Genomic DNA, 72,089 nt, shown 5'->3' on the forward strand with positions numbered 1-72,089 from the left:
ACGGCCCCTCCTGTAAGTCCTACCCAGCGGGATTCCTGAGAGCTTGTCGAAGGCCCGGCCCCCTTTCTCCACCACTCTGCAATTGTGACTACTAGTTAAAAAAACATAGAAATTCAATTAGCATTTAAAAACCTTTAGAAATTCTCTGCAAAAAACAAAGATGACTGGGACGTTATAGTTAGAAATGGAATAAAGAAAACCTTAGAAATTCACTGAAAAAAACAAAGGTTACATAGCAATATAGTTAGGCTCAGGTTTTACTCGTACAAAAACAAAGAAATTCAGTTTTATAGTTAGCTGAGGTAACTATAACTCGCGCCACCGAAATTCACTGCTTGTGATTCTCATATTATATCACTCATGACATGGTCAGTAGCATCAATGATGACATCTCAGATGACATCACTGATGAAATCATCCACAGAATCTCTGACGCACCCATTCACATGCCAATATAAACTGTCATACACCCATTCCAAGTTCCACACTACCATTCTCAAAACCAATGACACCTCCATATTAATACTTAATACCCACTCACTGATTCATAGGACTACAAACACATCCACTGAGTCACCCATCCCATCACTCATACACCAACGCACTCACTAATACAGCCCTTGATAGATCCACTAATACACCCATACAGCCACTCACACTCTTCTAGTCACCCATAGAGCTACTCAATCACCCATAGGATGAAACACACAGCTACTTTCTCACCCATACATAATACACACACCCACTCACTTATTCATACAGATACTAACACATACTCACTCACCTCTATAGTCACTGAAAACAAGCACACACTCACCCATACAGCCACTCTCACAATACCTCTCTCACACATACACTCATATACATCAAAACTCACCTATACTGCCTTTCACATATGCAGTTACTCACCAATATACCACTGACACATCCATTCATTCACCGACACAACCATACACACACTCAGTCACCCGTACAGCCCCTCACAGATGTACTCATTAGCCCATACAGCCACTGACTCAACCACTCACTCAACCAGGCAGGCTGTCACACACCTCCTCACCCACCCACATGAACGCTCATACACTCATACAGGTACTCAGACGACAGCATATCGAACACCCATACTGCCACTCACATCCCCGCTCACCAACCCAGATAGCCACTTAGACACCAACTGACAGACTGATAAGACATTCACACAACCTAGTCACTCACCCATACATTCACTGAGACACCAAATCACTCACTTATACAGTCAGTCACGCACCCTCTGAATCATCCATAAAAGCACTCATACACCCACTGATTCATCAATTCACCTTGGTATATTTATTTAACACTCAGAAACATTTGAACATGCTCACAGTCACTGAATGATGTCATGAGTGATGTCATGAGAGTGATGTCACAGGCATTGTCATGAGTGATGTAATATGTGAAGCCATAAGCAGAGCATTGGCGGGGCATGAGTTAGAGTTAGCTCAGCTAATTATAACTGCTGAATTTATCTGGTTTTGTGAAACCTGAGTCTAACTATGACGTCTCTGTAACTTTTGTTTTTTTCAGTGACATACAAACATATATAAGCAGTTTTTGTGCTTACATAAGTATATATTGATATACATTATTAAACATTAGTGGGATATATTTAATTTATATTATATTAAATGTATATATTAACATATTTTACATTTAGTACTGGAACCTCTATTTATATTACAAAATGTATACTTTTGCAATTTCTGGATGATATTAGTGGCAACAATATTTTGGTCTGATATTTTAGTACTTACCATTATAAGTACAGGAGCACAATGAATCAATCAATCAATCAAATTTCTAATAAAATGCAACTACTTACCCGTAAGGGTCTGAAGGCTCTGAGAAGGAGGAGAGGGTTGGATCTGCAGTTCAGTCGAAGACACAGGTCTCAAGATCCTTCCTGAATTGTGGCAGTGTTTGTGATTGCCTGAGATGCTTAGGGAGGGAGTTCCAGGTCTTCACAGCAAGGTAGGAGAATGATCTTCCTCCAGTCATGGTCTTGCAGGTCCATGTTATGGTTGCTAGGGCCAGTTGGGCGAAGTGGAGATGTCTGGTGAGAGTGTAGAAGGAGAGGCAGTGGTTGAGGTATGCAAGTCAGCACAGGATGTTCAGGATGAGTCTAGTAGAGGCGTTCTGGATGTTCTGCAGTTTCTTTACGAGTTTCTGGGTGGTGCTGCTGTAGAGTGCATTGCTGTAATTGAGTCTGCTGCTGACGAGCACATGCGTGACCATTTTCCTGACATCTGTGGGGATCCACTTGAAGATCTTTTGAAGCAGGTGGAGCGTGTGGAAGCAGGAGGACGAAACAGAGTTGATTTGGCGGTTCATTGACAGTGAGGAGTCCAGGATGATGCCGAGGCTTCCTGGGTGGTTCGTAGGAGTAGGGGGGTTCTGAGTGCTCTGAGGCACTAGGAGTCATTCTAGGTAGAGGGGATGGAACCCAGGATGAGGACTTCAGTCTTGTCTGAGTTACGTTTGAGGCATCTGTCTTTCATCCATGTGGCGACTGCCTTCATCCCTTTGTGGAAGTTGCTCTTGGCGGCTGTTGGTTCGTCTGTGGTGGACAGAATCAGCTGAGTATCATCAGCGTAGGAGACAGTGTTGAGTCCATGGCTTCTGATGATGGGTGCAAGCAGGGCCATGTAGAAGGTGAAGAGGGTGGGGCTCAGAAAGGATCCCTGAGGCACTCCGCAGCCGATGTGTGTGGGTTCTGAGTTGAATGGTGGGCGTCTGGCTCTCTGTGTTAGGAAGGCGAGGAAGGAGCAGATCCATTTTAGGGCTTTGTTGCAGTTGTCGGTTTGTGGAGTCTTGCACAGAGGGTGTGTTGGGAGATGTGTCAAAGGCAGCTGATAGGTCCAGGAGGATGAAGGCAGCAGTTTCTCCTAGGTCGAAGAGGGTGCAGATGTCAGCCGTAGCGGCGAGGAGAGCTATCTTGGTGCTGTGGTTACTTCTGAAACCCGATTGGGAGAGGTCCAGGATGTTGTTCGATTTGATAAACTTGGAGTGTTGGACATTGATGGCTTTCTCAATGACCTTGGCTGGGAAGGGAAGCAGAGAGATGGGTCTGTAGTTATTGTGGTTTGTTGGGTCGGCACAGGGTTTCTCCAGCAGCGGGCTGATATCTGCTTGCTTCCAGTCTTCTGGGAAGGTGGTTGACTTGATGGAGCAGTTGATGGTGCTTCAGAGTTCAGGTGCAATCAAAGTGCTGGCTCTTTTGCAGATTTGGTGAGTGCAGGGATCTGAGGGGTTCAAGTGGATGCTCTTCATGATCCTGAGAGTTTTGTCAGAGGTGAGGGTGTTCCAGTTGGGCAATGCCTGCTGGGGTCTGGGGTCATTGAGCTTGCAGTGGAAGAAGGTGGTGAGGTTGTTGCAGAGGTCTTGAGAAGGGGAAATGTCTTCTGTGTCTGTGCTGGGTTTGGGGAATTCTTGTACCACAGCGTAGAGTTCTTTGCTGTTGTGTGAGTTGGCGTTGATGCGTTCCTGTATTTGTACGATATTGTGGTAAACAATATTTTGGACACCATTTTTTTGTCAATGATATTTTTTACCACAACATTGTGCCAGTGATGTGCAGTGATTATGTATGACTGTAGAGATGTCACGTCCAGATGTACCCTACCACATATGGGCATGTAGCCCCAGTATGAAGAGTTGTAACATATCAGTGACCCACATCTCATCAAAATCACCAACAATCAAGTGACATGCAAGAGGTGATTCTCAGTAATTGTAATTATCAGGTGAGCTTTCTGGAAAGGCAACATACACATCAGTGAAGCAGTCCCTATTATTGCAGACAGCTTGCACATTGATAGAGTAATTTTGGTGGCTATTGGGAAAATCGTGTGCTGTGCAGTGTGGTTGCTAAAGTACCATCTAGTTGCAGTTAGTCCTACCTAGCACACAAGGCAATCAGCTTTAGGAATACAATTGCCTTGCCATAGGTCGCTCTTCCACCAGTGACTGTGGTCTGGTGATAAACTGCTTCACTCTTCTGTTGATGCATCTCAGTACCTGATGCAAGAATCAAGGCCTACTTGACTATGCAATACCTATTTTGTCAGAGGTGACCCTCTAGAAAGATCCGGTGACCATGAAGTGGGAGTGCAGCCACTATTTTGACATAGGCAGGACAGGCTGGAAGTGGGCTGTAGGTGAATCAAGCTTTTGCTCACACTCTGCAATTATGTCAAGGATTGTAGCAGGTGAGAAGCTGTATCTGGCAATGACCGTTTCTCAGAAAATCCTAAATATCCTTTGCCTGTAAACTAGCTCTCTCCTCAAATAATTATTCCTCAAAATTAGTGGCAAAGCAACAAACGTGTTTATAGACAGAAAAAGTTGTATGTGACCTCATTTTCATGTGGTCAGCCTGGCTGCGATTGGATGGAAGAATTAAGAACAATAATTTCTTTCACTGCCATGCATGTTGCAAAGGTTGTAATCAACAGCATTTGCTAAAAAGGGTCAAATTAGAACCAGCTTACAGGATGGACAGACACATTATGGATCCTGGGAGTATTCATAGAGCGATATATGGTGGGAAAAAGAATGCACAGCAATATACACCAAAAATGACAACAATCGCACTATGGTACACTGGGTCAGTGGCCCAGGGTGGAAAGATGGGATAACTATGGCTACCCCACTCTGGGAGTCGGAGCTCCTGGGACGGTTAGTAAAACAACTCATTTTCAACAAATGGGACCTCATCGGACTCTCAAAGGTTTGGGACTCATGGGCCAGAGGGAAGGCTATACCCTTTAGCGACCTTCAAAGGGACTATGAACTTGTCCCAGGAGAAACGTTTCGGTACCTCCAGGTATGTAGCACACTGCAAGGGCAATTCCTAAGGGCACTGAGCTCCCTGCCTCCTCCGCCCCTGGAGGATAGGTTTTTGGATGATTATTTAAAAGAGAAAGCATTATCACTAACATACAGGAAGATACTAAACAATTCATGTGACAACCTAGGGAAAATAAGGACCAAATGGGCGAATGACATAGGGGTCTTGAGTGAAGAGGAGTGGCAGGTAGCACTGGTGTACCCTGGGGAGATTGCCTCATGCTCTCGACTCAGATTAATACAATTACAGATCTTACACAGAGCATACTATACATGTACAACGCTAGTTAAAATGGGCACCTCCAGCCCACCACTGTGCCCCAAGAAGTGTGGTCAGGTGGGAACCTTTCAACACCAATGGTTGGACTGTCTAATAATCCGAAAATATTGAGACAAAATAATATCCAAAATGCTCACACTGTGTTGAAAGGAAGTAATGGCCTCGCCATGATGATGCCTCCTATATATCTAGGACAAAACGGACCTCACGGCGAGAGAAAAAAACCTGGGTCGCCCCTGGGTGTATGGTTGCAAAACGTAACATTGTGAGGAAGGGGGTGATTGGGCCTAAGTATCAAGATTGAGAGGCAGATATGGATTTGTGTATGATGGCGGAAAGGGTGGTTTATTAAGGAAGAGACTGTCTACAGAAGTGGCCAAAGATCTGGGGGGAATGGAACTAAAGCAGGGGGATGATATGCATGCCCCTTGGTTTTTTTCCACATAAGGGAAGTAGCCTGAGTGAAGGGGTACCAGATGTGCTCGATAAAGGTGGTGATAGTCAGACTTATATATAAGCAGGAATGTTGCAGGCCTCAAATCAACCTTAAAATGCAAAAAGAGCAATTGATGGACAGAATGCAGAACAATGTCATACATTCACCCCAGTATAGAGATCTTGGCCTAAATCCGTTGTGTTTTTTGCTCACCATGCCATTCCAGTTTGTACCCAGCCATATTCAAACCTGGACTAGAAACAAGCATCCTAAACCAGTTTTGGGCTCTGTGTCACTGGAATCAAGCTATCCTGGCTGAAGAGGGATGAAACCCCAAAATCGGTCCCAGGGTGCTTGTTTCCGGTCCAGGGGGGGACCTGGCTTGGCAGTTCGGGCTGAACTGTTCCCATTAGGCACAGGGTCAAGACTGATTTGCATATGGCCAGGTCTAAGCTGGGGTGGCATGGCGAGCAAAAGAATGATGGATTTAAACCAGATCTCTTGACTGGGGGTGAATATTTGGATTTGTTCTGCATTCCATCCATCAATTGGGTGTATTTTGCTCAAATCAACCGTAGCAAATAAGGAGGCCCTAAGCCTTCTCAAAAGAGGAGAATTCTTATGTTTACAGGAAACATGGATGACATCACCAACCCCCATTAAAGGCTACCAGGCAATTCACACCTTATGATGTATGAGAAACATATTAGGAAGACCTACTGGTGAGGTATCAATCTATGTAAATTTGAATTTTCAAGTACAGATGGAAGAATGGCCCATGGATTCACCCCACATCCAGATCGTCAGCTTAATGGGAATAAGGCTAGAGGGAATTCCAACTAGAACTGATGTAATTAATCTATATATTAACCCAAATAATAAGACAAAAACTGCGAGCACAAGGATGGCCACCTGCCCAATTAGAGAATATCCCTATGAAAACCCAGGTCACGAATGCATCATTACTGGCCACTTCAACATGAGAGACCTGTGCAACTCGGCCAGCCACCGAGGAGACAAAGGCCAGAATATTATGGAAGCTTGCATCAATGAATTCAGCCTGGAGCCAGCAAATCAAGTGGTGCAGCCAAATATGAAACTGCAACCAACCTTTAAAAACATCTCCACGCTGGACTACATCTTTTTGAGCCAGGACCTACAGAGGAGGTGCAAAGAATACAAAGTGACTAACACTACCGCGAGTGACCACAACCTACTGACCATCATTGTCAACATAAACACAACAGTGCACTTTGAACATTTAACTGCGGGTAAAACGCTCCATACAAACATTGATACCGCACCGATAAAACGTCTAAAATGGGGTCCTATTAACCAAGAGAAATATAACTCCTGGAAAAAGGCAACATGCATAACCAGTCCACATACGATTGGCCGGAAATCATTTTGTCATTATCCAAAGCTATGACCTCAGGGAAACAATTGGTACATAAAGGAGAAAGGAAGCAACAGTTGGCCAGCCACCCTTTCCAACTTTAAAGAATTAAAAGAGAGCAAAAAGCAGTGTCGCTTGGTGGAGCAACAGTATCAGAGGAAAAAATGTTCAATGACAGAATCACTATTGAAAGGAGCCAGAAGAGCGCACAAAAACATGGTTTGGGAGTTAAAACAGAGTATTATAGACGATAAATGGAAATGCATTTATGCATTGCTTGCCCCCAGCAAAAGCAGGGGATTTTGGAGCTACATCAACAACCTCAATGGTAGAAGCAACATACACAATGCAGTACCTGCCAAATAATGGGCAGCCCATGCTACAATGTTATACGTCGATCAAGATAAAATCAAGGTTAAAAATAGTGGTAGTTGAAAACCATTGTCTAGAGGTAAATGACAATAAGGCTCTCATTCTCAGCGAAAAAGAAATCCTGCTCATATTGAAAGGCCTAAGGAAGGACGGGGCCCCAGGACCTAACGGGTTACCGGGAAGTGTCTTTAATGAAGATCGGGCCTCCTGGGCCCCCCATATGCATTGTCTATTCAACTACTGCTTGAAAACTTCAGGAGTACCAGACTCATGGAAAGGCTTCTTTCTGCAACCAATCTATAAGAAAGGCAACGCCTCACAGCCAGAGAATTACAGACTAATTGCTCTACTTGATGTGGATGGGAAGGCATATGCAAAAGTTCTTCTAAAAGAGCCAGAGGAATGGATAACATCCAATCAAATAATACCACAATACCAAACAGGATTCTGGCCAAACTCATCAACACTGGATAATGCCATTGCATTATCATACCTGGTAACTAAGGCCACAGAGGGTGTAAACCCACCCCTATACGCCTGCTTCATTGACAATAGTGCTGCCTTTGATGCATTGACCGCAACATATTGTGGGAAAAACTTGCGAAGTGGGGAATACCAAGGACACTCCTGGCGGCCATTATGTCCCTCAATACTGGTACATGGGTCCGCACTAAGCTCACACAGACACACGCAACTGCCAAGATCTATATGAACAAAGGGTTAAAACAGGGCTGTGTGATTGCACCAACACTGTTTAACCGATACACTGCCGACCTGGGAGCTGCACTCTCAAAAAACAATTTTTCCCACCCAAATTGGGTCACCTTAGAATACCTATTATGCAATACACGGACGACCTTGTCATCCTGGACTAAACCAGAATTGGCATGAAAAGGGCTCTGGAGACTCTTCATCTATACAACACAGAGAATAATCTCCAAACCAATGCAAATAAAACCAAAGTATTGGTTTTTGTACATTAACCAAAAAAATCCTTGCTGGTCTGGAACATCGGACCACTAAGAATTGCAACTGCAAATAAGTATACCTATCTGGGTGTACAATTCTCAGACACTGGTAGAACACCACCGCAGGCCAAATCACTGGAGACAAAATCTGATAAGGTCACACATGCCCTATGCAAAATACACCAGAATCGTGTGAGCCGTTCAACAGAGGGTATCTGAAGAGTAATACAAGCCAAGCTATTTTCAACAATTAACTATGGCCATCTGGCCTTCTCTGGCATATTGTTCGATAAATTGGAGCACCTATATATCATGGCTTTCAAGAAGGTCTTTAGGCTGCCATTCTTGACAAGGCGTACACTGATCCGACTTGAGTTTAACCTAACATCAATGGACATAGAATGCAAAAGACATAGTGAGGCTGTACCACCATGTGAACAAGGCTAGCCCGGGCACCATGAGGGAAGCACTTCAAATAGTCTTCATGGACCAAACCAGTCGATGGTCTAGGTACCTTGCTTCAGCTAACAAAACACTATGCCTGACAGCTGATCACACAACAATATTACATCTTCCAACAGTTAGCCTAAGAATACAGTTAAAAAACAGGGAAAGATCATCTCAAGGAACGAGGACATAGATACGATCAGAGTTATCCGTGGCGCAGAGGGCCTTGCCAAATCACATGAAGCCACTCTATATCAACCATACCTGAAAGCCGGTCTGGGTAGACAAGCTCTTCAAAATGTTCGGAAGACCAGGCTGCTAACTCTACCAATAAAGGACTATGGGGCACATTGGAAATCCATACCAACTGGAAATAGAGGATGTCGCCTGTGTCAATACCACACAGAATCAGCAGAGCATGTCATCTGTTGTTGTCCAGCATTGGTAAGCCCGAGGCGCAAATACTTAAGGGCAATGTTCAACCTAAATAAAGTAATAACATGCAAGGAGGCCTTAACGCACATATATACCACAACAGTACCAACGGAGCTTGCACGTGCCCTGAAGTTTTTTTCCGCTGCTGGAAAGATCTTATGTCAATTTCAAAGTACGAAAAAAATACCAGAATAATAACAATCTACCTGACAACTGCTGATGAGCAGCTACATCACCATTAGTGACCCTGTGCCAAATCAAATGATCAAGAACAGTGCCCTTCTCGTTGAGCAAACAATAACAAAGCACTTTATGGCCACGAGTGATCTTGCACCAAGCCCGACAAGTTAAGATGACCAACACTGGGGCACTGACTGACCAACCGATGTATATATCCCTAGATGTCTTTTCTCTTTTATATCCCACCGCATTTTCGATGCTTTTTAAGATGCTTTTTTAATCTACTGTTTTAACTCTGATAGTAATATGCATTGCTTTTGTAAATTATTTTAGGTAATCATACAATAAAGTATTAATTCATTAAAAGGTTGTAATATTAAAACTGAAATTTGTCTTGCTATGTCTAAGAATTGGAATTGTGAACATGTACTGTATTTATGTGTTTCCTGTATTCGCTTTTGTGACCAATTTTTCAATAAAAATAATTTAAAAATGAAAAGGGTAAAATTAAACGAATAAATAAAAAAGTGATTACCCTTGTTCTAACATTAAACAGGATTTGCTATTAAAACTATGTCCCTCTTTATCTAAAATTGTATATAGGATCTGCTAAAAATAGGAAAAAATGTGATGATAAAAGTAAAAATATAACACTTTCCACACAATTTCATAAAAAATATAATTTATTTGGATAGTCAAAAAAATGTTGCTTTACTTTCCTATATATTTCTGTAGTTAATTATGTTCTCCATTGTTTTCTATGGTTGCGTTTTGCAGTGCCAGTGGCTGTCGATGTGTTGTGCTGGACTTACTGTTCGAGAAGAGTGTGGGATTCTGACTTACTGTTCGAGAAGAGTGTGGGATTCCTCCTATCACTGTGGTTAGTTCTGGTGTAAACAGCAAACATACTGACGGATGGGATTGTTCTTTAGAGAAAAAGGGGTGGGATTGGTGTCAGTAGGCTATACTGCTATTTCCATACACATCACCATGGGTGGAATGGGCAGTCCCAGCAGGAGTATCTCAGAAAGGGAAGTCTCGCTGAGATGTGCTGTTTTATGCTACTTTTGAATATTAGTAAATTAGCGTCACAATGGCTCGATTTCCTGGGGATTCTATAGAAGCACATATTTACATGTTTTATTTTCGGAATTCGATCTATGGATCTATGTGGAGCTGTTTAATCTCAAAGGCTGCAAAGTGATGCTACGATGCTGCTTGTAAGATTGTTGAGCCTAAAATTGCTGTGAATTACGCCCTCTCATCCATCAGCCGGAGGAAACATCAGCACGATACAGGAAAGTGCTATTTTCCATTGCACCAGCCTTGTGCAAAGGAGGTGGTCAAGTTGGAAGCAGCCCTACCAGTAGGCCCTCTGAGCTGTGTCGTCTCAGCAAAGTCCCAGCACTGCCACATGGGTTAGCTGGGATACACCAGCAGCCCTCATTGGGTCAGGCACGGACCTGGTTTGACCAGAAACAAAAAGAAAACCAGGACATTCTGCCTTCCTACTCACTAGGTGGCTGAACAGAGATTGCACCCAGAATATTATTTGGGTCATCGACTCCGTGCAAGGCCATCATCAATACCAGAGTCGGAGACACTGTGGCCATCTCCTCCTACCATATTCATGCTGATGACACGCATATCTTTTTTCTTATACATCATTTTATGGCTCTTCTCCCACTCTTGCAATATTCCTCAAATACCTGAAGCCTTATATTTGACTTCTTCATCAGCACCTGATTATTATTAATAATAATAATAATAATAATAATAATAAACAAGTTTAGAAAGCGCATAGCTACACTAGGTATTGTGTCCCCGCGTTGCGGGAAAAAATGACCATGTTCAAGGCAGTGAAAGTGAAAGCAAAAAGAGATTAGACGGGGGGACTTAGCATTGGAAAGAGCCAGGTCTTTAGCTTTTTCCAAAAGATAGTCTCCGAAGACTCCAGCCGGAGCCCCGGGGGGAGTTTATTCCAGTGTTTGGCTGCTAGAAAGCGGAAGGAACGGCCACCCATCCTTACTCTGCTGATGGTCGGAATGCTAACCTGCCATGATCTCAATTGGCGGGTCCGAGAATATGGGGTAAGTAGGTCATGCAGATAGGTGGGCCCTTCTCTGTAGGATGCGGTGGCTGACACACAGAACTTTAAAAAGAATTTGTTCTCTTACCGGAAGCCAGTGCAGGGAAGCTAAGGCCTTGTTAGAGGGAGCTCTCCGGGGTAGCATACGAACCAGACGAGCCTCCGCATTCTGAATGCATTGGAGTCTCTGTACACATTTGATACTTGCTCCCAAATAGAGGGCATTCCCATAGTCCAGGCGTAATGTCACCAGAGCGTGGACCATAGTTTTCCTCGCTGTAACAGGAAGTACATCTAGGGTCTTCCGGAGACCTCGCAGAACCCCAAAACATTTTCCCGCCACCCGCCTGGTGTGGTTCTCGAAGGATAGTTTGGTATCCAACCAGATTCCTAGGTTCTTAACCTGTTCACTGGGAGAAGGGTTTGGTCCCAATGTCTGAGACCACCATGAAGAAGACCAGATCTAGGGTGCTTTGCCTATCACTAGTACTTCTATTTTGTTGCCATTCAATTTTAGGCAATTGTTAGCCATCCAGGATGCCAGTTCTTGTAGGCACGTCGAGATGTTGATGGCTGCCTTATCGTGAGCTTGTGTTAGGGACACCACCAGTTGTGTGTTATCAGCATATGAGACAATACTGATACCAAATTTTCCAGTGATCTCTGCCAAGTGGGTGATGTAGAGATTAAAGAGGGTGGGGCTGAGTGTGGAGCTCTGTGGGGCCCTTTGGTCCAGCTTGATACTTTTGGAGTAGTAGGGTTCCTGAGACACCTGAAACCTACAGTTGTGTAGGAAGGACCCCAGCCATTCCATGGTTTAACCAGCCAGACCTCCTTTCCTAAGGCACTGAAGTGATGTTTGATAGGCAACCGTGTTGAATGCGCACTGAGGTCTAATAGGACTAAGGCAACCGTCTGCCCCTCATCTACATGTTTGCGGATGATTTCTGTAGATAGGGGCCGTGCCGATTAAGTAGAGTATGTTGCACGAAAACCCGATTGAGTGGGGTGAAATAAGCTATGTTTACTAATGTGAGCTGTCAATTGAGTGTTGACCACCTTCTCTGCTATTTTGGTAAAGTAAGATGAGATTGGACGTAGATTCTCCAGTTGGCTCATGCTAACATTCGGTTTCTTTTTTAAGGGGAGGACGATCGCCTCTTTCCATCTTTTAGGGACTGGTCCTGAGGTAAAGGAGAGCTCAAGAAGATGTCTAATATAAGGCTCTAGTACCTCTAGGCTCCCTCTTAGCACCTTAGGGGTAGCAGGGTCTGTGGGTGGCCTGACTTGATGCTTAAGGCTAAATCTATGAGAGTGTCACATTAGGGGACAACAAATTCACAAAGACATTCCGCCTCTGCTATTTCGGATGTCCCATCACTATCCAAGCACCCGTTACGTGCTACGGCAGGGAAGGTAATCTTTCCCACCTTCTCCGCCAAGAAATCTACCACCAAATTGCAGGAATCCACTGAGCAGGTGTTAGGAGTTGTGGTTCTTGCTAGTGACGCGATTTCTTTAAAGATCGTGAAGAGTTCCTTCGAAGAGTTCTCAGCTGTACGGATCCTATCATTATAATAGGTGGCCCAAGCTTTCCTGATGTGAGAGTGATAGTTTTTAAGACTAGATTTGTATTCAATCTGAGAAGTTTCTCCTCCATGCTCTTTCAAGGCGCTTACAGGCTGATTTAGCTATTCTAAGCTCACTGCTGAACCAAGGTGCGGTTTTTAATTGTCTAGCCGGTGCTCTCGAGGACCATGGAGCATTACTATCTAATGCCTCCCCGATACGTTTGTCAAGTGCGTCACAGGCAGAGTCAATATCTGTACCACCAGGTGGGCCGTCCTGTTGTAGGGCCAGATTGAAACTTGATAGTAAAAACCTGGCCCACTTCCTATGCATTTTCATGGTGCTCGACTTCTTCGGTATACAAGACTGAGGCAGCAAGACGCTGAAGGGAACCACAAATGATCAAACCACCGGACTGGGACCAGGAGTTCAATTTCTAAGGTGCCCCAATTGGCAAAAATCGGATCTAATAGGTGGCCAAGTTGATGCTTAGGAAGCACCGATTTTTGTGTCAATTGGAGAGCAGCCAGTTCCTGGCAGATCTCCTGCACACCGGTGTTCGACAGTTCATCAAAATGAAGATTCAAATCCCCCAACAACAGCATTTTCTCATAACGCAGTGCGGGTTAAATCATTTGCTCAACAATGCTAGATGCAAACCGAGTGGAGGGCCCAGGAGGCCTATAAATCAGAAACCTCTTTATAATGTAATTTGTGGATGCCAAAATAGAGAAGCCTGCTTCGCTATCCTCAATCCTCATTGGTGGGCTGTAAGGTGGACTGAATAGATAGTCTGTGAATAATAGCAATGATTCGCTAACAGACCAAATCTGATTTCCCCCTTACTCAGCAAGCTTGAGTACAGCAATAGTTTTCTAAAAGGTTTACAATAATACTCCTATGCACCACTTGGAAAGGACATAAATGTTTCCACTGGATCACTGACATAATATAGAATGACAAAATATAGACTTACCAAAATATAGTCACCAAAATATAGAATGCCAAAATATTGAATTCCTATCTACAAACAGGTAAGTACAAAAATATTGAATCCAAAATATAGTCTGTAAAAAATATAGTCAGTCAAAATATCGATTTTTTTAAATGTCTTAAAAGTAATTTAAAATGAATGAAATAATAAATATAATTAACTAAACATACTTAAAAATACTCAAATAACCTTAAAATTAAGATATAATTAATGTAATGTATTAATAAAAAATGTACAATATTTTACCGTAGGATAGCAGGAGGGTAACATTTAATATTACCACTCCAGTGAGTGCAACAGTAGGGAAAGCGTTGGATAGCGTAGGGGTAAAAAATACTATTCCCACTTCAGTGAGTGCAACAGTAGGAAAAGCGTTGGATAGCGTAGGGGTAAAAAATACTATTCCCACTCCAGAGAGTGCAACAGTAGGGAAGGCTTTGGATAGCGTAGGGGTAAAAATTACTATTCCCACTCCAGAGAGTGTAACAGTAGGGAAAGCGTTGGATAGCGTAGGGGTAAAAAATCCTATTCCCACTCCAGTGAGTGCAACAGTAGGGAAAGCGTTGGATAGCGTAAGGGTAAAAATTACTATTCCACTTCAGAGAGTGCAACAGTAGGGAAAGCGTTGGATAGCGGGACGGTAAAAAATACTATTCCCACTCCAGTGAGTGCAACAGTAGGGAAAGCGCTGGATAGCGTAGGGGTAAAAAAATACTATTCCCACTCCAGAGAGTGCAACAGTAGGGAAAGCGTTGGATAGCGTAGGGGTAAAAATTATTATTCCCACTCCAGAGAGTGCAACAGTAGGGAAAGTGTTGGATAGGGTAGGGATAAAAAAAATACTATTCCCACTCCAGAGAGTGCAACAGTAGGGAAAGTAATGATTTAATATATTATTAAAAATAAATTAAATATCAATACCAATAAAACATTAATTGAAATTAATAACCAATTTAATATTATGTAATAATTAATTAGAAATACAACTACATATTAGTTATTAAAAATTAATAACCTCTTCATAATTATTTAACAACTAATTAATTTTCAATAACAAAAACTAATTAATAATAAAAATGAATACCAATTAAAAATTAACAGTAAATTAATTATCAATACACAAAAAGTTTTTTTAATATGTAATTAATTACAATTACATTACTTCCCACCCTATTCCCCTATAAACCCACATCCCTCTACAGAAAATACATTAATAAAATTATCATAATTATCAAATATTTAATTAATACAAAATAATTACCAATTAATAAAAATCAATTGCCAATTAATAGAAATTAATTACCAATTAAAAATTAATTAACAATAAATTTAAAATCAATACCAATAAATGAAAAAGATGATTTACTTAATTACAATTAAATTACTTCCCACCCTATTCCCCTATAAACCCACAACCCGCTACAGAAAATAAATGTAGAAAATTAACATTTTTAACAATTAACCAATTAATGCAAATTAATTGGCAATTAATAAAAATTAATTACCAATTAAAAAATAACAATAAATTCAAAATGAATACCAATATATAAATAAAAATATTTAATTAATTACAATTAAATTACTTCCCACCCTATTCCCCTATAAACCCACAACCCGCTACAGAACTAGAAAGCAAAATTTAATTAAAAATTAATAATAGTTGCTAAAATTTTATATTTAATTTAATATAATTAAATTACTTCCCACCCTATTCCCCTATAAACCCACAACCAGCTACAGAATTAAATTACGCAAAAATTAAATAACATAAAATTCATTACTTAAAATACATTAAACATACATGACAAAAATTAATATACACTTTTCCCACATATACTAACATACAAAACACTTAAAAAAATGATATTATTAAAAAATCGATATATTTAATGCCTATATTGTATACTTCGATATTTTGACTTCTATATTTTGAAAATCGATATTACTTACCTTAAATTCGATATTTTTAACCACTATATTGTGTCCATTCGATATTTTGTCCATTCTATATTTTTACTTCGATATTATGTCCCTTCTATATTTTGGAATCGATATTATGACTGTTTATCGTTTCGACTACAGTGTTGTTCAATATACCACCTTATGATAGCAGCACCAGGCGTGCTGCCTCTATGCAGAAAACAGGGCTTGGTATAAACTACTGGCACTTAAAGAAATACACAGCATGGCCTCTAACATCCTGCCACGCTACACACACACACAAACACAGACACACACACGCATTCATGCATACACACACACCCACACAAATACACATCCACCCCCACTCTTGAGATAGAAATACCAAAACCGTAAAGTTACTCCCAAACCACTTTGTTTTGCCTCTAAGGTCCAGTCCTAGCACTTCTTCATCAAGCTCCACTGTAATGTCCTTCTAACAAACATTTGTGCAACTCATTTCCTCCAAAAGTGCAGGGATAAGACATCTTCTGAGACTTGAAAGTTACAAGCTAATTTTGCTCCACACCTAAATAAATATTTATTTTGCATACCTCTGTTCTTAAGTATTCGTAGCATTTTATTAGCCAAGATTGGTGTATGTTTGAATTAACATTATCCATTACAATTGCACAACTGATCCGTATCTGATACTTTTCTGACTTTATGTTAACTACCCCACTACCACATGTCTATGAACCGTGAGGTTACTCGTTCATAATTTTTCTGATTGAAATAGTAGTGCTCCAAAACAAACAAATAAGAAATAAAAATGAAATAATTAATAATGCACAGATCCTGGAATTTAATCTGCCCCAACGGAACCCTACGGAGTGATGTCATGGTAGGGTATATCAGTCATTCTTCTATTGACTGAATACAAACCGCAGACTTATAAATCAAGATAACTCTTATCAGGTCAGAGGAATGCTCTATATTACTTCTACTAAACAATTCCTCAATAAGGCGTATATGGACATGCTTGTGCTTCACTATATTTTTTCCTGTTTTGTTCGTTAAGGTGATACTTCCAGTTACATCTGTTTTCCAAGCAGAGGAGTATACCTAGCTGAGGCAAATCTTTTTTTTTCCTTGCATAATGTGTTTTCATTATTTACCACTGTATTAGCGGGCATTTCTTTACTTTGTGGAGACAATTCTTCTGCTTTTCCTTGAACACTGAGTGGTCTATTCCACTTTTCCAAAATTCAAACATTTGTATACTAACGTTTCGTTGCTGTAGATTACAAGTATTTGGAAGGTGGCAAAGTACTTCCAATGCTTTTGTAAATCCCACAAAGTTCTAACTAGGTTTGAGTGTCAGACTACTTTGCTTAGCCAGCTGTTTTCCTCTTTCTTCCCTCCTTGCACCCTTTCCTCCACATTTCCCCTCCTTTACTTGCTCAAATAGCGAGATGCCTCAACTTAGGTAATTGCTTGTCCATTTAGAAAACCTGATTTTGAGAATCAAGATTTCCCTTTCAGAAGTCAAGATTTGGTTTGAAAGTATGATGTAACTGACATGGGTTTTCAGCCAGCCCTCTTCATCCTTTGGTCTACTATTGTGTCATTCACATGTTTCCTCTTCTCACTACTGCATACAGAACAGGGCAATGGGTCAGCCCACTTCAACCATATGCTAACTTTGATGTCAGTGACGACATCCTTCCCTATCACAAGGAGCACATCCACACTTGGCTTCTCCAATGCCTGTTAACAAATTCTGTAAGTTAAACCTTAGATCAGAATGAATCATGTTTAAGATCATACCACAATGTCTTTCATCTCAGATTCCTATCATGTTGCTTGGCCTTCTAAAAGTCCTGTTTCTGGAGATTTTCATTAAACATGATAAAGAAAAATCTGAAAATGCTCGCTCGGTATTATGATGTGGTTGTATAAACACTTGTAAATCAATTTCAATCACCATCAGGGGCGAAGAAAGGAGAATTCTGTAGATCATATTGTTTTGAGCAACACATTTGTATGAGCCATACTTGTTTTCCCTTTCAAGTGTAAACGAGGTCTTGGCATTGCCTTACTAAAGAACACTAACTGCATACTACACAAAGACCTCATTTTTACTAAGGTAATAATCTAATTATACTAACCCAAACAGTATTGTTACTGCCTGTGCCAGAGCAACCTGAAGGAGAGGTAAGGCAAACTCCAGACATCATAACCAGCAGGGGCAGGTGCAGTACTATATTGCATCCAGAAGCTGCATATGCGGCCCTTTTGTATGGAAAGTGAATTTGGTAACAGATAGATTTTTCCCGTAAAGCCAAAAAGCATTTATCTCTACCAAATCACAGCAGAGCCACTGACAATTTTTAATAGTCAAAACGTTCAGGAAATAATTACTGTTATTAAGTGTGTGCAACCTGCAGACCAGATGCTCAAATCTCAGAAAAGCTGGCTCAGCTTTGTTTCCTTTAGAGGTTTACACAATGAGAACCACTGCATTGAGTAACAATAATAAACATAATACTACTACTAATAATAATAATAATACATCCGTTTCAGCACTTCACATCTTTACCGCCAAGTGCTATTTGAAAATGTTAGTTCTGGGGGTGTGGTTTCGGCGCTTATCAAGATGGCCGCCTGAGGATTCCGCTCCGTACATCGGGCCAGGATTCAAACTTACCAGTGCATTTCCTGCCTCATTTCACACTGGATTTAGCCCGCATCCTGCACCGGACCATGTAGTGCTTCTGGTGAGGTGTTTTTCTTTGCTCAAGAAGACGTGCTTCATCTTGTTTTGTCCACTGCGATGCTCTCCTCACAGCATCCTCACAGCACCCGCCATTTCATGCGCACCTGTTTTAAACTTTTTTTATCAAACCCTCTACACACCAGAATCTCCTCCTACTCCTTCTCTCATTGAATCCTATTTTGACAGACTTCCTTCCCCCTCTAATTCTCACCTTAACCTTCCTGATCTTGATTGTGATCTTTCTCTTGACGAACTTTCCTAAGCTTTATCTACCCTTACTAAAGGGAAAACCCCTGGACCTGATGGGTTTTCTGTTGAATTCTACCTCCATTTTTCTGATCTACTATTTCCTAAACTCTTAATTCTTTTTAAGTCATTTTATTCAGCTGGTAAGGCAGCAGGCACTTTTCAAGAGGCAACTATCTGCCTCATTCCTAAAGAAGGTCGTGATCCTCAATTTTGTAAAAATTAGCGACCGATTTCTTTAGTTAATGTCGAATATAAATTATCAGCGAAATGACTTGCTCTACGTCTAGATCCCATAATGCTGCATCTTATTAAGAAAGAACAGTATGGTTTTAATAAGGGTTGACCCACTTATGATAATTCTCGTCTCTTTCTCAATGTCTTAAACAAAGTCTCCTCTCTTTCTATTCCTCTGGCTGCTATCTCTGTTGATGCAGCGAAAGCTTTTGATTGAGTAGATTGGTCCTTTTTGTTTTCGTCGTTGCGCTGGCATGGTTTCGGTCCTAAATTCATATCACTTATTTCCCTATTGTACTCTGCCCCTAAGGCTTTGGTCTTGGTGAATGGTCAAGTGTCTTCTTCTTTTCCTCTCCAACGTGGTGTTCGTCAGGGTTGTCCCTTTTCTCCCCATCTCTTTGTTCTAGTCCTTGAACCCTTCCTGACTTCTATTCATACTAATAATTTTATTTCCGGTTTCCCTTATGATGATCATCAATTGAAACTCTCTGCGAATGCAGATGATATCCTTTTATTCATTTCTGATCCTGAAACATCTATTCCCCCTTTAATTCTTGAATTTGATTCCTTTTCGCAGGTTTCTGGATACAAGATCAATTCGGACAAGACCGAGATTCTCCCTCTCACAAAATTTTGTCTGCCTCATTTTTTCTCTTCCGCTGGATTTGCTTGGAATAACTCAAAAATGAAATATCTAGGCATATGGTTCGCCAACTCCATTACATCTTCCATTAAACCTAATATGTCTGCTGCCCTAGCTCGCATTGAGAAATCATTCTCATCTTGGAACCCTCTTTTTCTCTCCTGGTGGGGTCGGCTGGATTTGATTTGGATGATGATTGATCCAATTTTAATTTATATCCTTTCCATGCTTCCCATTCACATCCCTTCTATCTATTTTAAACGTTTTGACTCATGCCTTTTTAAATTTCTCTGGCAGAATAAAAAATCCAGAATTGCCTTCTCTTCCCTACAAAAGTCAAGATCTAATGGTGGTGTGAACTTCCCGGATTAACCTTTATCACAAGTCCTTCTCTTTGTGTCTTGCCTCTAGATGGCTTACTCCAGACGTCTCCCCCTTTTCTCCTTTTTGGCTCGAAATTGAACGATCCTTATTACTACCATTTTCCTGCAAAGAAATTATATGTTTTTCTGCTAAATCTTCTTATACTTCCTTACCTCTCTTTAAACATACCTGTTCCCTCTCGAAACCTTTGATACATCCCAGTACCATTTCCCGTGTATCCTTTCTGGACTCTCCTATTTGGTATAATTCATTGATCCTCCTTAACAATAGACCCATATTTTGGAAAGCGTGGAGGTTAAAGGTTATTTTATGGGTCAAGCAACTTTTTGATGGAATATCACCCTGCTCCTTTCCCCACTTTCAATCCTTATTTCATTGCCTTCGTTCTTATTTGCAGAAATGTACAACTCTTATGACGCTTATTCTTGATGCTTACTATTCCCTTCTTTCCTCATCTTCATATGATATCCAGAATCCTCTTCTCAAAATATTTTTTACTTTTCCCAAATGCTCCCTTACATACAAATTCTTTTCAGCTCCCAATCCAGATCGCGATTAATCCAAACGGGAAATTTCTTGGGAATCGGATCTGGGTTGTGATTGGTCTATCGTTTTTTGGGATAAACTTTGGTCTAGATCTTTAAAAATCTCCTGCTCTGCTTCTCTTAATCAATCTATGTTTTTTCTTTATCATAGACTCTATCTTACCCCTGCCTCTCTTGCACGTTTTTCTTCCACTATTGACTAGAACTGTTGGACTTGTGGCTCTTTTAATGCTGACCTCTTTCACCTTCTCTTTCTTTGTCCTTCAGTTTCCGAATTTTGAGCGAAGGTTTGGTCTTACATCTCTCGCCTGTTTACAGTCTCCACTCCCTATTCTATACCTCTCCTCTTTGCTCGAAGCCTTTTTGATTCTTTAGATCTTTCTCCACATGAACATGGCCTTTTTGACCTTATGCTTGCTTTGGCTTTTCAACATATCTCCTTTAACTGGAAAACTCTCACAAAACTTTCAATACAACATTGGTGGAATACCCTCTGTCGGTTTCATAAACTTGATGTTGCATTTGCCTCCCTCTGCAAGCCATTCATGAATAGGGATATTTTTTGGTTGCCTCTAATTACTTATCTAGACAGCATTGTTTTGCGTAATGCTTCTCAGGTATTTTCTGAAAACTTCAAACCGCCTTGAATGTTTTATCTCTGTTCTTCATTATTTGCCATGTTTAACTTAGTTATATATTTACCAATTGGAGAATTTATTTTTATTCATTTAAGGTACTTAATTTCACCTGTTTGCTTTCTGTTTATCTCTTGTAATATAACTTCAATATTCCCCCTCCTACCCCCTCTTTTCCTCTTTATTCTCCTTTCCTTTTTCCGCTTTCCTTCCCCCTTTCATATAAAACCCACAAACTGCTTTTATTCTTTTCTTCAAGATGTTAGCCAGTTTTGTTTCTATGCTGTTAACTTTGAATTCTGTCTATGAACTGCTGATGTCTTTATGCTTTAACCAATTTACCAATAAAGCTTTTCAAACACAAGAAAATGTTAATTCTAAAAGTAATGCAAGATGTGAATAAAGGCAAAGCTATAAAACACCAGTGTGAGACATAATGTAAAATAGATAATGCTTTTTTTAATTTGAGTTTAATACCACCTGCTGACCATCTCAGAAAGAACTGCGTATAGTAAATTTGATGACCTGGTTTCCTAAAGTAGTTCTGTTCACCTAACTTCAACTTAGCTGCGTAAACGTACACCAGGAAATCAGTCTCCACTCAACTACAGGTTCAGTTCAGCAAGAATTACCGTGCACATGAACACTTATTCAGCTCCACATGATGTTGCAGCGCAGAAATAGCTATCCTGCAAATAGTTCATGAAGTCTTAATCATCAAGAACTAAAAAGACCATGGCCTCTTGATTTGGCACAACCTCTCCACAGTTTTCAAGACAGTTGACCTCTAATTACTGTTTCACATCACACAAAAATGATGGACTCTAGGACAGAAATGGTTCACCTCTTACCTCACCAACCACTATTAGCTTGTTCAGATCGAAACTGCAAAATCCAAGAAACTATTAATTTCCAGCGGAGTACCAAAGGGATCCACCCTCTTCCCCATCATCTTCAATGTCTACATAGAATACCTTAGATGCACCCTTTATGTTAGCAGCATCAACCTCCATCACTACACTGACATCCAATGCAAAATCTCTTAGACTCTCCCTTGATGTACCCTTGATGTAGTCGTTTACTTTAAAGAATGTTTTATCAAGAAAACTAAACCAGCTTGGTACTAGCTCTCCCTCTTAAATCTGTTCTGCCTGAAAAGGAGTACTGGGCGAGAGTGCAATCCTTAGTCGTCTCCCATCTAAATAGAGACAACTCTGCATCTACCTGGCATCATATATACACAGCTAAACAACATCTAATGTGTTTCAGCATGGCTCATCAAAGACTTGAACAAGTTCAACAATATCAACCTAACATTGAAGGAACTGCACTGGTTTGCCCTCCAAACCTGCTTCTATTTCAAGACTAGTTGCATCATCTAGAAGGCCTTCGGAAAAGAAAATCAACCTCCATCTCTTCAAAGAGCTTTACTTTCCTATCTGATTATCTATCTCTTTGGAAACATGACCCATATCATAAAGTTCACACACACACACACACACACTAAACACTAAGGGCCTGATTTAGATCTCGGCAGACGAGTTACTCCATCACAACAAAGACGGATATCCCGTCCGCCGAAATATAAATCCCATTGAATATAATGGGATTTTTATTTCAGCGGACGGGACATCCGTCACCGGCATGACAGAGTAATCCGTCCATCGAGATCTAACTCAAGCTCAAAGTCACTTTCAAACCATGTTCGTTAATGCAAATAACACCACATACATACATAAAGTCACATTCCTGACTCGTACAATAAAGAATGCAGTACTTCACCTTTGGAAAATAAATTTGCCAATGCTGACTTTAAAAACAATTGCAAGTTAGGGTTCAGTGTGCGGACATTCATAGCAGGACCTTCTGTGAAAGTTGATAAGCTCTCATAAATGTGTATAGTTTTGAATATTTACTATTGGTGCATCAAATTGTAGCTGCTATTAAAAACACTTATAATGTTATGTTATGTTATGTTAAAAATTTTATACCGCGCACGTACACCGAGACGGTTTCTTGGCGCTCATAACAGACATAGCAAGCCAGGGCAAAGGGTATTATACTGAGGCTGCTTTAAAGAGAAAAGTTTTCAGAGTTTTCCTAAACGACTCATAGGAGGGACAGTGTCGAAAAGAAGAAGGGAGGGAATTCCAGAAGGAGGGGCCTAAAAAAGAAAAACGCAATCCGCCGTGTTTTTTGCGGCGGTTAGATGGGATACAGAGAAGATTATCAGCAGACGATCTGAGATTAAGAGTAGGGAGGTATCTCTTTAGTTTGGAGGAGATGAATTCAGGGGCGCGGTTATGGAGAGATTTGAATATGGTGCATCCAAGTTTGAAGGAGCACCGTTGGGCCACTGGGAGCCAATGAAGGCTCCTCAGAAGGGGAGAAACATGCTGGTGTTTAGGTTGATGAAACACCAAGCGGGCCGCCTGATTCTGAATTAGCTGGAGTTTTTGAAGCTGATAGGCAGAAATCCCCACATACAGGATGTTAGCAAAGTCGACCCTGGAGATGACCAAAGCCAGTATGACTAGTATGAGTTCCTCTCTGGTAAGAAAACGGCAGATCTTCCGAATCCTACGCAGTTGAAAAAAGCAGGATGATGTCACAGCCGAGATCTGGGATTTCATAGATAAATCCTCAGAGATGACCACTCCAAGGCTTTTCACAGAGCTGACCGGGCGAGGGGGAGTGCCAAGAGATAAGGGCCAGTATTTGTCATCCCATGGATTGGTAGGACCACCCACCAGAACAAGTTCCGTCTTAGACGGATTCAACTTAAGCTGGCTGTGAGCCATCCAGTCAGAGATGAACAACATTGTCATTTGAAAATTAGAACGAGAAGAAGGTGAAGAGTCCAAAAGAAAGACCAATTGCAGGTCATCTGCATAATTATATATAGTGGTAGGAGAGTGACGAAGGGAAACCATAAGTGGTTGCATATATAAATTAAAAAGAAGGGGGGAAAGAGCTGAACCCTGGGGGACCCCACAGGTGAGGGGGGAGAAGGGAGCAGAGAAGGTAGAAAGGTGGACTGCCTGTGAGCGGCCTTGCAAGAAGGATCGAACCCAATCCAGGGCAATGCCCTGGACGCCGGCGTTTCTGACACGGTCGATCAGAATAGTATGATCGACCGTGTCAAATGCCGCAGAGAGATCCAACAATACAAGGGCTTGGGAGAAGTTATTATCGGCGCCGGCTCTAAGAGTGTCCATGACAGCCGCAATCACCATCTCTGTGGAATGGAGGGGGCGAAAACCAGCCTGTTGGGGATCCAAGAAAAGGGAGGTCTCCACAAACGTGCTCAGACACCTAGTAACATGGGTTTCTAGGATCTTTCCCAGAAAAGGGAGAAGAGAGATGGGCCTGTAATTACTCAGCACAAGTGGATCTGCGCTGTTTTTTTTTAAAATAGGTAATACCACCGCCTGCTTGAAGGCCTCTGGAACAACTCCAGATGTTAAAGAGGAGTTGAGGAGGGCCAAGGCAGGACCAGGACAGGCCATGAAGATTTCTTTGAGGATATGTGGAGGACAACAATAATAATATTGTGCACAATTTTCACACCTAAAGCATGTGCGAAATGAAAGAATTCTAGTAGGTAATCATACTTGAGTGCAGGACCCATGTAAGTAAGAGCAGTGGGGCAGGGTGTGGGGGAGTTGACAGATGACAATGAGGAAAAATTAATTAAAAATAGGAAAACCACTCACCCTTCGCTCGCTGCATCTCCGAGTCGGAGCTGCAGTGAGTGTTTTTCATTTTCCCTCGCCGTCATCTGTTGACTCCGCCCCCCACTCCGCCACACCACTCATTACTATACAGGCCACCCTTGCTTAAGTGTTATAGGCCTGCATGTAAATCAAGTGCTGGATAAAGTTATCCTGACTGCCAATGCCATATTAAATGAAAAATAATGTATTAACGCAGAAAGGCCTGTTTTTCCACATTGAATAGTTTATGCAAGATGTTCTTTTCCTCTTTGCTACAGATGCTTCAACTTCAGAAACCTACTGTTAGTTAGTGAATAGACACTTGCTGTGTATTACACAACTGATAGTGAGGTTCTCGTCAGGAAGAGACCATAGCGACAGGAAGAATGATTCATGGGAAGGGGTTTTGGACCATAAGAAAACAACATTGTAACCTTTCCTAGGCCTAAAGTCTGAATTTCTAATATACTCTGGTGAAAGCATGGGGATTGAACTAGTTCCCAGGCATCTGCTGATTCTCTATTGGTGGATGAAGAAGACGAAAGAAAATAATGTTGCAACATATAATTTGTGTGTTTATAACAGTGCATATAATTTGTTAGTTTATAACAGTGCATGACCAAGAGAGCAGAGAGCATGCACACCCTAGACCTCCGACCCTGAGGGGCAGATCCTACGGATTCCTTCCCTGACTGTTTCACCAGAGACTCACTTTTTGAGTTTCAAATGCTTTCCTTCATGTAAGGCTGCTTATTTAGATTATTGTTTGGATTGTCTGCTGCAATTTTGAGCTGAGAATACTTTCCAGCTATGTGCAAAGACTTTTTGTTTGTGCACTAATCTTTCTCCCATCAAAACTCTTTATGGGTTTCTGAACTGACACCTTTCTTCTCTTAACTTAAATATCATTTAGAATAGGGAGTTTCCTTTATGGAACACGCTTATTAGTGTATGCATTATTACTATTTTGACTGTGATTTTGGTAAACAGTCTGTTCTATTTTATAGTCAAAGATCAAATACTGGATTACATTCATTTCTAATTCTACAATCTAAAGATTATTGTATCATATATAAATAAATAAATGAAAATTTAAAAGAACGGAAAATAAAACCCTTAAACTCACACCAAATCGCTTTATAGATGAAACAAAAATTGTAACAAGGTATATTTTATGTAGATAATTGCCCCTCATTTCTCTTTGTCAACCATCAATGGTCAATAAACCAGTGGCGGGGGTTCTTTAAGGATTATACACAGGGATTGAAATACAGAAAACCCTGCTCAATCCCTGTCGATTTGCACGTAGTTTATCAGTCTGGAAACACAGATTTAGTCCTAGCAAAGTCTCTTCTAGGGGGTTCTCTCTTAGGGAACTCCCTCAAATTTCACAAGGTGGTGCAGCAGGCAGTTTCTTGGTAAGAAAAAATATTTAACCCCTGGAGAAGCAAAAAAATATTTAACTATGTAAACACAGATTTGTGTTCAAAATACACATACAGCATGCAATTCTACTCGTGTTACAAAACCAAATAGAGGTGGAAGCCTTTTAGTACTCTTAGAAGTGTACTGCTGGTGAGCATTTCTTTGAACACTTCTGATTTTTTTTGTGAATTCTAAATGTCAGAAATTACCCCAAGCCTTAGGAGTAGCTGGAAAGGAACAAAGTCACAACTTTTTTCCTAAACATATGTACTTCTCGCTTGAAGTGATTTACCTTAATTCACACAGGGCGCTCACCTGGGAAAGCCAAGACTAAAATAATGGCCTTTAACCTGACCTAAAGCAAAATACTTGATGCCCTACTTAAAAAGACCATGTAACACAGAAATGCACAGCAAATATAGTTGCATATGCTTGCAACAAAGTATTGAATACATGCATTTCTGAAAATATAACTTTCTGAGGTCAACAAGAAAAACAAAGTAATGTTTTGATCATAGCCCAGCTTGAAATATGTTCTGAATAAACCTTCTGTGGCTGAGTAAGCAGGCGCTGTAATGGTCATATCAAGCTGAACAAATCTTTCATGTTTCATATTTTTGCCAAATATGAATGGAGGTTGCTTGCATCATGGAAAGTAGTTTTAGTGCAATGTGTACTATGAAGTATGGTCATCTACCTTATTCCATTATACCCTAAAGCTTCGAACGAATGACTCACTAGTGCTTATGAATGGGCACTTTCTGTTTGCCGCCTCTGGCTTCCCAACACCCGCTTCCTCTGCGGCTAATACTGCACACAGTATCTGGCAGGAGCAGGAGATTTCTCTCCTGAGCACATCTTATTGGCTCTGAAAGCATAATGATGCCATATTGCACTGGGAGGTGATGTGTGGAGATTCTATTTGTGTGCTTTCATCTGAAGTGCTTTCAGTTCTCTGACGTATACGATTCCTTCATCTTTTTCATTTCGAAAATAGGTTTGTTTTCTTTTACTGGCTTAAAAATATCACATAGCTTATAGGGTTTCCGGTTTACTTATGTCACCACCATTCTAGGCTTATACTTTTATTAAAAGTTAGGATTCAAAGATTTTTTTTATGATTAAAACTCGAGGAACATGCCTAGATGCATATGATATAGGGCCTCAAATAATCACAATATGTTCCTTAAACAATGCCTGCAACAAAGATTATATTAGAACATTTTATATTTTATGTCATTATTATTTGCATATCAATGGGCACAAAGTGATCTGTGTTCGGAATATCTAAATGCTACCTAAGTGAGCCATCTTTTGCATCTCTACTCAGTCTGCCTTCAAGATCATAGCAGAAAAACAAGCACCATATTTAGGGTCAGATTTACGAGAAAGTGCCGCAGCTCAGCACCGCAAGCCCTTTGGCTGCGCCAAGCTGCGGCACTTCCAAAGCACAGGAATGCAACATATTTACAATAATATGTTGCATCCCTGTGCTCCCCCCTGCAATGGCACACAAACAGCTGCCATGCTCCGGCACAGCCACCCTTGCATCATGGTGCAAGGATTCCTACGTCATGGGAAGATGGTTTTTGTGCAGGAAGGGGCACCTTCCTGCACAAAAACAATCAGTAGCTGCGTATTTCTTCTTCAATGCGTGCTGTAGAATGCAGCACGCATTGAAAGAGGAAAATAACGAGGAGACATGAAAACATTTCCCTTTGTTGCCCCTTCACTATGCCAACCCTAGTGGCATAGCATTCTGATGCATTTCCAGGTTCACAATTCCTCATAAAACTGGAAATGTGCCAGGTTCCATGAGTGTTGCGGGGGAACACCCACAGCAGCACCCATGGAACGCCCCTTTCACGCAAAGTGATGTGTGTAAAGGGGCCGTATTTACAAGGACAGGAAAAGTCACGCAGGGTGGCTTTTTCTATCCTTGGAAAAGTCACGCAGGGTGGCTTTTCCTATCCTTGGAGATATGTGGCAGTGAAATGCGCTGCTGGTGCATCACAAAGAGTGAGGCACTGGTGGCGCAAGGGGCTTATAAATCTACCCCTCAGAATTTGGGGTGGGATAAACTCCACCGCAACCGCAATGAATATCGCTTCCTCCATTTTATGGAAATAATGTATTTGTACTAAAGCGGATGGGTTATCTTCCACATATGTGATGGAGTATCACAACTGCCAAATTCTAAGTAAGCCCTAAGATCCTTTCAAACAACTCCACCCTATTATACAACAAATTATTCAGGACGAGATGCGGAACCAATGATTAAGCATGCTGCAAAACTGAGTTGAGGATCCGGAGTTTTTAAAAGAGAAATCTCTCCTATTTTTTAAACAATCTTTTACGGTCGTTCACAGCGGTACATATTCAGTTAGCTAGTAATGATACACAGCATGTGATTATAAATACACAAAAAGAATCCCTTCTGAAGTCGAAATAGATGTCCACATCAGTTCAGGAATAAATACCTAGGGATCTCTAGTCTTTTGAAATCTGGTTGTTGCACAAATAGAAGTTTGTAGAAGGATCGGCGTTCTGAGATGTTTGAAAAGTGTCACATCCCGGACAGATTTTGGTAGGACAAACTTGCTGGAATGTACTTGGGAAAAAGGCCCAGAAAAGGCCAAAACGTGGAATTTGGTGTCTTGAGTAGTGACTCTGCATGTAATGATTCCTTTCTAAGTTCAAAGCACAATATTTAGGATATTTATCATACCCGATACCCATACCTGAGGTAGTGATATTATTTGGGAGTAATAAGTATCTAACAAAACTTATGACACATTTTCTTTCACATCTCAACCTCCTAGCAGAGTCAATTTATTATGAAAGACACGTTACCCCTTCTGCCTTGTGCCAGGAAAAAAGTGCCTATGTCAACTAGAATGTTGTTTTAATCATCTTTCCTCTTTCTTTTGCCTCACTAACTCGGTCAACAAATAAAAAACAGGGCAAAAAGAGCTCCTCCAAGGGTGGGGTTGATTCCTTAGAAGTTGCATGTTATCAGTACATGATTGGGCGCTATGATAAAGCATGCCTCTAACAGTGGATGAGTATACTTTATCCTTTTAAATGAGATTTACGAATAGGGAGACCGATTCTTTTCAGAACACACCCTCTCAGCTTTGTGAAGAACATGTAAAGTATTTGCATCTGGTTCAATTGGGACACTATAATCACTTGAGGTACTATAGCCTTGTGAGGACTTCAAGCAGTTGGGTTTCACGTGAGAGGTATAGCCAGTAACAACTTGAGTTGCCAGAGCTTTGTGATAGACATGTTAAGGAGCTGCTATTGACTTCAAAAGGACATATAGTAAAGTCTTAAAGGACTGCATGCTTGTTAAATGCTTCAAGCTGGTGTTTCTGACTCTAAGGGAAATCTAGTTGGGAAATCTAGTATAACATGAGGTATTGCATCTATGTGAAAGACCAGACCTAGCGGCTTTGCCAGTGATTGTACATTGAAGTTGGAAGTAGCTGTTGGTTTATCCTTGCTATATGTTTGCAGTGACAATAGTAAACAGACTACTAACTGTTCGTCTGTAGAATACAGTGCCAGTGAGTAATCTGCCTGCCTTTGCCATTAGACTACTAGCCGGCATTAGTACAAAAGCACTATTATAGCATTACTTTTAAATGAGAAAGCAGTTCTGATGATATAGAAATATTACACAACAGGACTGTCCTATGGGTCTACTGCAGTAATTTAAATATGGGCAGTTATATGCTGTGGTGCAATATGCAAGTGGAGCAAAAGCACTTCAAGAGCAATTTTCAGTTTTTGAAGATGTGTCTATGTCACATTTTATACGTAGATCTAGTTTATAATGGTGGTCACTGAAAGACATATTGTCATGCGATACATGTGATCTAGTTACCTACTCGCCTCTGTACCTGGAAGGGGTCATATGACAAAATGGTGTTTTTTAAGAAGTTGTCAAGCCATTGCTTTTCAATTATTAACATCATCCCCTAACTGATGGCTATCTGCAGGACCCAGAAATGTTCACAAGCCTGTGGTGACCTCTGTGTACTGGTAGATGTGTTGGTGTTTTGTTTCTCAAATGCAATAGCTGCGTGTGAGACAAATATGTTTGACTGACAGACCCCATTTTAGAAATGGGATTCCTGGTTGGCTGAGGTCTGCACTGAGGCTAGGCAGGAACCGAAACTCTAGTCAGGATAAGCTAAGTACACACTAAAAGATAACCTGTGCTCACCTTCTGGTAGCTTGGCACAGAGCAGTCAGGCTTTTCTAAAGAGGCAATGTGTAAAGTATTTGTGCAACACACAGAGTAACACAATGAATACATCACAAAAAGACTCCACACAGGTTTAGTAAGTATATAATTAAATTCTGAGCACAAAATTATCACAATGACAACATTCTAATGTCTAGAAGTCAAGAAATTGGATTGTAAAGGAATACATGCAGTACAGCGCTTAGAAGCAGGTAAAGCTAATACGGTTGTAATCACTACTGGAGAGCGAGAGAAAGTGAAATCAGTCGCACTCTCCCACTACTGAACATTTCAATCACACAAGCAACTGATTAAACAGGGGTTTTCTGGGATTATTCCAGTTCCTCTTCATAACAGGATGTCAGGTGTACTCTCTGCTTGTTTTTTTACTTCTAATGGGGTATCCAAAGTGTGTGAAGTAGACACCTCACTCACTTATCATGATATGCTTCATCATTGGTACCTACCCACGCCCTGGTTAGACAATTCTTCCAGGGTGGACTCAATCATAGTTGTAAATGGGAGTTCTTAGATAAAGCAAAACTGGATATGCAGGGACCCTGAAAAATGATATGTTAAAAATACCTCGAGGTATACTCAAAGTTTTATTTTATTAAATGGGTACCTGGGGTATGAATAAAACCGTGAATAGTGAGGGTTCTCTTGAAAGACAATTGTTCTATTGTACCTTTGTTCTTCTGCCAATGTGTTTCGGTCCTCGCCAAGAGCCCAACTGGGTCTGGGGCCTTCGTCAGGGTTGTCTTGTCAATATCCCTGCCTTCTTTAGTGCACAAACTCCATGCAAAGATGTGAGGCCTAATGCTCTCACCTGTCTTTCTTTCTTGATTTCTTTTTCCAGAGGATTTTCTGTAGTATAGATAAAACAAAAAAAAAACAAGAAAAAGGAGTGGAGACTTAGTATTGTCATCTATCCTGACTATATAACTTGTGTCCATACTTTTGAATATCGTGGACCATGTGCGTGCTGTACACAAATAGCATTTAGGCATTACTTCTTGTGTCTATGCTATGTTTACTTCCCTTATTGAATCAGTGTCATATATATTTTTTTAACCCCCCACATATATCTAGAGGGTACAACATGAAGGGATGCATGAAACATGAAGAGAATACCAACACCCCAAAAACATGTTGAAATACAAATCAATTTAACTTACAGAGGCACATAGGCCACAGCATGATGGCATTTGCACAGTCTCAACCCTCCTTATAGCTTCTTTTTGAGCTCATTTTAAGAGCTGCAGAAGCAGTGTGAAAAGGAAGTGGGGTTCTGTTCGAACAGGTTGAGGGTAATTGATTCCTCCTTGAGGTTCCGTATTACCACCATAAACTTTCTGCCTGGTGTTACACAGAGGGTATTGATTAAAATGAAATGTTTGTTTTTATTTGTTATGTTTTACAAATTAATAAAAGTTATGTACAGAATTCATTTAAATTGTATTTCTTTTTTAATTCAAAAAGTTATTAAAATAATTTAAAATAATTTAGTACATTTTTATAATATCTATATAGGTTCAACATTCAATTACATATATTTCTAGAAGTCTAAATTAATTAATTTATTTTCTAATTATTTCCTATAGACATTATTAAGTCACTGACTCCAACATTTTCTATGGTATGGTGTTGCAACCTCAGTGCTTGACTATGTGTGGTGCAGGACTTTATCCATGTCTTTGCAGGAATACATGTATTGCTGTTTTGGCCCTTTGTGAATGTAGTAACTTTAGAAGTAAAGTTTGTGAATAGGATTGGGCTTACTCCATAAACACCACCCCAGCCCTCTCTTTACCCTGCTGTGCTCCTCCCTAAATCCCTCACCTTCAGTGGTAAATGTTCCCCATTTTTCAGCCACTCCAACTGCCTCTCTTACATTTACTCATAAAACATAGACACACTTGTGCAAAGATCTCGACAGTCGGGATGGAGCTCTCTACATAAAAAGAAAGGAGAGGTGGAGGCAAAGACATCCACACATCGGTTTGCAAATAGCATTTTGTAGTATGTGAATAGCACTATTGAAGTACCACTAAACGTACTACAAAATGCAGTTTGTGAATAGGCCCAAAAGTGTCCCAATGCCCCATATCAATATCTGCAAAAAGAATGATAGATGGAATGTTGAACAATGCAAACATTTACCTCTGTCACAAAGATCTGAGTTTAATCCATTGTTCTTTTGCCTCATTATGGACCGAACCATATGCAAATTTGTCTTGACCCTGCTTCTCATGGGAAAAGTCCAGCCTGAATTGCCACACCAGGTCCTCCTTGGACCGGAAACAAGCATTCTTGGACCAGTTTCAGGGTATCATTCCTCATCAGCCTGGCTAGCTTGAATCCAGTGGTGCAGTGAGCACGGGACCCACGTCTGGGCATACCCTTTCCACTTAGGACAACAAAACCAAAAAGAACAAATGATGGACGGAATGCTGAACAATGCAAACATTCACCTCCAGTCACAAAGATATGGGTTTAATCCATTGTTTTTTTTGCTCACCACGCCACCCCAGTACTGACCCAACCATATACAAATCAGTCTTGACCCTCCTCCTCATGGGAACAGTCCAGCCTGAAGTGCCATGGCAGGTCCTCCCAGGACGGGTAAACAAGCATCATGGGACGGGTGTTGGGGTATTATCCCTCATCAGCCAGGCTAGCTTGAATCCAGTGGTGCAGTGAGCATGGGACCCACGTCTGGGCCTACCCAACCACTTAGTGCAACAAAAGTAAAAAGAACAAATGATGGTCAGAATGCTGAACAATCCAAACACTCACCCCCAGATCTGAGTTTAATGCATAATTGTTTTGCTCACCGTGCTGCCCCAGAATGCAAATCAGTCTTATCCCTATTCCAGTGGGTACAGTCCAGCCCAAACTGCCAAGCCAGGTCATCTCTGAGCTGGAGCACAAGCAATCCAGGACTGGTTTCGCACTTGTTATGGGATCATCAGCCAAATAAAGCTTGGTTCAAATGGCGCACTCTGCACAGGGCCTACATCTTGGCACTCCTGTCCCATTTAGGGCAACATACTAAAGTATACAGAAGCGATGGGCCTGAGTGATGATCAGTGGCTGAAATAAAATTTAAGCATTCCATCTATTCCTTTTTTGTATGCTTTAACAAGACAGGCCCAACAATTTACTATATTTTGTTGATACATAAATACTATATTAGTCAGGCCAAGCTCAAATCTGAATGCACTGTTAACAGTGCCCTTTGAGAGGCCTCGCCATCTTTTCCAAATTTTCAATTCAATGACTGTCAAATAAATAATATTTTTCCAAGAATGCTTTGCAACCATACTACAGCAGATTTACAATTTTATGTTTCTTTAAACACTTCTACAGATTTATATCCACGTTCCAAATTTAGTCTTTGTAGAATACCTGCTCTGACCCTTGCTCTTAAATCCTGTTGTTCTAAGTGTGCCTTAAAATTAAGATTATATTATGAAGAAGACCCAAGTACCTATACTCCTTCACCACTTCTAAGTGTGTCCCATTTAACCACCACTTCTGGTTAACCCTCTCACTCTTAGAAAACACCATCAAAACATTTATAGCCAGACCATTCGAACTACAGTAAATGAGAAAGCATCTAATTGTCTTTGAAGGCCTACTGGGTTGAGGTCGAATAAAACGGTATTGTGTGCATTATACAGCAAAGAAATAACCTCAGTACTTATTTTTGGAAGAAATGAACAAACCTGGCTTAGAACTATTGGAGGATCAGTATTTATAAACATCAAAAGGCACTAATATGCACCATTGCCTTCAGCCATTGGGAGCATATATCCTTGTGAATGCCCGATTGCTACTCACTTCCATGCTTGTCCATGCCCCTCATGGAATTGGATTATCTCCAATCGGAACATTTCAATTAGCTGTTTTTTCCAAAGAAGAGCTCAATTCATGGTAAAGAATGCCATCTACAGATCTATATACGAAACATAAAGAGACTGGTTTCTTTTAAAGGCATACTCCTCAGCCAACAGTTTCAATTATAGACACAAGTCAACTGTAGAGCAACCAATACAAAAATGTAATTGTACTTTTGGAAGCACTGCCTCATTTAAAGGCATGAAAAAGGTGTTTTGCTTAGATTTTACGCAAACTATCCAACAAGGTAGTCATTCGGTAACACTTTGTAGGATTATGAAGCCCCTTTTTGTAAAGCAGAATACTTATACTTCCTTTTCAAGATTCCGGTAGGTCTTCACTACTTTTATTAGCCAAAAGTACTTTAACCCGTAAACGTTTTAGACTTTTTATTATTGTTTCTACCCCTTTTACTGTGGGAGTTAGGGAAAACTGCTCCTTGACTGTCATTATATATGTTAAACAACTGGAGCGAACTAACTCGTCCATATTGTTATCTTTTACGATATATAACTCTGTTATGTACTTAACCCACTCCTCTTCAGCTATGGGGGTTGCTTTTAGACTTTACAATGATCCCAAGATGTAACCCACTGCATGCCAAAAACCCTTCATTCCACCTGTATGAAGAGCCAATATAACCTTGGTCCAAGTTGCATCTTTTCCAAGTAATTTCCCTTCTTTCTAGTTTAAACTCTTTCATATATTGTCTAATTTGAGTTTTCCTATTTACACCACCTACTTTCCCTTCTTTAATGAGAATGATGCAATCTGGCTTTCAGGGGATATCAAGTTATCATATTTTTTCAGAATAGCTTGACATGGTTTATTAAAGTAATTCCTCAAACGTTTATTAACCTCATCCACAGTCTTACATTTTGTTCTTTCAGTACATTTATCTTATGCTTATTCTTCTAAAGTATTGGTGAACTATTCTGCCAGCGGACCCTTAAACATACCCAATTAAGGGGCTCATTAGGATGGCGGACGGAAGGACGTCCGCCGTCCTGGAGTAGGCGGAAAAAGCCCTTTTCCGTCCGCCTGCCGCGGACAGCCCGACCGCCATATCAGGATGGGAAAAACTGTGAAAACTCCGTACGCGGTGGAAGAGAACGCACCGCCGCGGAACTACACCCGACCCCGCGGCCGACGTAACCAATCCTGAGACACCGCCGTACGGAATGACGTCTCCGACCGTGCCCCAAATCACGATGGCGGTAAACACACATAAAACCGCTGCGGAAAAACAACCTGCCTGAACACGGCGGATTCCCCACAGCGAAGATACAACACATTGCAGAGATACCCACCACAAGCAGCTCGCCCACATGGACCCAGCGCTACATGCATTTCCGATACTCTTCGCGATCCTCCACCAGCAAGTCATGGACCATCATCGACGACGACGCAGGTACGCTACACACCATTCACTGTCGGAAGGGGAATACCTGGCAGAGCTGTGACGTTGGGAGGGGGAGTGTCATGTCACAGGAAATACATTGACGAACGCACCAAAATATACACAATTGAAGTACACAACCAGGAATGACAGCAACAAACCACAAAACATGATTTATTAGCTTTATTCAACATAATAGTTGCATATCAGAAAATCCAAGAGCATGGGCATTGTGGACAACAGAGCAGGTACATCAGAGGCAGCACGTGAGAGGGGCTAAGTGCATCAACAGTCCGTTGCACTGGACAGGTCCATCAGAGGCAGCACGTGAGAGGGCAGAATGCAGTATCAGAACAGCAACAGGGCATTGTGGACAACAGAGCAGGTACATCAGAGGCAGCACGTGAGAGGGGCTAAGTGCATCAACAGTCCATTGCACTGGACAGGTCCATCAGAGGCAGCACGTGAGAGGGGCTAAGTGCATCAACAGTCCATTGCACTGGACAGGTCCATCAGAGGCAGCACGTGAGAGGGCAGAATGCAGTATCAGAACAGCAACAGGGCATTGTGCCCAACAGAGCAGGTACATCAGAGGCAGCACGTGAGAGGGGCTAAGTGCATCAACAGTCCATTGCACTGGACAGGGCCATCAGAGGCAGCACGTGAGAGGGCAGAATGCAGTATCAGAACAGCAACAGGGCATTGTGGACAACAGAGCAGGTACATCAGAGGCAGCACGTGAGAGGGCAGAATGCATTATCAGAACAGCAACAGGGCATTGTGCCCAACAGAGCAGGTCCATCAGAGGCAGCAGGAGAGAGAGCAGAATGCAGTATCAGAACAGCAACAGGGCATTGTGGACAACAGAGCAGGTACATCAGAGGCAGCCCGTGAGAGGGCAGAATGCATTATCTGAACAGCAACAGGGCATTGTGAACAACAGAGCAGGTACATCAGAGGCAGCACGTGAGAGGGCAGAATGCATTATCTGAACAGCAACAGGGCATTGTGCCCAACAGAGCAGGTCCATCAGAGGCAGCACGTGAGAGGGCAGAATGCAGTATCAGAACAGCAACAGGGCATTGTGGACAACAGAGCAGGTACATCATTGGAAGCACGTGAGAGGGCAGAATGCATTATCAGAACAGCATCAGGGCATTGTGCCCAACAGAGCAGGTACATCAGAGGCAGCACATGAGAGGGCAGAATGCATTATCAGAACAGCAACTGGGCATTGTGCCCAACAGAACAGGTACATCATTGGCAGCACGTGAGAGGGCAGAATGCATTATCAGAACAGCAACAGGGCATTGTGCCCAACAGAGCAGGTACATCATTGGCAGCCCATGAGAGTGTAGAATGCATTATCAGAACAGCAACAGGGCATTGTGCCCAACAGAGCAGGTACATCAGAGGCAGCACATGAGAGGGCAGAATGCATTATCAGAACAGCAACAGGGCATTGTGCCCAACAGAACAGGTACATCATTGGCAGCACGTGAGAGGGCAGAATGCATTATCAGAACAGCAACAGGGCATTGTGCCCAACAGAGCAGGTACATCAGAGGCAGCACGTGAGAGGGCAGAATGCAGTATCAGAACAGCAACAGGGCATTGTGCCCAAAAGAGCAGGTACATCAGAGGCAGCACGTGAGAGGGGCTAAGTGCATCAACAGTCCATTGCACTGGACAGGGCCATCAGAGGCAGCACGTGAGAGGGCAGAATGCAGTATCAGAACAGCAACAGGGCATTGTGGACAACAGAGCAGGTACATCAGAGGCAGCACGTGAGAGGGCAGAATGCATTATCAGAACAGCAACAGGGCATTGTGCCCAACAGAGCAGGTCCATCAGAGGCAGCACGCGAGAGGGCAGAATGCAGTATCAGAACAGCAACAGGGCATTGTGGACAACAGAGCAGGTACATCAGAGGCAGCACGTGAGAGGGCAGAATGCATTATCAGAACAGCAACAGGGCATTGTGTCCAACAGAGCAGGTCCATCGGAGGCAGCACGTGAGAGGGCAGAATGCAGTATCAGAACAGCAACAGGGCATAGTGGACAACAGAGCAGGTACATCATTGGCAGCACGTGAGAGGGCAGAATGCATTATCAGAACAGCAACAGGGCATTGTGCCCAACAGAGCAGGTACATCAGAGGCAGCACATGAGAGGGCAGAATGCATTATCAGAACAGCAACAGGGCATTGTGCCCAACAGAACAGGTACATCATTGGCAGCACGTGAGAGGGCAGAATGCATTATCAGAACAGCAACAGGGCATTGTGCCCAACAGAGCAGGTACATCATTGGCAGCACATGAGAGTGTAGAATGCATTATCAGAACAGCAACAGGGCATTGCGCCCAACAGAGCAGGTACATCAGAGGCAGCACATGAGAGGGCAGAATGCTTTTTCAGAACAGCAACCGGGCATTGTGCCCAACAGAGCAGGTACATCATTGGCAGCACTTGAGAGGGCAGATTGCATTATCAGAACAGCAACAGGGCATTGTGCCCAACAGAGCAGGTACATCAGAGGCAGCACGTGAGAGGGCAGAATGCATCATCAGAACAGCAACAGGGCATTGTGCCCAACAGAGCAGGTACATCAGAGGCAGCACGTGAGAGGGCAGAATGCAGTATCAGAACAGCAACAGGGCATTGTGCCCAACAGAGCAGGTACATCAGAGGCAGCATGTGAGAGGGGCTAAGTGCATCAACTGTCCATTGCACTGGACAGGTCCATCAGAGGCAGCATGTGAGAGGGGCTAGGTGCATCAACAGTCCATTGCACTGGACAGGTCCATCAGAGGCAGCACGTGAGAGGGCAGAATGCATTATCAGAACAGCAACAGGGCATTGTGGACAACAGAGCAGGTACATCATTGGCAGCACGTGAGAGGGCAGAATGCATTATCAGAACAGCAACAAGGCATTGTGCCCAACAGAGCAGGTACATCAGAGGCAGCACGTGAGAGGGCAGAATGCATCATCAGAACAGCAACAGGGCATTGTGCCCAACAGAGCAGGTACATCAGAGGCAGCACGTGAGAGGGCAGAATGCAGTATCAGAACAGCAACAGGGCATTGTGAACAACAGAGCAGGTACATCATTGGCAGCACGTGAGAGGGCAGAATACATTATCAGAACAGCAACAGGGCATTGTGCCCAACAGAGCAGGTACATCAGAAGCAGCACGTGAGAGGGCAGAATGCATCATCAGAACAGCAACAGGGCATTGTGCCCAACAGAGCAGGTACATCAGAGGCAGCATGTGAGAGGGCAGAATGCAGTATCAGAACAGCAACAGGGCATTGTGCCCAACAGAGCAGGTACATCAGAGGCAGCACATGAGCGGGCAGAATGCATCATCAGATTAGCAACAGGGCATTGTGCCCAACAGAGCAGGTACATCAGAGGCAGCACGTGAGAGGGGCTAAGTGCATCAACAGTCCATTGCACTGGACAGGTCCATCAGAGGCAGCACGTGAGAGGGCAGAATGCAGTATCAGAACAGCAACAGGGCATTGTGGACAACAGAGCAGGTACATCAGAGGCAGCACGTGAGAGGGGCTAAGTGCATCAACAGTCCATTGCACTGGACAGGTCCATCAGAGGCAGCACGTGAGAGGGTAGAATGCATTATCAGAACAGCAACAGGGCATTGTGCCCAACAGAGCAAGTACATAATTGGCTAGCCAAGAACGTGTGTCAAGCGACCCGTCACATGGAGATTAACAAAACATATGTGGTTACATTCGTCAATCTACACACAAACTTAAATGACATGTGACTGATGGCAACTAGACCTCACACCACAGAATCTGGTGGACTGCTTGAACAACTCGCCTCGGACACACCGCCAGCACCAGCACCAGGAGTGTGAGACACAGCCACCGATCTACTCACTGACACATGTGCCATAGACCCAGACACACCGCCAGCACCAGCACCAGCACCAGGAGTGTGAGACACAGCCACCGATCTACTCACTGACACATGTGCCATAGACCCAGGCACACCGCCAGCACTAGAAACAGGAGTGTGAGACACAGCCACCGATCCACTCACTGACACATGTGCCATAGACCCAGACATACCGCCAGCACTAGAAACAGGAGTGTGAGACACAGCCACAGCTGTGGTGACTGACACATGTGCCAACGACCCAGACACACCGCCAGCACCAGCACCAGGAGTGTGAGACACAGCCACCGATCTACACACTGACACATGTGCCATAGACCCAGACACACCGCCAGCACCAGCACCAGGAGTGTGAGACACAGCCACCGATCTACACACTGACACATGAGCCCTAGACCCAGACACACTTGCCGGACATGTCCCTGTACACTGACCAACAAATACCATGCCTGCACCTGACACATGTGAGTGAACAGCAGCTGAGCCAGTAGGACCACTGAAATGGTGAGCCACAGGGCTGTATGGGCCAGGAGGCAGGGTGGCTCTAGGAGCTGGGGACAGCTGTACTGGAGCGACATTGGGGTGTTCAGGTCTCACTGGTGTGTGTCTCCGTTTCTTTGTGAAACGTAGGGGTACCCCGGACATGCCTGGACTGGTAAGTGGAGTGGCATCACCAGACATCAAAGGTGAATCATGTGCTTGTGGTGGTCTGCTCTCTGGGGACGTGCTGGACCCTGCCTGCTGTTTGCTGTGGGCCTGCCTTCTGCGCTCTGCATCATGTGTAATGGGTGATGCAACAACAGTGTACTCCTTCCTCTGCTTTAGTGGTCCTTGGATGGGAGTAGAGGTATGGGGGGACTCAACCGCTGATACATGTGTTGTACGTTCCTTAAACATCATCCTCAGTGCAACCAGGGGTGAAATATGCCTGTCCTTGATGGTGCTCGTGTCCATGGGAGAACCCTTGGCCATGGGATGTGCCTTGGACGTCGGAGGTGTCCTGTCCCTGGAATGGCCCTGATCCCTTTCCGGTGCTCTGTCCCTGGGTGCAGACATGTCCATTGTAGTGTCCCTCTCCTTTGAAGCTACCCTGCTCTTGGGAGGTGCCCTCACCTTGGTACTGTCCTTGTCCTTGGGAGTGTCCCTGCTCTTGGGAGGTGGCCTTTCCTTGGTACTGTCCTTGTCCTTGGTACTGTCCTTGTCCTTGGGAGTGTCCCTGCTCTTGGGAGGTGGTCTTTCCTTGGTACTGTCCTTGTCCCTGGGAGTCTCCCTGCTCTTGGGAGGTGGCCTTTCCTTGCTACTGTCCTTGTCCCTGGGAGTCTCCCTGCTCTTGGGAGGTGGCCTTTACTTGCTACTGTCCTTGTCCCTGGGAGTCTCCCTGCTCTTGGGAGGTGGCCTTTCCTTGCTACTGTCCTTGTCCCTGGGAGTCTCCCTGCTCTTGGGAGGTGGCCTTTCCTTGCTACTGTCCTTGTCCCTGGGAGTCTCCCTGCTCTTGGGAGGTGGCCTTTCCTTGCTACTGACCCTGTCCTTGGGAGTGTCCCTGCTCTTGGGAGGTGGCCTTTCCTTGCTACTGTCCTTGTCCCTGGGAGTCTCCCTGCTCTTGGGAGGTGGCCTTGGCTTGGGAGTCACGTTGGTGGGGGATGGCTGTGTAGCATGTGAATCCATTTCCATACACACCCCTCCATGATCATGTCTGTCAACTCCAGTGTTGGACACGTCGTCTTCGGATAAAGAGATCACGGGCTCATGGGATGGTGTCTGTGCCCTGCCTTGCTGCCACAGTGTGGACACAGTGTTTGCCAATGACTGAACTGTTCTGTGGAGACCAGCAACATCGCCATGCATCCCCTCCATGAATGCCACCACCTGCCCCAACTTCCTATCGTGGTCTTGGAATGCATTGATCATGTTGGTCTGCCCTACACACAGCTGTCGCAGCAGATCAACAGCCTCTGCACAAAGTGCACTTTGTGTCACTGGGGCAGGGGCAGCGGTTTCTGCACCAAAGGCAACTCTGCTCCCCCTCCTCTGGCGAGCACGAGCAGTACATGTTGCAGTGGGTGGCAGTGTGGGCCCTGTGTGCTGTGTCCCGACTGAAGGTGTCAATTGCCCATTCCCTGTCTGTGCCAACGGTGCGGACTCACCAACACTTTCTGAGGATGAGGGCGATGGTGTTTCCATATGCGAGTCCTCAGGGACGGTCCTGTCCCCCTCTCCGGGGCTGCCCTCTTCAGTGTCAGTCTGCGTGTGTGCGACCTCTGATTCGGAAGCATTGCCACCACTCATCTCCGTCGTCTGCGGGTCAGTGCCCTCTGCCAAAGCTGAAATAGAGAGAAACGCTGTGTGAGTAAGTACCACACACACGTACTGAAGGACAGCAGATCTAGATTAAATTACATGCATTGTACATGTAGCACACATCCTGCACACGTCCCACCCCTACTATCTGCACACATGTCATGTCATGGGACCACAGACCTCAACGGCATGTCCTGGAACCCTCAACTACCAAGCAAGTGGGCTGTCCACCTGGCGGACATGGATGCCAACGCCTACTCCGCTAATGGCACCAGCATGGTATTTCTGCTAAACATACGCACCAAGGATGCCACTACTGTGTCCGAGCAGCAATACATGCATTGCAGGCCCAAGTAACATACACATACAATCTGCTTACCGCTACTTTGCTGTGATTCCCCACCCAGCTGGGCGGCAGGTCAGGATGCATCACAGCAATGATACAGTGCATAAGAGGGGTCATGGTGCGGTGGGCCAGATGTGTAGATCTTGGAATCATCCCCAGTGTCATCTCCGCCACATTCTTGCTAAGCCTGGAGATGTCGTCCCAGCGCTTGTGGCAGTGTGTGTGTCGTCTATTGAACCCCTCCACTGCCCGCACATCACGTGCTATCGTCCTCCACACGGCCTTGCAAACGTGCAGCTTCACCTGCCATGATGGGAGACAAGAGGGTAACGTAAGTGGACAGTATGACATGCACAAACATCGCAGGAACACGATTCAACATGCAGCCATGCTCAGCACTACACATGTAAAGGTCCCACAGCACACCGGCAGGCCTGCAGAAGACAGGAGCCACCGAACACCTCATGACCAACAACATGTACACCACTGTACTTACCACCTGTCCGGGTGCACCGTAGAGCCGTTGGTAGTGGCTGAGCACACCGTCCACAAGGACATCCAGCTCCGCTGCGGTGAAGGGACGCGACCGGCTCTCTCGCACTCCCTCTATGCAAAGGTCCTGGACTGTGGCCCAACAGCAGCAGCCGTAGGTCAGCTCAGCAGCAGCAAGTCGAGGTGATGGTCACAGGCAGCAGCCGTAGGTCAGCTCAGCAGCAGCAGGTCGAGGTGATGGTCACAGGCAGCAGCCGTAGGTCAGCTCAGCAGCAGCAGGTCGAGGTGATGGTCACAGGCAACAGCCGTAGGTCAGCTCAGCAGCAGCAGGTCGAGGTGATGGTCACAGGCAGCACTGGATCGAAGCAGTGAATGTGTGCTTCTGAAAGTCACACATATATAGGGACCAGAGCCCATGTCAGTGGCACACGTGGCCAGCTATTGGTTCCCCCTGGATGCCTCATTCGAAAAGGCCCAATGACAGGCCCTGGTGTGGCGGTGCACTGTTTCTGCCATTGTCGATGGCGCATACGCGCCCCGCGTGACCCCTTCCCATTCGCTGCCTGTGCACGTGCCGTCACGGACACACATCGGCAACCGCAAGTGCGCACTTCCGCGACGGTTGCATCTTTTGCAACAATGTTCAATCAGTGGCACCACCATGGCGGTGCAAGCCTTCCGCGGGGGAGGTGCAGGCCAACACATCCTTCTGATGTTGTCAATGGAGATGGCAGTTCATGACCCCCCTTACAGTCACGTTGCATCATCCACCGTACACCGTCCCTGGCAGGCATGTCACCCACTGCCGGGCCGGCCCGGTCAGCCACCGCCGTGCCGGCCCGGTGTTGTAAATAGCGTTGTCCATTCCGTCTGTTTTCTCTGTTTCTTATGTGGAACTTTAGTGTGTTCCTAAAGTCATGATTCTACTTAGGAATTGTAATGCTGGCAGTTGGAGCTCTGCTTGTTTATTTCTGTGCTGCGAATGAATCTAACATGTACAAGTTCCACCTGCGTGATTCATCTATACAAGTTAACTACACCCGGTCACCCACCGCCGTGCCTGGCCCGGTGCACAACCGCCGGGCCGGCCCGGTCACCCACGGTGGGTGACCGGCCTGGCCCAGCGGTGGGTGACCGGCCTGGAATTTGAATTTGAATTTAAAATTATTTATTAAGCGCACGGACACCGGCGGTTTCATGGCGCTATAACTGGCAAATAACATGGTGGGAGAAGTAGAAACTAAATAAAAGAAACTGAAACTAAAAAAGACTATTTAAAAGCTTTGGTAAACAGATACGTTTTTAGCTGTTTCCTAAATTGCAAATAAAAAGGGGAAGCTCTGAGTTCTGGGGGGAGGGAGTTCCAAAGGAGTGGGGCAAGAGTCGCAAATTTCGATCCTCTCCATTTCTTCCTCCGAAACCGGGGGACTGTAAGAAGGGATTTGGTGGAAGAACGTAATTCCCTAATAGGAATATAGGGTGTAATCTCAGATGAGATAAAAGCCGGTGCCGTGTCCAGTCGAGCTTGAAAAGTGAGGGAGGCAAGCTTAAACTGTACACGTTCACGGACCGGAAGCCAATGCAGGGTTTTGAGGAGGGGGGTGACATGTTGGAACTTTGGCAATTTAAACACTAAACGCGCCGCCTGGTTCTGGATCTGCTGTAATCGCCTTAAACTATATGCAGGTATGCTGGCGTATAGGGCGTTACCATAGTCCAGGCGGGATATAACCATTGCCAAAGTGATCAATTTAAGAGCATCAAAAGAAAAGAAACGGGACACCTTGCGTATAGTGCGCAGTGAAAGAAAAGAGGAAGACACCACAGAACTAACCTGGGAGTGAAGGGTGAGCTGGGAGTTGAGTTTGATGCCTAGCGTTTTTACTGAGGTAGAGGGAACAGGAGGGGACCCTAGGGAAGAGGATCAAAACAAAGAAGACCAGGGACTGGATGAGCCACCCGTCAACACCAGCTCAGTCTTGTCTGGGTTGAGTTTCAGATGGTTGTGGCTCATCCAGTCTCGGATATGGATCATAGTGGATTGAAAATTAGAAACAGAGGAAGCAGACAAATTAAAGACAAGTTGGAGGTCATCCGCATAGTTATATACGGAGACCTCCATCTGCAGCAGTGAAAAAATAAGGGGGGCGATGTAAAGATTAAACAAAAGGGGGGAAAGGGAAGAACCTTGGGGAACCCCGCACTGGACTTTCCGGAAGTCCGCAGTAAAATCACCCAGGCGGACAGCCTGGGTGCGGTCTCTCAGGAAGGAGGACAACCATACCAGGGCAGTGCCCCCGATCCCCGTCGCTCCGACACGGGAAAGTAAGATGGTGTGGTCAACCGTGTCGAAAGCGGCTGAGAGATCGAGGAGGACCAAAGCCTGAGTCTGGTTGGTATCCATTCCCTCCCTGAGGTTGTCCAGAACCGATAGTACTACGGACTCCGTAGAGTGTGCGGGGCGGAAGCCAGCCTGACGGGGGGCTAAGATCCCATGCGTCTCCACAAAAGAACTCAGAGTGCAGGTGACATGGCGCTCGAGTACCTTTGCCAAAAACGGCAAGAGGGAGATAGGGCGGTAGTTGGTAGGGGCCGTGGGATCTGCGCCTGGTTTCTTCAGGATAGGGACAATGATAGCGGATTTCAAAGGAGCGGGGACAACGCCCTGAGAGAGAGAACTGTTAAGAACCTGAAGAGGGGGGTCAGAGCAGGAGGAAAAAATATGACGAAGAATATGAGAAGGGCAAGGATCAAGAGGGGAGCCAGATTTAACTAGCGGGATTATAGAGGCCAGGGATTCCTTGGTTAGAAGAGGAAGGGCAACGAGTAGTCCTTTGGATGGGGGGCACTGGGGGTCCACAAAAGCTGAGGAGGGAGGGGGGATATTAGCTCTAATGGTAGCAATTTTCTGAATAAAAAAATTATTAAGGGAGTGACATAATTTCAGAGAGGGGGTGGGCTTCAAGGTGGTTCTGTCGGAGAATGCTAAATTATGCACAATCGAAAATATCTCCCTCGATTGGTTCTCAGCGGCGAGGACTTTGGAGGAGAAATAGGTGGTTTTTGCCACCAAAATGGCCTGTTTGTATTGGGTCAGGATGTTAATGAACTCCAATCGGAGTAGGGGGCAATAATTTCTCCTCCAGGCACGCTCCGCTCTGCGTACCGTTAATTTGATGGTCTTCAGGTCCTCATTGAACCATAGGTTAGCATCCTTCTCCCGCTTTGAGGTGACCCGCCTCATGGGGGCGATAGAATCGCAGCCTGAGGTGAGCCACTGGTTGATGGAGGTGACCTGGGAGAGGGTAGACAAACCTTGTAGTGGGGGATAGGAGGTGGTGAGTAGATTAGATAGATAGTCAGGATCTACTCGCCCCCAAGCCCGAACCCAGACATTTTTAGGAAGTGAGGGCTTAACCGGGGGATGGATGGGAAGGGTAAATGAAATTAAGTAATGGCCCGACCACGTACAGGGTGAAATGGAGATGGACTTCACCAGGCAATTCAACGACCACACCTGGTCTAAGACATGTCCTTTTACATGGGTAGGGGAGTGAATATGAGATGTGAAATTAAAAGAATGGAGAGTGTCCGAAAATTCCTTAGAGGAAGGGCATTCTGCAGGGTCAGCAGGCCAGAAGTTAAAATCACCCAGGAGTAAAATGGAAGAGTTGTTAATAGCGATCGTGGCCAGTACTTCCAGAAAGCTGGGGAGAAACTGTAGGGGCGATTGGGGAGGCCGATAAATGAGTATACAGGTAAGTGGGGGGGAAGTGGAGGTAGTGCGGATAGCCAGGTACTCCGTAGTGGCAATGTCCGGCAGAGTGAGAATTTGATAAGGGACCTCGGCATGTGCGATGACCGCTACCCCCCCAGCCCTCCCGTTAACTCGATCTGAGCGTATGGCATAGTATGGTGCTGGAAGGGTAGCCAGAAGGACGGGGAGGGAGTCATCGCAAAACCAAGTTTCTGTAAGAAACAAGATGTCGGGTGAGTGGAGGTCCAGTAGCACCGATAGTTCATGCGAGTGGGCTACAGCGGATCGGGTGTTCAAGTAGTAAGCCGAGAGCTTTTTAGTGAGTCCAGAATAATCAACACCCCCCGGGGAGTTAGGGGGCTTGTGGTGGGGGGGAGGAATGACGGAAGCAGAAAACAAACCAAGGGAGGAAATATAAGAACATGTAGAAGCGGCTAAGGGCCATGAGGCCTGGAGATCACGCAATTGCGCCGGGGAGTAGGTAATGCGTTGGGCAGAATGACGTGCCCCTACCCCGGTCGGCCGCGGACGGGCGCAGACGGGCTTGACTTGTGCGCGACTTCGGCGCGAAGTGGGCGCTCCAGCTGCGCTCGTCCGCTGCGCTTGGTCCAAGACGTCATTTATTTCTGATTTGCCGTGAACCACTACACCGCTGACCTGCACGATGGGGAGGCAGGGCGGAAGTGGAGCAGGACCAGGCAGGAAGTGTCGCTCGTGGGCTGACCCTCCGCTCAAACGGCACACAGCCGGGGTGGAACGGGGTCAAGAGCGAGAATGATCAAGTAAGTAATCAGAAGTTAGTTCAGAGTGCGAGCACAATACTTGTATTCAGCATTTAAACAATTTTTAAAAAACATAATCAGACAAAGAGCGCAATGTTAGAAATCAACATAGCGCGATTTAAAAATGAGCAGGGTGCGCAATTCAGCTATCAGTCAGCTGAGTTGAGCAGTATTTAAAAGTGTAGTCAATATGCGAGCGCGCCAAAGCCAACCCTCCGCTGTGGTCTGCCAAAGTTATCTGGCCGTAGGAGAAGGCAGGGAGGAGATATAGAACCCAGGTTCAGCAACCACTACACCGCTGACCTGCACGATGGGGAGGCAGGGCGGAAGTGGAGCGGGACCAGGCAGGAAGTGTCGCTCGTGGGCTGACCCTCCGCTCAAACGGCACACAGCCGGGGCGGAACGGGGTCAAGAGCGAGAATGATCAAGTACGTAATCAGAAGTTAGTTCAGAGTGCGAGCGCAATACTTGTATTCAGCATTTAAACAATTTTTAAAAAACATAATCAGACAAAGAGCGCGATGTTAGAAATCAACATAGCGCGATTTAAAAATGAGCAGGGTGCGCAATTCAGCTATCAGTCAGCTGAGTTGAGCAGTATTTAAAAGTGTAGTCAATATGCGAGCGCGCCAAAGCCAACCCTCCGCTGTGGTCTGCCTGGCCCGGCGGTGGGTGACAGGGCCGGGCTGGCGGTGGGTGACTGGCCTGGCCTGGCGGTGGGTGACCGGCCTGGCCCGGCGGTGGGTGACCGGGCCGGGCCGGTGGTGGGTGACCGGGCCGGCGGTGGGTGACCGGGCCGGCGGTGGTTGACAGGGCCGGGCCGGCGGTGGGTGACCGGCCTGGCCCGGCGGTGGGTGACCGGCCTGGCCCGGCGGTGGGTGACAGGGCCGGGCCGGCGGTGGGTGACAGGGCCGGGCCGGCGGTGGTTGACAGGGCCGGCCCGGCGGTGGGTGACAGGGCCGGGCCGGCGGTGGGTGACCGGGCCGGGCAGGCAGTGGGTGACAGGGCCGGGCCGGCAGTGGGTGACCGGGCCCGCGGTGGGTGACCGGGCCGGGCTGGCGGTGGGTGACAGGGCCGGGCCGGCGGTGGTTGACAGGGCCGGGCTGGCGGTGGGTGACTGGCCTGGCCCGGCGGTGGGTGACAGGGCCGGGCCGGCGGTCGGTGACCGGGCCGGCGGTGGGTGACCGGGCCGGCCACGGACGGTGTACGGTTGATGATGCTACGTGACTGTAAGGGGGGGTCATGAACTGCCATCTCCATTGACATCATCAGAAGGATGTGTTGGCCGGCACCTCCCCCGCGTAAGGCGTGCGCAGCCATGGTGGCGCCACTGATTGAACATTGTTGCAAGAGAAGCATCCGTCCCGGAAGCTTGCAAATACGGTTGACGATGTGTGACCGTGACGGTCCGTGCACAGGCAGCCAATGGGAAGAGTGAACGCGGGGCGCATATGCCCATTTGGAAATCGCGGAAGCTGTGCACCGCCATGGCGGCGCCAATGTTGTTATTATTTGAACCGCTGCACCATGCTGTATAGTCCGCTCTTGCGTTATGAGGGTTGTGACCGTGCTGGCAAAACTGCATATGTCATGCACTATGTCATGTGTGTTCATACTATGCCGATTGATGTACACACAATGTGCTACACATGTGCATGTCGACGTGTTGACGTCTTGTATTTCCCTACACACGTTTCAAATACTTCACATCTACACAGTACATCAGGCCTGTCTCGCCACATTCTGAATCTGTTGTCAGTGTGTAGTTAATGTGTGCTAATAACAATGGTGGGGGTCCACATGCATTCTGTGTATGCGTATGTGTGTTGCCTGTTTGACCATGCATGTAATGAGCGGATGCTCACCATTGTCTGTGTTGTCATTGGTGCATGATGACATGGAGTGTGTGTAGCATTATTTTGTTGTGTTTGCACGTGCATGTGTGTCTGTGATGTGGCTTCTACAAAATTGGGTCCTAACATGTCTTCTTGGCAGTAATGTTGACATGAGACTAAGTTGCATTGTACAAGTTGACGTACTTCATGTTGCTAGTGGCAGCACATTGATCATAGGGCACTCCGTATTGTCGTAACTTTCTGACATGTCACACATGACTATTGTCCACAACATTTATCTTCTTGCTAGTGTTGCCTTACATGTGATGGAGTTGCACAGCCATGCGTTGTTTGAAAGTTGACTTATATCACGTCTACTCCCACACAGGAGGGCTCCAAATGTCCAACGCCCATACACTGTGCTGGAGGATATGGTTGACGAGGAGGTGATCAGGAAATTCCGGCTAGATCGACGTAGATTGATGGAGCTTGTTGCCCAATTGTCTCCTCATCTGCAGCCATGAAGGACGTATCCTGGTTCCATTACACCCACAGCTAAGGTGATGGCAGCACTACACTTTTTTGCTACTGGCACCTTTCAGTACACAGTTGGACATGCCGGCGGGATGTCACAGTCCATGTTCAGCATGGTACTTCGGAATGTTCTAAAAGCCATGATGCTGTACAAGGATGACTACACCCATTTCCCACGGCCGGCAGAGTTGGCAGCAGTCAAAGTAGACTTCTATGCACTGGGCCACATACCACACGTAGTGGGTTCCATTGATGGCACACATATCGCTCTGATTCCACCTCGGGCACGTGAGCCGGTATATAGGAATAGGAAGCACTTTTATTCTCTTAACATGCAGGTGGTGTGCCTGGCCGACAACATCATCTCCCATGTGTGTGCAAGATTCCCAGGCTCCGCACATGACTCCCACATCATGCGGAGCAGCATTGTCCCCCAACTGATGGCTAATCTGCGTCCAGGACACGCGTGACTTGTTGGTGAGCTGTGGGGACATTTGTGATTTCTGAGTGGCATGGGGTACCCACCAATTCTGGTTGTGATATTTGTGTCTGTCATCCCCCTACATAGGCGACTCGGCGTACCCAAATCGGCCCTGGCTCCTGAGTCCCATACGTAATCCTACTACAGCGGGTTAAATGCGCTACAATGATGCCCATGGAAGGACACGTAGAGTGGTGCAACGTACTTTTGGACTGCTAAAGTCCAGGTTTCGGTGCCTGGATAAGACCGGAGGGGCCCTGCCTTACTCACCAGGCAAAGTATGCAGGATCGTGATTGCCTGCTGCATGCTCCACGACCTGGCAGTGCGCAATAACATTGAACTGATCTTGGACCCTGAAGACCAAGAAGTTCCTCGGCCTCCCATCCCACCCATGTCGACTGATGAGGATAGTGCTGAGGAGGAAGGTGTGGACCAGAGGCGTCAGCTCATTGATCGCTATTTCCCTTGAATGGGAGTGACTACCTCGTGCCGGTTGACAATGCGTTTTGTATGTTTGCTGGTGGTGTGTGGATGTGGTGTTCATCAGCTGCCTGTTCTGGTATGTTATGTTTGCATGTGTGTGTGTTTATTTCTCTGGACATGCAAATCTCCATGATGTGTGTCCTCTCATCCACTGATTTTGTGATGGGTGTGATTAGTGGAATTTTACACTGCTGTGTGTTGTGATGGTTGTGATTCACGTACCTGACGTGTGTTTGCTGTCTCTGATTTTCCCTAGGTCACTCCCACAGCGGCAGGATTCTGTACGACATGGTTCCCTGCACCTGGTCAGGTCTGTTTCTGAGACAATCATGTGAATAAACATGGAGTCAACACATCATTGAGTGTGTAAGTGAAATTTATTTACAGGTTGTGCATTGGTGCTGGTGGATATATACAAGTAAGTATTGGGTGGGGGAGTGTGAGTTGAAGGTCATGGTAGATGAAATGTCCGTGCTGACACCACATTGCGTGATGTCCGGCTAGTCCAGCAGACCTGTGCCAATACTTGGCGTGGTGGGACAGGATAGTTTGCGGGTAGATGGCAGCCTCAGGCAGTGTTAGAGTCATTTTCGGCCCCTCTTCGAGCGTGTAGATGGAACATCCCCACTGCTCTCCCCTCCATCCAGCCTCGGACGGCCCCTCCCTCTTGGAGGCGGTGCGGAGTCAGCTTGTGGGGCAGGTTGCTCAGGGGCCACATATGTCTCCAGGGGCACAGGTGGCGGTGGCGGTGGTGTTGCTGACCGTGGCGGTTGGACACTTGGTTGAGGGGGGCGGGGGGTGTTGCGTTCTAACCATACCCTCCACAGTGATGTGTGCTGGGCCACGAAGTCCACTAATTGGCCAATGCGGCTGTCAATGGCCCGCAACACATTGGTGTTATCAACCATGTCCTGGTGTGCATGATCAGCATGTCCCTGCCCACGCTCATAGGAAGCCTGGACTCTGCCTAGGGCTTCCAGTGTCTCAGCGGCAGGATGGGGTGGGTGTCCTTCCCCAGCTCGCCGGTGTGAGGTACTCCTGCTTGGGGGATGTTGCCTCGGCTCTCTGCTTTCCCGTCCACTCTCCCTGCTTGTGTGGGATGTTGATGGCCCTGCGTCTAGCGGTGGGTCAGGCAGGGTGGCACAGGCAGGAGTGGTGGTAATGGTGGTGGTGGAGGTGGTGGTGGTGGTTCTACAGCTCACTGTGGCAGGTGTTGCAGGAGTGACAGAGGCCACGGTTGTGGAGGCAGGGATTTCCCATGTGCCAGATGGCCCTGGCAGTGTGCTTTGGCCAGCTTCCTCCTCCACACCGGAGCTGGCTGTGGCATCGTTCCCAGAGAGTCCTGGATGTGGGTGAGGAGAATGTGGCGGCGGGTTGCAGGTTCCACCAGTCAAATTGCGATCACCTGTGGGGGAAAAGTTTTGATGATCAATACTTTGGACATGACATGTTTTGATTGGCATACATTACTTTTCAGTGACCTCTCTCACACACCCCACACACCTCTCACACACACCCGAGCCACCACCACCCTCCCTGTGGACATGGGGGCCTGTTGGGAGTTGTAGTGCTGGTCTCTCACACACCCCACACCCCACCACCCTCCCTGTGGACATGGGGGCCTGTTGGGAGTTGTAGTGCTGGTCTCTCACACACCCCACCCACCTCTCACACACACCGACCCACTACCACCCTCCCTGTGGACATGGGGGCATGTTGGTGAGTTGTAGTGCTGGTCTCACACACACCCCACCCACCTCTCACACACACCCTGTGGACATGGGGGCCTGTTGGGAGTTGTAGTGCTGGTCTCTCACACACCCCACCCACCTCTCACACACACCCGACTCACCACCACCCTCCCTGTGGACATGGGGGCCTGTTGGGAGTTGTAGTGCTGGTCTCTCACACACCCCACACCCCACCACCCTCCCTGTGGACATGGGGGCCTGTTGGGAGTTGTAGTGCTGGTCTCTCACACACCCCACCCACCTCTCACACACACCCTGTGGACATGGGGGCCTGTTGGGAGTTGTAGTGCTGGTCTTTCACACACCCCACACCCCACCACCCTCCCTGTGGACATGTGGGCCTGTTGGGAGTTGTAGTGCTGGTCTCTCACACACCCCACCCACCTCTCACACACACCCGACCTACCACCACCCTCCCTGTGGACATGGGGGCCTGTTGGGAGTTGTAGTGCTGGTCTCTCACACACCCCACCTACCTCTCACACACACCCTGTGGACATGGGGGCCTGTTGGGAGTTGTAGTGCTGGTCTCTCACACACCCCACCCACCTCTCACACACACCCGACCCACCACCACCCTCCCTGTGGACATGGGGGCCTGTTGGGAGTTGTAGTGCTGGTCTCTCACACACCCCACCCACCTCTCACACACACCCGACCCACCACCACCCTCCCTGTGGACATGGGGGCCTGTTGGGAGTTGTAGTGCTGGTCTCTCACACACCCCACCCACCTCTCACACACACCCTGTGGACATGGGGGCCTGTTGGGAGTTGTAGTGCTGGTCTCTCACACACCCCACACCCCACCACCCTCCCTGTGGACATGGGGGCCTGTTGGGAATTGTAGTGCTGGTCTCTCACACACCCCACACCCCACCACCCTCCCTGTGGACATGGGGGCCTGTTGGGAGTTATAGTGCTGGTCTCTAACACACCCCACCCACCTCTCACACACACCCTGTGGACATGGGGGCCTGTTGGGAGTTGTAGTGCTGGTCTCTCACACACCCCACAACCCACCACCCTCACTGTGGACATGGGGGCCTGTTGGGAGTTGTAGTGCTGGTCTCTCACACACCCTACCCACCTCACACACACCCTGTGGACATGGGGGCCTGTTGGGAGTTGTAGTGCTGGTCTCTCACACACCCCACACCCCACCGCCCTCCCTGTGGACATGGGGGCCTGTTGGGAGTCGTTTACATTTTGGTGAGTATGTAGCCCACATGCATAGGTTAGGGCCTGGGAGCTTTTTCTTCTCAGTTGTGTGTGGCAGGCCATGTCTATGTGCTCGTGGTGCTTGGTTTTTACTTACAAGCCTCTTCTCCTTCTTCCATTCCTTCCAGGCTCTCTGGGTGCAGTATGCCCAGCACCTTTTCCTCCCAATCAGTGTAGGGTATGGGCTCCGGGGGTGTGCCGCCGCCAGTGAGATTTGCTCGTAGATTGTTTTTGGCACGGATGCCTTTGACCCTGGTTTTTAGGTCATGCCACCGCCTCTTCATTTCGTGCTTTGTCCTTGGCACGGTCCCTGACACATTCACCCGAGTTACAATCGTGTCCCACATGTGATTTTTCTGGGCCACGGTGGTCTGCTGGACTAGTGTCCAGAATAAGTGGGGTTCAACACGGATGATTTCATCCACCATGACCTTCAACTCTGTCTCCGTGAATTTGGTTTTTTTTTTGGGTGCCATGGTGTGTGGTGCTCAAGGTGTGGGTTGGTTGTTTTGGGAGGTGCAGGTGTGTGGTGTGTAGGAATGGTGTGGTGAGTGTTTGTATGGTGGGTGTGTTTGGGTGGTGGTTGTATGTGTGCAATTTGTCTCTGCTGTTCGTCGTCTCGGGCCTCTTGCTAGCAGCTATGCTGTGATGCAAAGGACTGTGGTAGTGGGTGGGAGTAATTTTATAGTCTGTGTCGTGGTTGTGTCCCAATGGTTGATGGCAGTCAGGTGCTAGGTGGGTGTGTTGACTTGAGTGGATTAGTAGGTGCTTGGGGGGTTGTCATTGTGGCTTGTGATTGGTGTGGGTGTTTCAGGTGGGTGGGTGTCCTGTGTAGTGTGTTTTGTATTTACTTCCGTCAGCCATTTGTGAATTGGTTTGACGGTAGGGATGGTATCCGTGTAGTCCTTCCGCTGGGATGCTGGATTTCTCGTAGTATTGTTTCCGCAGCGGTCGTGGATGGGGGTGAGTTCCGTGGGACTGGCGGCATTATCCTAATCGCGGGAATGGAGCATCCGCAGGTATTGCGGTGGCTGTGCCTGTTCCCGCGGTCATGTTCGTCCGCGGCGGACGGAGTTTCTTGGGTTCCGTCCGCTTGCGGCGGTCTCAGGTGTACTCCGTCCGCTGCGGACGGGGTTTGCTGTACTCCGTCCACCGCGGACGGAGTTTAATGGCATTTTTATCCTAATCGCAACGGCGGGTTCTCCGCGGCGCGGTCGGGAGTATCTTGGCTGCGTCCGCGGCGGACGGATCCCGTTGGCTGACCGTGGGCTGACCCTCCGCTCAAACGGCACACAGCCGGGGCGGAACGGGGTCAAGAGCGAGAATGATCAAGTAAGTAATCAGAAGTTAGTTCAGAGTGCGAGCGCAATACTTGTATTCAGCATTTAAACAATTTTTAAAAAACATAATCAGACAAAGAGCGCGATGTTAGAAATCAACATAGCGCGATTTAAAAATGAGCAGGGTGCGCAATTCAGCTATCAGTCAGCTGAGTTGAGCAGTATTTAAAAGTGTAGTCAATATGCGAGCGCGCCAAAGCCAACCCTCCGCTGTGGTCTGCCTGGCCCGGCGGTGGGTGACAGGGCCGGGCTGGCGGTGGGTGACTGGCCTGGCCCGGCGGTGGGTGACCGGCCTGGCCCGGCGGTGGGTGACCGGGCCGGGCCGGCGGTGGGTGACCGGGCCGGCGGTGGGTGACCGGGCCGGCGGTGGTTGACAGGGCCGGGCCGGCGGTGGTTGACAGGGCCGGCCCGGCGGTGGGTGACAGGGCCGGGCCGGCGGTGGGTGACCGGGCCGGGCAGGCGGTGGGTGACAGGGCCGGGCCGGCGGTGGGTGACCGGGCCCGCGGTGGGTGACAGGGCCGGCGGTGGGTGACCGGGCCGGGCTGGCGGTGGGTGACAGGGCCGGGCCGGCGGTGGTTGACAGGGCCGGGCTGGCGGTGGGTGACTGGCCTGGCCCGGCGGTGGGTGACAGGGCCGGGCCGGCGGTCGGTGACCGGGCCGGCGGTGGGTGACCGGGCCGGCCACGGACGGTGTACGGTTGATGATGCTACGTGACTGTAAGGGGGGGTCATGAACTGCCATCTCCATTGACATCATCAGAAGGATGTGTTGGCCGGCACCTCCCCCGCGTAAGGCGTGCGCAGCCATGGTGGCGCCACTGATTGAACATTGTTGCAAGAGAAGCATCCGTCCCGGAAGCTTGCAAATACGGTTGACGATGTGTGACCGTGACGGTCCGTGCACAGGCAGCCAATGGGAAGAGTGAACGCGGGGCGCATATGCCCATTTGGAAATCGCGGAAGCTGTGCACCGCCATGGCGGCGCCAATGTTGTTATTATTTGGACCGCTGCACCATGCTGTATAGTCCGCTCTTGCGTTATGAGGGTTGTGACCGTGCTGGCAAAACTGCATATGTCATGCACTATGTCATGTGTGTTCATACTATGCCGATTGATGTACACACAATGTGCTACACATGTGCATGTCGACGTGTTGACGTCTTGTATTTCCCTACACACGTTTCAAATACTTCACATCTACACAGTACATCAGGCCTGTCTCGCCACATTCTGAATCTGTTGTCAGTGTGTAGTTAATGTGTGCTAATAACAATGGTGGGGGTCCACATGCATTCTGTGTATGCGTATGTGTGTTGCCTGTTTGACCATGCATGTAATGAGCGGATGCTCACCATTGTCTGTGTTGTCATTGGTGCATGATGACATGGAGTGTGTGTAGCATTATTTTGTTGTGTTTGCACGTGCATGTGTGTCTGTGATGTGGCTTCTACAAAATTGGGTCCTAACATGTCTTCTTGGCAGTAATGTTGACATGAGACTAAGTTGCATTGTACAAGTTGACGCACTTCATGTTGCTAGTGGCAGCACATTGTTCATAGGGCACTCCGTATTGTCGTAACTTTCTGACATGTCACACATGACTATTGTCCACAACATTTATCTTCTTGCTAGTGTTGCCTTACATGTGATGGAGTTGCACAGCCATGCGTTGTTTGAAAGTTGACTTATATCACGTCTACTCCCACACAGGAGGGCTCCAACTGTCCATCGCCCATACACTGTGCTGGAGGATATGGTTGACGAGGAGGTGATCAGGAAATTCCGGCTAGATCGACGTAGATTGATGGAGCTTGTTGCCCAATTGTCTCCTCATCTGCAGCCACGAAGGACGTATCCTGGTTCCATTACACCCACAGCTAAGGTGATGGCAGCACTACACTTTTTTGTTACTGGCACCTTTCAGTACACAGTTGGACATGCCGGCGGGATGTCACAGTCCATGTTCAGCATGGTACTTCGGGATGTTCTAAAAGCCATGATGCTGTACAAGGATGACTACACCCATTTCCCACGGCCGGCAGAGTTGGCAGCAGTCAAAGCAGACTTCTATGCACTGGGCCACATACCACACGTAGTGGGTTCCATTGATGGCACACATATCGCTCTGATTCCACCTCGGGCACGTGAGCCGGTATATAGGAATAGGAAGCACTTTTATTCTCTTAACATGCAGGTGGTGTGCCTGGCCGACAACATCATCTCCCATGTGTGTGCAAGATTCCCAGGCTCCGCACATGACTCCCACATCATGCGGAGCAGCATTGTCCCCCAACTGATGGCTAATCTGCGTCCAGGACACGCGTGACTTGTTGGTGAGCTGTGGGGACATTTGTGATTTCTGAGTGGCATGGGGTACCCACCAATTCTGGTTGTGATATTTGTGTCTGTCATCCCCCTACATAGGCGACTCGGCGTACCCAAATCGGCCCTGGCTCCTGAGTCCCATACGTAATCCTACTACAGCGGGTTAAATGCGCTACAATGATGCCCATGGAAGGACACGTAGAGTGGTGCAACGTACTTTTGGACTGCTAAAGTCCAGGTTTCGGTGCCTGGATAAGACCGGAGGGGCCCTGCCTTACTCACCAGGCAAAGTATGCAGGATCGTGATTGCCTGCTGCATGCTCCACGACCTGGCAGTGCGCAATAACATTGAACTGATCTTGGACCCTGAAGACCAAGAAGTTCCTCGGCCTCCCATCCCACCCATGTCGACTGATGAGGATAGTGCTGAGGAGGAAGGTGTGGACCAGAGGCGTCAGCTCATTGATCGCTATTTCCCTTGAATGGGAGTGACTACCTCGTGCCGGTTGACAATGCGTTTTGTATGTTTGCTGGTGGTGTGTGGATGTGGTGTTCATCAGCTGCCTGTTCTGGTATGTTATGTTTGCATGTGTGTGTGTTTATTTCTCTGGACATGCAAATCTCCATGATGTGTGTCCTCTCATCCACTGATTTTGTGATGGGTGTGATTAGTGGAATTTTACACTGCTGTGTGTTGTGATGGTTGTGATTCACGTACCTGACGTGTGTTTGCTGTCTCTGATTTTCCCTAGGTCACTCCCACAGCGGCAGGATTCTGTACGACATGGTTCCCTGCACCTGGTCAGGTCTGTTTCTGAGACAATCATGTGAATAAACATGGAGTCAACACATCATTGAGTGTGTAAGTGAAATTTATTTACAGGTTGTGCATTGGTGCTGGTGGATATATACAAGTAAGTGTTGGGTGGGGGAGTGTGAGTTGAAGGTCATGGTAGATGAAATGTCCGTGCTGACACCACATTGCGTGATGTCCGGCTAGTCCAGCAGACCTGTGCCAATACTTGGCGTGGTGGGACAGGATAGTTTGCGGGTAGATGGCAGCCTCAGGCAGTGTTAGAGTCATTTTCGGCCCCTCTTCGAGCGTGTAGATGGAACATCCCCACTGCTCTCCCCTCCATCCAGCCTCGGACGGTCCCTCCCTCTTGGAGGCGGTGCGGAGTCAGCTTGTGGGGCAGGTTGCTCAGGGGCCACATCTGTCTCCAGGGGCACAGGTGGCGGTGGTGTTGCTGACCGTGGCGGTTGGACACTTGGTTGAGGGGGGCGGGGGGTGTTGCGTTCTAACCATACCCTCCACAGTGATGTGTGCTGGGCCACGAAGTCCACTAATTGGCCAATGCGGCTGTCAATGGCCCGCAACACATTGGTGTTATCAACCATGTCCTGGTGTGCATGATCAGCATGTCCCTGCCCACGCTCATAGGAAGCCTGGACTCTGCCTAGGGCTTCCAGTGTCTCAGCGGCAGGATGGGGTGGGTGTCCTTCCCCAGCTCGCCGGTGTGAGGTACTCCTGCTTGGGGGATGTTGCCTCGGCTCTCTGCTTTCCCGTCCACTCTCCCTGCTTGTGTGGGATGTTGATGGCCCTGCGTCTAGCGGTGGGTCAGGCAGGGTGGCACAGGCAGGAGTGGTGGTAATGGTGGTGGTGGAGGTGGTGGTGGTGGTTCTACAGCTCACTGTGGCAGGTGTTGCAGGAGTGACAGAGGCCACGGTTGTGGAGGCAGGGATTTCCCATGTGCCAGATGGCCCTGGCAGTGTGCTTTGGCCAGCTTCCTCCTCCACACCGGAGCTGGCTGTGGCATCGTTCCCAGAGAGTCCTGGATGTGGGTGAGGAGAATGTGGCGGCGGGTTGCAGGTTCCACCAGTCAAATTGCGATCACCTGTGGGGGAAAAGTTTTGATGATCAATACTTTGGACATGACATGTTTTGATTGGCATACATTACTTTTCAGTGACCTCTCTCACACACCCCACACACCTCTCACACACACCCGAGCCACCACCACCCTCCCTGTGGACATGGGGGCCTGTTGGGAGTTGTAGTGCTGGTCTCTCACACACCCCACACCCCACCACCCTCCCTGTGGACATGGGGGCCTGTTGGGAGTTGTAGTGCTGGTCTCTCACACACCCCACCCACCTCTCACACACACCGACCCACTACCACCCTCCCTGTGGACATGGGGGCATGTTGGGAGTTGTAGTTCTGGTCTCACACACACCCCACCCACCTCTCACACACACCCTGTGGACATGGGGGCCTGTTGGGAGTTGTAGTGCTGGTCTCTCACACACCCCACCCACCTCTCACACACACCCGACTCACCACCACCCTCCCTGTGGACATGGGGGCCTGTTGGGAGTTGTAGTGCTGGTCTCTCACACACCCCACACCCCACCACCCTCCCTGTGGACATGGGGGCCTGTTGGGAGTTGTAGTGCTGGTCTCTCACACACCCCACCCACCTCTCACACACACCTTGTGGACATGGGGGCATGTTGGGAGTTGTAGTGCTGGTCTCACACACACCCCACCCACCTCTCACACACACCCTGTGGACATGGGGGCCTGTTGGGAGTTGTAGTGCTGGTCTCTCACACACCCCACCCACCTCTCACACACACCCGACTCACCACCACCCTCCCTGTGGACATGGGGGCCTGTTGGGAGTTGTAGTGCTGGTCTCTCACACACCCCACACCCCACCACCCTCCCTGTGGACATGGGGGCCTGTTGGGAGTTGTAGTGCTGGTCTCTCACACACCCCACCCACCTCTCACACACACCCTGTGGACATGGGGGCCTGTTGGGAGTTGTAGTGCTGGTCTTTCACACACCCCACACCCCACCACCCTCCCTGTGGACATGGGGGCCTGTTGGGAGTTGTAGTGCTGGTCTCTCACACACCCCACCCACCTCTCACACACACCTGACCTACCACCACCCTCCCTGTGGACATGGGGGCCTGTTGGGAGTTGTAGTGCTGGTCTCTCACACACCCCACCTACCTCTCACACACACCCTGTGGACATGGGGGCCTGTTGGGAGTTGTAGTGCTGGTCTCTCACACACCCCACCCACCTCTCACACACACCCGACCCACCACCACCCTCCCTGTGGACATGGGGGCCTGTTGGGAGTTGTAGTGCTGGTCTCTCACACACCCCACCCACCTCTCACACACACCCGACCCACCACCACCCTCCCTGTGGACATGGGGGCCTGTTGGGAGTTGTAGTGCTGGTCTCTCACACACCCCACCCACCTCTCACACACACCCTGTGGACATGGGGGCCTGTTGGGAGTTGTAGTGCTGGTCTCTCACACACCCCACACCCCACCACCCTCCCTGTGGACATGGGGGCCTGTTGGGAATTGTAGTGCTGGTCTCTCACACACCCCACACCCCACCACCCTCCCTGTGGACATGGGGGCCTGTTGGGAGTTATAGTGCTGGTCTCTAACACACCCCACCCACCTCTCACACACACCCTGTGGACATGGGGGCCTGTTGGGAGTTGTAGTGCTGGTCTCTCACACACCCCACAACCCACCACCCTCACTGTGGACATGGGGGCCTGTTGGGAGTTGTAGTGCTGGTCTCTCACACACCCTACCCACCTCACACACACCCTGTGGACATGGGGGCCTGTTGGGAGTTGTAGTGCTGGTCTCTCACACACCCCACACCCCACCGCCCTCCCTGTGGACATGGGGGCCTGTTGGGAGTCGTTTACATTTTGGTGAGTATGTAGCCCACATGCATAGGTTAGGGTCTGGGAGCTTTTTCTTCTCAGTTGTGTGTGGCAGGCCATGTCTATGTGCTCGTGGTGCTTGGTTTTTACTTACAAGCCTCTTCTCCTTCTTCCATTCCTTCCAGGCTCTCTGGGTGCAGTATGCCCAGCACCTTTTCCTCCCAATCAGTGTAGGGTATGGGCTCCGGGGGTGTGCCGCCGCCAGTGAGATTTGCTCGTAGTTTGTTTTTGGCACGGATGCCTTTGACCCTGGTTTTTAGGTCATGCCACCGCCTCTTCATTTCGTGCTTTGTCCTTGGCACGGTCCCTGACGCATTCACCCGAGTTACAATCGTGTCCCACATGTGATTTTTCTGGGCCACGGTGGTCTGCTGGACTAGTGTCCCGAATAAGTGGGGTTCAACACGGATGATTTCCTCCACCATGACCTTCAACTCTGTCTCCGTGAATTTGGTTTTTTTTTTGGGTGCCATGGTGTGTGGTGCTCAAGGTGTGGGTTGGTTGTTTTGGGAGGTGCAGGTGTGTGGTGTGTAGGAATGGTGTGGTGAGTGTTTGTATGGTGGGTGTGTTTGGGTGGTGGTTGTATGTGTGCAATTTGTCTCTGCTGTTCGTCGTCTCGGGCCTCTTGGTAGCAGCTATGCTGTGATGCAAAGGACTGTGGTAGTGGGTGGGAGTAATTTTATAGTCTGTGTCGTGGTTGTGTCCCAATGGTTGATGGCAGTCAGGTGCTAGGTGGGTGTGTTGACTTGAGTGGATTAGTAGGTGCTTGGGGGGTTGTCATTGTGGCTTGTGATTGGTGTGGGTGTTTCAGGTGGGTGGGTGTCCTGTGTAGTGTGTTTTGTATTTACTTCCGTCAGCCATTTGTGAATTGGTTTGACGGTAGGGATGGTATCCGTGTAGTCCTTCCGCTGGGATGCTGGATTTCTCGTAGTATTGTTTCCGCAGCGGTCGTGGATGGGGGTGAGTTCCGTGGGACTGGCGGCGTTATCCTAATCGCGGGAATGGAGCATCCGCAGGTATTGCGGTGGCTGTGCCTGTTCCCGCGGTCATGTTCGTCCGCGGCGGACGGAGTTTCTTGGGTTCCGTCCGCTTGCGGCGGTCTCAGGTGTACTCCGTCCGCTGCGGACGGGGTTTGCTGTACTCCGTCCACCGCGGACGGAGTTTAATGGCATTTTTATCCTAATCGCAACGGCGGGTTCTCCGCGGCGCGGTCGGGAGTATCTTGGCTGCGTCCGCGGCGGACGGATCCCGTTGGCTGACCGTGGGCTGACCCTCCGCTCAAACGGCACACAGCCGGGGCGGAACGGGGTCAAGAGCGAGAATGATCAAGTAAGTAATCAGAAGTTAGTTCAGAGTGCGAGCGCAATACTTGTATTCAGCATTTAAACAATTTTTAAAAAACATAATCAGACAAAGAGCGCGATGTTAGAAATCAACATAGCGCGATTTAAAAATGAGCAGGGTGCGCAATTCAGCTATCAGTCAGCTGAGTTGAGCAGTATTTAAAAGTGTAGTCAATATGCGAGCGCGCCAAAGCCAACCCTCCGCTGTGGTCTGCCTGGCCCGGCGGTGGGTGACAGGGCCGGGCTGGCGGTGGGTGACTGGCCTGGCCCGGCGGTGGGTGACCGGCCTGGCCCGGCGGTGGGTGACCGGGCCGGGCCGGCGGTGGGTGACCGGGCCGGCGGTGGGTGACCGGGCCGGCGGTGGTTGACAGGGCCGGGCCGGCGGTGGTTGACAGGGCCGGCCCGGCGGTGGGTGACAGGGCCGGGCCGGCGGTGGGTGACCGGGCCGGGCAGGCGGTGGGTGACAGGGCCGGGCCGGCGGTGGGTGACCGGGCCCGCGGTGGGTGACAGGGCCGGCGGTGGGTGACCGGGCCGGGCTGGCGGTGGGTGACAGGGCCGGGCCGGCGGTGGTTGACAGGGCCGGGCTGGCGGTGGGTGACTGGCCTGGCCCGGCGGTGGGTGACAGGGCCGGGCCGGCGGTCGGTGACCGGGCCGGCGGTGGGTGACCGGGCCGGCCACGGACGGTGTACGGTTGATGATGCTACGTGACTGTAAGGGGGGGTCATGAACTGCCATCTCCATTGACATCATCAGAAGGATGTGTTGGCCGGCACCTCCCCCGCGTAAGGCGTGCGCAGCCATGGTGGCGCCACTGATTGAACATTGTTGCAAGAGAAGCATCCGTCCCGGAAGCTTGCAAATACGGTTGACGATGTGTGACCGTGACGGTCCGTGCACAGGCAGCCAATGGGAAGAGTGAACGCGGGGCGCATATGCCCATTTGGAAATCGCGGAAGCTGTGCACTGCCATGGCGGCGCCAATGTTGTTATTATTTGGACCGCTGCACCATGCTGTATAGTCCGCTCTTGCGTTATGAGGGTTGTGACCGTGCTGGCAAAACTGCATATGTCATGCACTATGTCATGTGTGTTCATACTATGCCGATTGATGTACACACAATGTGCTACACATGTGCATGTCGACGTGTTGACGTCTTGTATTTCCCTACACACGTTTCAAATACTTCACATCTACACAGTACATCAGGCCTGTCTCGCCACATTCTGAATCTGTTGTCAGTGTGTAGTTAATGTGTGCTAATAACAATGGTGGGGGTCCACATGCATTCTGTGTATGCGTATGTGTGTTGCCTGTTTGACCATGCATGTAATGAGCGGATGCTCACCATTGTCTGTGTTGTCATTGTTGCATGATGACATGGAGTGTGTGTAGCATTATTTTGTTGTGTTTGCACGTGCATGTGTGTCTGTGATGTGGCTTCTACAAAATTGGGTCCTAACATGTCTTCTTGGCAGTAATGTTGACATGAGACTAAGTTGCATTGTACAAGTTGACGCACTTCATGTTGCTAGTGGCAGCACATTGTTCATAGGGCACTCCGTATTGTCGTAACTTTCTGACATGTCACACATGACTATTGTCCACAACATTTATCTTCTTGCTAGTGTTGCCTTACATGTGATGGAGTTGCACAGCCATGCGTTGTTTGAAAGTTGACTTATATCACGTCTACTCCCACACAGGAGGGCTCCAAATGTCCATCGCCCATACACTGTGCTGGAGGATATGGTTGACGAGGAGGTGATCAGGAAATTCCGGCTAGATCGACGTAGATTGATGGAGCTTGTTGCCCAATTGTCTCCTCATCTGCAGCCACGAAGGACGTATCCTGGTTCCATTACACCCACAGCTAAGGTGATGGCAGCACTACACTTTTTTGCTACTGGCACCTTTCAGTACACAGTTGGACATGCCGGCGGGATGTCACAGTCCATGTTCAGCATGGTACTTCGGGATGTTCTAAAAGCCATGATGCTGTACAAGGATGACTACACCCATTTCCCACGGCCGGCAGAGTTGGCAGCAGTCAAAGCACACTTCTATGCACTGGGCCACATACCACACGTAGTGGGTTCCATTGATGGCACACATATCGCTCTGATTCCACCTCGGGCACGTGAGCCGGTATATAGGAATAGGAAGCACTTTCATTCTCTTAACATGCAGGTGGTGTGCCTGGCCGACAACATCATCTCCCATGTGTGTGCAAGATTCCCAGGCTCCGCACATGACTCCCACATCATGTGGAGCAGCATTGTCCCCCAACTGATGGCTAATCTGCGTCCAGGACACGCGTGACTTGTTGGTGAGCTGTGGGGACATTTGTGATTTCTGAGTGGCATGGGGTACCCACCAATTCTGGTTGTGATATTTGTGTCTGTCATCCCCCTACATAGGCGACTCGGCGTACCCAAATCGGCCCTGGCTCCTGAGTCCCATACGTAATCCTACTACAGTGGGTTAAATGCGCTACAATGATGCCCATGGAAGGACACGTAGAGTGGTGCAACGTACTTTTGGACTGCTAAAGTCCAGGTTTCGGTGCCTGGATAAGACCGGAGGGGCCCTGCCTTACTCACCAGGCAAAGTATGCAGGATCGTGATTGCCTGCTGCATGCTCCACGACCTGGCAGTGCGCAATAACATTGAACTGATCTTGGACCCTGAAGACCAAGAAGTTCCTCGGCCTCCCATCCCACCCATGTCGACTGATGAGGATAGTGCTGAGGAGGAAGGTGTGGACCAGAGGCGTCAGCTCATTGATCGCTATTTCCCTTGAATGGGAGTGACTACCTCGTGCCGGTTGACAATGCGTTTTGTATGTTTGCTGGTGGTGTGTGGATGTGGTGTTCATCAGCTGCCTGTTCTGGTACGTTATGTTTGCATGTGTGTGTGTTTATTTCTCTGGACATGCAAATCTCCATGATGTGTGTCCTCTCATCCACTGATTTTGTGATGGGTGTGTTTAGTGGAATTTTACACTGCTGTGTGTTGTGATGGTTGTGATTCACGTACCTGACGTGTGTTTGCTGTCTCTGATTTTCCCTAGGTCACTCCCACAGCGGCAGGATTCTGTACGACATGGTTCCCTGCACCTGGTCAGGTCTGTTTCTGAGACAATCATGTGAATAAACATGGAGTCAACACATCATTGAGTGTGTAAGTGAAATTTATTTACAGGTTGTGCATTGGTGCTGGTGGATATATACAAGTAAGTGTTGGGTGGGGGAGTGTGAGTTGAAGGTCATGGTAGATGAAATGTCCGTGCTGACACCACATTGCGTGATGTCCGGCTAGTCCAGCAGACCTGTGCCAATACTTGGCGTGGTGGGACAGGATAGTTTGCGGGTAGATGGCAGCCTCAGGCAGTGTTAGAGTCATTTTCGGCCCCTCTTCGAGCGTGTAGATGGAACATCCCCACTGCTCTCCCCTCCATCCAGCCTCGGACGGCCCCTCCCTCTTGGAGGCGGTGCGGAGTCAGCTTGTGGGGCAGGTTGCTCAGGGGCCACATCTGTCTCCAGGGGCACAGGTGGCGGTGGCGGTGGTGTTGCTGACCGTGGCGGTTGGACACTTGGTTGAGGGGGGCGGGGGGTGTTGCGTTCTAACCATACCCTCCACAGTGATGTGTGCTGGGCCACGAAGTCCACTAATTGGCCAATGCGGCTGTCAATGGCCCGCAACACATTGGTGTTATCAACCATGTCCTGGTGTGCATGATCAGCATGTCCCTGCCCACGCTCATAGGAAGCCTGGACTCTGCCTAGGGCTTCCAGTGTCTCAGCGGCAGGATGGGGTGGGTGTCCTTCCCCAGCTCGCCGGTGTGAGGTACTCCTGCTTGGGGGATGTTGCCTCGGCTCTCTGCTTTCCCGTCCACTCTCCCTGCTTGTGTGGGATGTTGATGGCCCTGCGTCTAGCGGTGGGTCAGGCAGGGTGGCACAGGCAGGAGTGGTGGTAATGGTGGTGGTGGAGGTGGTGGTGGTGGTTCTACAGCTCACTGTGGCAGGTGTTGCAGGAGTGACAGAGGCCACGGTTGTGGAGGCAGGGATTTCCCATGTGCCAGATGTCCCTGGCAGTGTGCTTTGGCCAGCTTCCTCCTCCACACCGGAGCTGGCTGTGGCATCGTTCCCAGAGAGTCCTGGATGTGGGTGAGGAGAATGTGGCGGCGGGTTGCAGGTTCCACCAGTCAAATTGCGATCACCTGTGGGGGAAAAGTTTTGATGATCAATACTTTGGACATGACATGTTTTGATTGGCATACATTACTTTTCAGTGACCTCTCTCACACACCCCACACACCTCTCACACACACCCGAGCCACCACCACCCTCCCTGTGGACATGGGGGCCTGTTGGGAGTTGTAGTGTGGTCTCTCACACACCCCACACCCCACCACCCTCCCTGTGGACATGGGGGCCTGTTGGGAGTTTTAGTGCTGGTCTCTCACACACCCCACCCACCTCTCACACACACCGACCCACTACCACCCTCCCTGTGGACATGGGGGCCTGTTGGGAGTTGTAGTGCTGGTCTCACACACACCCCACCCACCTCTCACACACACCCTGTGGACATGGGGGCCTGTTGGGAGTTGTAGTTCTGGTCTCTCACACACCCCACCCACCTCTCACACACACCCGACTCACCACCACCCTCCCTGTGGACATGGGGGCCTGTTGGGAGTTGTAGTGCTGGTCTCTCACACACCCCACACCCCACCACCCTCCCTGTGGACATGGGGGCCTGTTGGGAGTTGTAGTGCTGGTCTCTCACACACCCCACCCACCTCTCACACACACCCTGTGGACATGGGGGCCTGTTGGGAGTTGTAGTGCTGGTCTTTCAAACACCCCACACCCCACCACCCTCCCTGTGGACATGGGGGCCTGTTGGGAGTTGTAGTGCTGGTCTCTCACACACCCCACCCACCTCTCACACACACCCGACCTACCACCACCCTCCCTGTGGACATGGGGGCCTGTTGGGAGTTGTAGTGCTGGTCTCTCACACACCCCACCTACCTCTCACACACACCCTGTGGACATGGGGGCCTGTTGGGAGTTGTAGTGCTGGTCTCTCACACACCCCACCCACCTCTCACACACACCCGACCCACCACCACCCTCCCTGTGGACATGGGGGCCTGTTGGGAGTTGTAGTGCTGGTCTCTCACACACCCCACCCACCTCTCACACACACCCGACCCACCACCACCCTCCCTGTGGACATGGGGGCCTGTTGGGAGTTGTAGTGCTGGTCTCTCACACACCCCACCCACCTCTCACACACACCCTGTGGACATGGGGGCCTGTTGGGAGTTGTAGTGCTGGTCTCTCACACACCCCACACCCCACCACCCTCCCTGTGGACATGGGGGCCTGTTGGGAGTTATAGTGCTGGTCTCTAACACACCCCACCCACCTCTCACACACACCCTGTGGACATGGGGGCCTGTTGGGAGTTGTAGTGCTGGTCTCTCACACACCCCACAACCCACCACCCTCACTGTGGACATGGGGGCCTGTTGGGAGTTGTAGTGCTGGTCTCTCACACACCCTACCCACCTCACACACACCCTGTGGACATGGGGGCCTGTTGGGAGTTGTAGTGCTGGTCTCTCACACACCCCACTCCCCACCGCCCTCCCTGTGGACATGGGGGCCTGTTGGGAGTCGTTTACATTTTGGTGAGTATGTAGCCCACATGCATAGGTTAGGGCCTGGGAGCTTTTTCTTCTCAGTTGTGTGTGGCAGGCCATGTCTATGTGCTCGTGGTGCTTGGTTTTTACTTACAAGCCTCTTCTCCTTCTTCCATTCCTTCCAGGCTCTCTGGGTGCAGTATGCCCAGCACCTTTTCCTCCCAATCAGTGTAGGGTATGGGCTCCGGGGGTGTGCCGCCGCCAGTGAGATTTGCTCGTAGATTGTTTTTGGCACGGATGCCTTTGACCCTGGTTTTTAGGTCATGCCACCGCCTCTTCATTTCGTGCTTTGTCCTTGGCACGGTCCCTGACGCATTCACCCGAGTTACAATCGTGTCCCACATGTGATTTTTCTGGGCCACGGTGGTCTGCTGGACTAGTGTCCCGAATAAGTGAGGTTCAACACGGATGATTTTATCCACCATGACCTTCAACTCTGTCTCCGTGAATTTGTTTTTTTTTTTGGGTGCCATGGTGTGTGGTGCTCAAGGTGTGGGTTGGTTGTTTTGGGAGGTGCAGGTGTGTGGTGTGTAGGAATGGTGTGGTGAGTGTTTGTATGGTGGGTGTGTTTGGGTGGTGGTTGTATGTGTGCAATTTGTCTCTGCTGTTCGTCGTCTCGGGCCTCTTGCTAGCAGCTATGCTGTGATGCAAAGGACTGTGGTAGTGGGTGGGAGTAATTTTATAGTCTGTGTCGTGGTTGTGTCCCAATGGTTGATGGCAGTCAGGTGCTAGGTGGGTGTGTTGACTTGAGTGGATTAGTAGGTGCTTGGGGGGTTGTCATTGTGGCTTGTGATTGGTGTGGGTGTTTCAGGTGGGTGGGTGTCCTGTGTAGTGTGTTTTGTATTTACTTCCGTCAGCCATTTGTGAATTGGTTTGACGGTAGGGATGGTATCCGTGTAGTCCTTCCGCTGGGATGCTGGATTTCTCGTAGTATTGTTTCCGCAGCGGTCGTGGATGGGGGTGAGTTCCGTGGGACTGGCGGCGTTATCCTAATCGCGGGAATGGAGCATCCGCAGGTATTGCGGTGGCTGTGCCTGTTCCCGCGGTCATGTTCGTCCGCGGCGGACGGAGTTTCTTGGGTTCAGTCCGCTTGCGGCGGTCTCAGGTGTACTCCGTCCGCTGCGGACGGGGTTTGCTGTACTCCGTCCACCGCGGACGGAGTTTAATGGCATTTTTATCCTAATCGCAACGGCGGGTTCTCCGCGGCGCGGTCGGGAGTATCTTGGCCGCGTCCGCGGTGGACGGATCCCGTTTCCGTCCGCCATCATAATCGACCCCTAAGTATGTGAGAAAAAGGGGCATATGATTAACCCTGGGCAAAGCACTACGCTACGCTCACGTAGTTTGCCAAGTTTTTGCTACTTCGCACTACGTGAATTGCACGTAGCACAGTGCAAACACGCGTAGCGTAGTGCAGTGGTCATTGTTTGCTTGCTCGCGGTCCTCAACGTCAAGTTGGCGACTGCAAGCAAGCAAAATTACATACCGACGAGACTTTTTCCTCATTCGCGATCAGCAACATCAAGTTGCCGATCGCGAGCGTGGAAAATAAATCTTGCGGCGAGATTCTCAACACGGGGAGGTCAGGTTTCTCATTGCAAGTGGTCACGTATGCTCGCGACCACTCGCAATGAGAAACTATCAGTCCACGTTGAGAAAGCTGCCGCTCAAGTAGAAATCTACTAGAGCGGCAGAAAACGATCGATTGCACTGTGCAAGATGCAGTTTGCACTGATTGCACAGTGCGGACAAGCATCCGGCACTGTGCAATCAGTGCGAACAGCATTTTGCACAATGCACTATTCAGTTTGCGTAGCTACACGTAGCTCACATAGTGTGAAGTGCAATTCGCGTAGCTACGCGTAGCTCACATAGTGCGAAGTGCAATTCACGTAGCTACGCATAGCGCTTCTTCGCAAACTACACCCAGGCTTACTTATGATCACTACCTAATAATTCCTGTATCTTAAAATCTTTTACCAGGCTAGAGTCACCACAGGAGATTATAGCCTAGTCAATAGACCGATTTCCCATTGTCAAAGGTATTTTCCCCAGCTAATCCCTGTTGCACCTATCATTAATTGCTGTCATGTTAATGCTATCCAATATAGACAACAATTTCCTATTTTTTCGATCACCGCACTTCTGAAGAAGACCCAGACTAAGGATTCACAGATTATTTTCCATCTGAAAGTAATCATCCGATAATTGACTGGGGATTGAATAGGATATGGATTTTGGGGAATTTAGCCTTAAATTTCTCCATTCACATTACAAGCTCTTTTAACTGTTTATCTTGGCTATATTTAGGAAGTTAATAAGTATTTACCATAATTAAATCTGTCAACATTTTTCGCCCGAATTTCCTTCCTTTTCTTCAGACCTGAAATTGTAAATAATGAAAAAATATGGGAATCAGTAGAAATGTTTTGAACCTTTATATTCTGTTTAATTGAATCTCAAGATGATAACCCCACTGCAGGGCATCCTTATTGCCCCTTAACTTAAGCCACACTATAAACCGTATAAGTATTCATCACAATTTCCCCAGTTTCCCATGTTTCATGCAAAGCTATTTATTATCAGATGATCATTCTTTTCTGAGGTGGACAATAATGATTTCTGATTAAGCCAGATATATTTCAGGACACAAGACAAACACCATTCTCATCATCAGGGCCTGATGGCCTGCTCCAGCCACCCAATCGCAGTTACATTCAGCCTTTACAGCTGAATCGCAGAGTTTTACATAAATCTACCTTCCCTTTGATTACTTTATTAAATTCCATTCTGTCCCTCCAACTAGTAATTTAATATTAAACCTTTCACTTAACATTTTATAATGCTGTACCAGTCATGACGCATCACAGGAACCTTTCGGAAATGTTTGACTATTAAATGAACCTGAAGGGGAAGAAAATCTCTCATAAACATCATAACATATAAACATCATAACCTACTCATTGCAGAGGCAAGATGGCCGCGGATCAGCCGCAGGAGGGAGTCTCTATGAACTCCCTCTTCCTTTGAAAGAGAAGAAAAGAAGAAAAATGACTATAACCAACGAAGATAATGCGGGGTAGCTGCACAAAGATAAGAAATCTACTTTTACAGACGTTGTTATTGCAGCGGAAGACTCTGTATAGAGCCATCCAGGCCCTGAGGCTCTACACGCAAGGTATTGAGAAACACGGACTTACCAGAAGAAACCAAGTCAGGATGCCTCCACGCATCGTTAAACAGAAAGAGACGGACGAGCTTGAGAAGCTCACAGATGCACATACGGTGACCAGGAGGCAAGCGGCAGTAAAAAACACAGATCCCGCTACGGATTCGGCCTCCAAAAAAAGAGTGTTAAAGAGGAAGGAGAAGGAGAGAGACGCGGAGACAAGAGCTGAGCAGAGGGCGGAAAGAAAAGCGGCAGCAGCTGCGGAAAAAAGAGCCCTGAAAGCGGCGGCTTCAATGCAGAAAGAGGCAACCCCTAAGGCTCAGAGAAACACCCTAAGGCAGCCAACGCTGGTAGAGGCATTCACAGGGGCTCCGGGAAGCATGGACGATCCACTA

Source organism: Lissotriton helveticus, chromosome 6 (assembly GCF_964261635.1).
Source record: "Lissotriton helveticus chromosome 6, aLisHel1.1, whole genome shotgun sequence".
NCBI lineage: Eukaryota > Metazoa > Chordata > Amphibia > Caudata > Salamandridae > Lissotriton > Lissotriton helveticus.